This window comes from Peromyscus leucopus, chromosome 1, assembly GCF_004664715.2.
Source record: "Peromyscus leucopus breed LL Stock chromosome 1, UCI_PerLeu_2.1, whole genome shotgun sequence".
Lineage (NCBI taxonomy): Eukaryota > Metazoa > Chordata > Mammalia > Rodentia > Cricetidae > Peromyscus > Peromyscus leucopus.
Window position 1 is genome coordinate 106,376,363 of NC_051063.1, and position 72,089 is coordinate 106,448,451.

Here is a 72,089-nt window from a genome sequence, read left to right on the forward strand (position 1 = left end):
AAGGCCGGTACAGGGCCTGTCTTGCTGAGGTCACAGGGACTGCACATGGGGACCAGGCATCCTGAGCTTACGCTGTCAGACAGCTACATGCCTGGTGGCTGAGAATCTGCCCCTGACCAGGGCTGGGAACACACGTGTAGCTTCTTCCCATGACACTCAAAGCCTTCAGCTGCTCGAAAATTCCCGTCCTCTAGCCGGTGAGCCCACTTTTCACTGAACTTCTTTCGGTTTTCCTGATGCCCGTGGCCACCTGTGGGGCTTCAGGAAGCCGCTCAGCCTCTCAAATCTTGAGCCTCCTCTTCAAGAATTTGAGAGGAGCATGACCGACCCCACAGAGCTGCTGTGTGGCTCATGGCTCCAGTCAAGATCCTGCACGGTAAGTCAACCCTGTGTGCCGTGCACACAAGACCCGGGGCCAGTTCCTACCGGAAACAGGGATGCTGAGCTCGGGTTCAGAGGTGGCACGGGTGGCAGCTGTAAGGACAATCCTTGCAGCACTCCAGGACATGGTCCTCTGTCAAGGACCAGTAACTGTTACTTAGGCTTGAGGTCCATATGCTCCCCGCCATGATGCTGTGTCGCTCAGTCAGCCAGAGATGAGCATGCTGGATGGGTCCGAGTGTGGCTAGTAAAACCTTATAAATGTCACACACTTAAAGACACATTTGAGGTGGTGTTTCAGTCTGGCCTTGAGTTCTCTGTGTCGGTGAGGAGGACCTTGAACCCCCGGTCCTTCTGCCTCTCCTTCCTGAGTGCTGGAGCCATAGGTATTCATCACCCGGCCCAGGTCATGGGGTGCGGGGGACTGAAGTCAAGCTTTTCATGAAGGCTAAGCAAGTACACTACCAACTGAGCCACATCCTCCAACTAAAATCCTTTTAAAGCCTAAAAGTCTCCTAGCTTGAGGGCCATACCATCAATCAATCAATCAATCAATCAATCAATCAATAAAATGGATCCAGGGCTAGATTTGACCAAAGCATACCCCACTGCTCTGTTTGAAATCGATTCAAACCATAAGTGCACGACAACTCCAAAACCCTGATCCCTTGCTCCCTGTGACGATTTACATTGCCAACTCAACAACGTCTAGAATCACCTAGAAGCCAAACCCCCAGGCACACCAGTGAGAGTGTCTGGATGAGGTTACCTGAGGTTGGAGGACCCTCTCTAAAAGTGGGTAGTACGAATTCCTGGGCTTGGGCCCCAGGCTGCATAAAAAGAAGAAAGCTGGCCAGGTTGGGTAGGACACTTAGTCCCAGCACTCAGGAGGCAGACATAGGAGGATCTTTGTAAGTTTGAGGTAGCCTGGTCTACATAGTTTCAGAGAGAGAGGGAGAGAGAGAGAGAGAGAGAGAGAGAGAGAGAGAGAGAGAGAGAGAGAAGCCAAGCACTACATTAGTCCTTTTCTGCTTTCTCACTGTGAGTGCAAAGTGACGAGCTGTCCCAATCTTCTGCCATCAGCTCTCACCATGATGGACTGTGCCCTCAAACCGTGAGCCAATAGACACTCCTCCCCCTTAAGATGTCAGGGAAGTCTATCACAGCCACAGGAAAGGAAACTAAGGCACACATAATGTACATTATATTGGAGATTTTCACGTGTTGTTTGATCTCACTCTGAAGCTGATTCTGGGAGCAGAGTTACCCCTTCCCCATTTCAGACCCAATTGTGGTTGTCTCAGTGCCCTCAAAGGTCTGGGGATATGCTGGCCTCTCTAACTGTGATAGGGATGGGACAAAGCTCAAAACAGCCCAAGAGTAAAAGCATTGCGATTCCGAGAGCAGTCAGAACCTAACAGGGTCACTTCTGTTTCTCTCAGGGCATTAATGTGTCTGTGGTGGGAAGTTCAGCCCTGGACAGAAAGCTCAGGCGGGAACTTTGTGACTGTCTCCACTTCCCTGTGGGAGTCTGCTGGATGTCTGTAAGTCTCCAATTGGATGATGGGGCTTTTCTACTGCTATTTGTTTTTTCTTGGAAGTGTCACCTGAGGGGACACTCTGCTCACCACTGTTAGGAACTCCAGCTGGCTGTCCTGAAAGGGCCTTTTTCAGTCAGTCTCTGCTGGATGATTTGGGTCTCAATGTGGTGATGTTTTGTGCTCTTACTCTCTCAAGCCCTCATTCTTCCTGTCTTTCTTTCTTTCTTTCTTTCTTTCTTTCTTTCTTTCTTTCTTTCTTTCTTTCTTTCTTTCTTTCTTTCTCCCTTATTATTTATTTATTTATTTATTTATTTATTTATTTATTTATTTATTTTCCTTAATAAACTCACTCATTCCAAACCAAAACTATAGCCATCATTCTCTGGACTGTATAAAACACCTCTTCCAAATAAAGGTGTTCCTTGAAACAGGAGGATTTACAGTAAAATCATTTTGGCAATGTCTTAGCTAGGGTTTCTATTGCTGTGATGATATGCTATGACCAAAAGTAATCTGGGGAGGAACAGGTTTATTTTGCTTACACCTCCATGTAACTGTTCATCATAAAAGGAAGTCAGGACAGGAACTCAAACAAGGCAGGAACCTGGAAGCAGGAGCTGATGCAGAGACCATGGAGGAGCCCTGCTTATGGGCTTGCTCATTATGACTTGCTCTGTCTGCTTTCTTATAGTACCCAGTACCACCAGCCCAGGGTGACATCGCCCACAATGGGCTGGGTTCTCCCCACAGGCTTGCCTACAGCCCGATCTTATGGAGGAATTTCCTCAATTAAGGCTTCCCGCTCTCTGGTGACTCTAGCTGTGTCAAGTTGGCATAAAAATTAGCCAGCACAGGTGTGTCCTGGGTGCTTTGCTGGCACAGTTGGGGCTGTAGTGGCCTTTGCCATGGCATCTCCACCTTGTGAACCCACTAAAATATCGGTGCTCTCAAGTTTGTTATTGGAGCCATCCTTCCAGGCAGCATCTCTGAGGACTAGCATTCTGTGGGATGGGTTGGGGTCACTGCCTCTAGGAAACCACACATGCCTTCACTCCTGCACACACCCACCCTATTCGATGTCACTTTCTGAAGTGCGCCCCTCCAGTCACTGACCCTGGAAGACGCTCTGCGGCAGGAAATACTGCTCCACGGAATGGATGACAGAGTGTCCTCACGTCTCCACCTTGCTCAGACTGTTCCTTCCAACGGGACTGCTTTTTTGGATCCCATTTCTCAGTTCTATCTCATACAGTCAAGTGTTGGTCTCATGCTTTCTGCACCAAGACTAAGGCCTCTAGAGCTGCTTGACAGGTGCCCCCAGAGTCACCAGAAGCAGGACATTAGCGAGCAGAAGCTGGGGAATGACTGGAGGCACAAGGAAGGGACGAGGGAATGCGGGGTAGGAGGATGCCTGAGACTGGATTCATGAATAGAGCATGCAGAATGTTAGACCCGTCTCCAGTCCCACTCAGGCAGACACTTGAATCTTGCAGGTCTGAGGGCAGTCCCCAGGGACAGATCCTTCTGTCCTAAGGTCCTTCTCTCCTAAGCTCTCCCTTGGGCCTTCATTCCTATCTGAAGCTTCACCCAGAAGACCGCTCACTTCTCTCTGGATGTGGATCTGGAAGCACCTTACCTGGTCTTGACTTTTAGATCATCCCCTTGGGCACGGTGGAAGCACCACGTGAGTTGGACTGACCATAGCAACTGGCAGGACTCTGTGGAAAGTGAACTGTCTATGCTTGCACCCAGACTCAGGGGACACCCAGCACTGCCATCTTCCCCAGCCCCTCAAGGGTGGTGTGGATGTAAAATGACAAGAGGCCAGTTGACATGTGTGACCCAAAGTTTCCTCAGAAGCCATTTCCTACCAGTTAATTGCGTCCTTCTTCCTTACCTCTACAACAAGGGCACCAACCTCTCTGGTTACTTTGGGTGTGGAATTAAATAACACAGGAAGTGCTGGCATGTGGTAGGCACTCCGCAGCATGCTCCTGTCTCCTTTCCCACCAGTACTGATTTCTGAGCTGCTAGAGAGAAAATATTCCTTTATTTTCTGTTGTGTGGCATCAGGACACTAGATGGAGAAGAAATTGGGAGGGAAGCTGTGGCTCAGCCCACACAAAACCTAGACCTGCCCCTCCAGGGCAGCCTGAACCCCAAGAGTGGCTTTGCTAACCCTTCCCCTCCGAGGTTGGCTTTGACCTTTGATGGTCTGGAACTAGCCAGATTTCTTACCAGTCTGCCTTCCCCCACCTCTCCCGCAGACACTGAGCCCCTCACATCAAGTGCTAGGATGTCAGCCCTGTGTCATCAAGCCCGTCAAGGGCTTGACCCAGAGTGGGTTGGCCTGATAGAATTATGAGCAGGCTGTTATCTAGAGTTGTTGATGAAATGCCCTTGAAGAGCAGCTTCTCTTGCCTCTGAGAGGGTGTCAAGCTCTTGGCAAGAGTGAACAGGCATTGGGAAGCCAGGCACAGGGAGGGGAGGCCTGAGAGGCAGGGATGCACGGAGCTCAGATGAACATGCTACCTTATCATTTCGCCTTGGCATTCATTCATCAAACTCCACAAGCATTAAGTGCCTAGGTTTGCCAGGCATTTTGGCTTGGGTGCTGCTGAGTGTCTCAGCTGAGAGTGCCATACATCTGGTGCTACACGTTCTTGGGTAAATTATTTAAGGTCTCTGAGCCCTGGTGACATCAACCCACAGTCATAATATCCAATGTTCCATAGGGTTGTTTGGTGGAGTACACAGATTCATTTGTATAAATTTCTCAGCACAGTCCTTGCTAAATACATGCTTATTACCATAGTCTAGAGACAGCATTCTTCTTTCCCCCAGAAGGTTAGAGCAGGCACTGGGGTCCTGTCTCCTAATCCAGCATCTTTATCCGATGGTTGAGAAAACTGAGGCTGGAGCAAGGCACCAAGGCACTGCTTTTCCCTGAGTGTATAGAGAGCACATGCTGGGGAAAGTGGTATGTGCCCAGCAAAGCACAGTTCACATGAGACAGTACAGCCTGGGTGACTCCTAGACACACAGCTGAGGATGTACTTAAGAACAGAACACGATGGACCTGCAGCATGCTACTGAGAACCCTACCTCTCCCTCGCATCCCTGCTGCCGAGTTACAGCCTGGCCCAGGAGAGATCTGCTTCACTCCAGAACATTCTCTTACAGGACTGAGTCGGAGGTGATCAGAGTGATACAGTGTATTAGAAAGACTTTCAAGTGTTTCCATGGTGCTAGCACACCCTTGATTTCATGGGATCCTCACAGAACTTTTTAAAAATACATTTTGTGTGTGTGTGTGTGTGTGTGTGTGTGTGTGTGTGTGTGTGCAGGAGCACACGTGAGCATGAACACTTGCATGTGCCATAGCATGCATGTGAGGTCAGAGGATAACCCCTGGGAGTGGGTTCTCTCTTTCCATCATATGGGTCCCGGGGATCAAGCTCAGGCCGTCAGGCTTGGCTGCAAGTGCACACACAGTCGGAGCCATCTTGACAGCCCTCTTCCCCCACCCCCCCACCAACACACCACAGCTCTACTGTCAGTCCTCTCAACAAAGGCCACTGAGGAACAGAGGTGAAGGAAACAACCCCAAGATACAAAGGCCGGGTCCAATCTGGGCACCTGGGTTCTAGTCTGTCCTCCTTGTTTTAACCCTAGCCTGTACATTTGAGGCTCCCCTGCATTGTAGGTTACATTGCTGCCCTCCCGACCCCTGTTCCCTCCTGGTGGTTCTTGTGCCCTTGATGCTGGGAGTCCCCTCCTCTCCATAGTTGTGAGAGCCAAAAATGCCTCCAGACACTGGCCAATACAACAGGAGGGGCAAACCAGCCCCAGGTGAGAATCCCTGCTCTCCTGCTCTCCTGACAAAAAGCATGGAGTTGTTTTGCAGACACAGCAGCTTCTAATTAGATGAATACTGTTTCTGCAGATCTCTTTCCAAAAGGAAGGGACATTGAGATTCAAATCAGCCTTAACTGCTCACCCAAGCATTTAACCGACCATCATGAGGATGAGCTGATCAGCGCAATCAAGTTTCCTGCTGCAATAACAAAGCTGGTCTGTGGAAGAGCGGGAAGTGGAATGCTGGCCTTGAATTCCATATTTCTAACTCTAAAGTGACAGATCATTATTCTCTCTATTCTAAGATACACATTCTCCTTTGATTTAACGGTCTTGGACTTGAGATGCAACTGAAAACCAGTGCAGGTGTAGAAGTGCCTTTTAGTTCCCCTGAAGACTATTATTCAATCAAAAAGGTGTCTCAACTGTTTCTTAGAATCCAGAGTCGGGACACCAGCCCTGAGGATTGCAGGCAGGAAGGGAGGGAGACCGGCAGGAGACCAGTGATAGCTTTCCCTGCTCCAAGCTCTGGTGCCTCCCCACCATGCTGTCCACCTCAGCCAGCATCCTGACCTGCTGATGACATCTAGGAAGACTTCCGGGTATCGTGAACCTCATCTTTTCTAATTCCTTCCAGAAGTTTCTGCCAGTGTTTCATTTAAGTACTAGAGTGTTATGAGTGACTGGGCATTTTCTCCTTCATCATGGGGGATGTGCACCCCTGCTTTACAGACAAAGAGGCTAGCCACATGCTGAGATGATTCACACAAGGCTCCAGTCTCTAGTATGGTTGAGCTCTAAATGCCCTACAAAAGCTCATGCATTAAAGGCTTGATCAGCAAAACAATACAAAAACTTGATCCCCAGTGTATTGATCCATCTATGACTAGACCTTAGCCTACCAGGCTGCTGGGAGGTGGCCAGAACTTGGAGGTAGAAGGAAGTCACTGGGGCCGTGGCCCTGAAGGGGATATTCTACACACAGCCCCTGCACTCTCCCTGCTTCAGGCCCCCTCAAGGGGGGCAGCTTTGCTGCTCCACCCTCTCTGCTACCCTGCCTTCCTTGTCACAGCCCAGGAATGACAGAGCCAGCCAGCCACGGGCTGCAACCTTTGAAACTCGAGCCAAGATGAATCTGTCCTTTATTTTCTCACGGAGTTTTCACAGGAAGGAAAACTGACTAACAGCCCCTGAGTTAGCACTCAGCCCGGGCTTCATCTAAACTCCTGCTTTCTCCTGTGGCTGTCTTACCCTGACTCTCTCACTCAAGCTCCCAGGCCTGCCTCTGTTCTTCTCAGCAGAAAGGGTCAGCAACCTCTTCCCCGCCTCCCCAAGGATGAGGAGCCTCACAGAGGGCACAGGCCTGTTGTTCCCACACGCTCTCCCAATGCTCCAAATCTCCAGAGCTACGCTTAGACCCCTCCAGCCAGCACAGTGGCGTGCAAAGGGCCCTGGTGAGAAAGCCACAGGGACAGAGGAAAGAGACATGAGGCCAAGTCTCTCAGGGACACTGCCTCCAGCTGAGAAGCTATTATGAGGACTGAGCAGGTGTAAGGTCTGTGGTGCACTTTCAAGACCCTTGATGGGGCCGAGGCTGGCCACACAGTAGTGCAGACCATGGCCTTCTGGCTTTGCACAGATGCTAGGCCTTAGGCAAATGACCTCTTTGAAATTTGGTTGACTTGTAGGGACAATACATCAACCTGATCAAATTGTGGGCCTCAAATGAGATGATATACCCAACTCATCTCACACTGCCTGGCAAAGAGGAGGCATTTGATAAACATTCTGTCCCTCCTAAATGTGAGCACTGAACATACGAAGGACAGAAGCTGATTCTAACTGCTGTGGGATGTGGCTTAGTGGGAGAACACTTAACCAGCTGCACATAGAATTCAATCCCAGGTTTCTATTATTTAAGCACATGGATAAATCCCATGCTATGCAGAGGAAATTTAACCTTGAGTATCGCCACTGCTAGAGATCTTAAATTTGAATTAATTATCTCTCTTCCCAGCAACGCCAAAGCAAGAAAAGGAGCTGTTATCCTGGGGGAAATGCCATTGTGTGGTAGATAATTTAGAGGACACAGCTTTTCACTCACCCATTTCAGGTCTGTTACCCTTCTCCGCTAAAAGGCAGGAGCTCAGGCAGAGGCCTGCTGTAAAGAGGGCAAAGAAAACTATATGGGCTGTGGTTCGAGAAGCGAAGCAAAGGCCAAGGCAGGGCTTACTTGACTAGTAGAGGTAAGATGGTGGTACCTACGAAGTTATCCAATAGCAGGGGAGGGCGGTGAGTCCCATGTCAGGGTCGTTAGTGTGGTGGGGCCTAGGGGATTTGTCTCAAGATCTTGGAACCTTTTGGGAGAGACTTTACCAATCACAGACTTTATTAATGATCATGATGTCTGAGTTTGACCGTGTCTCTCACTTTCTAAATAGTCTAGAAACTGCAAGTCTAGAAAATGCTGCCACATTTACCTTGTGTATGACAGTCACTGACCTTGACCAGTTCACACACTTTAGGACTCTAAGCTCAGCCTCTCTTGAATTCCCCTTGACCAGAGACTGGTGGGCAGCACCTGAGCAGGATTCCAAGGCTTTAGATTGGCTTCTGAAATTCTTCCTCTCATCTAGTCCTCTAGTCCCTCTGAATTTCCCATCAGTCCTAAGACATCCTTTGCTCATTCACTAGAAAGACACAGAGCAGCTGGTGCCTGCCTGGCTTGGCCTGATAGCTAGGGATACAACCACAGTGAACAGGAGCTGGGTCTAGAACCTGTAGAGAAGAGAAGCCATTTCTAGAGAAGGAAGCCTGGTTTTGGAAGCATCTAGCAGTGGTTCTCAACCTTCCTATTGCTACAACCCTTTAAGACAGCTCTTCATGTTGTGGTGACTCTCCCCAACCACAAAATTATTTCATTGCTACTTCATAACTGTAATTTTGCTACTGTTATGAACCGTAATGTAAATATCTGATATGCAACCCCACTGTGGTATTGTATTCCCCCAAATATTGTACATGCTAATAAACTTATCTGGGGTCAGAAACAGAGCAGCCACAATATTAAACATAAAGGATAGGCAGTGGTAGCACACGCCTTTAATCCTAGCATTCCAGATTAATCCATGTGTTCAACGATACAGACAGGCATGGTGACTCATCATGCCTTTAATCCCAGGGAGTGGTGGTAGAAAGCAGAAAGGTATATGAAGCATGAGGACCAGAATCGCCTTATATACCTTGGCTGGTTAAAGCTTTCAGGCCTCTAGCAGCACAGTTCAGCTGAGAGCCGTTCTGGATGAGGACTCAGAGGCCTCCAGTCTGAGGAAACAAGACCAGCTGAGGATCCAGCGAGGTGAGGTAGCTGTGGCTTGTTCTAGTTCTCTGATCTTCCAGTTCACCCCAATAACTGGCCTCGGGTTTGATTTTTATTAATAAGAACTTTTAAGATTCATGCTACAACCCACAGGCTGAGAGTCATGGAAACCACTGACCTAGAGAAAACTCCTCTGTGGAGGTTAACTCAGACAGCAAAAAGGTGAATGACACAAGAAGCAAGCTAAGAGCAGGCGAGGCTGAGAGCTCACAGACAGCGTTTGGATTTTATAATCCTGGGTATTGAACTCGGGCCTCTTGTACAACAGGAAAGAGCTCTTCCAGCAGCTATCAAGGGGCATCCTGAACATGCTTCTCTGTATAGACTGGGTGAAAGAGAGAAGCCCAAGGAAATCATTCAAGATGAGGCCATTGGTGGGCACGGAACAGTTGACTTTGGGCCCTCACTCATGATCAGTCGCCTCAGTGTGGAGGAGGGACACTTGTGCTCCAACCACACTGGAAAAGAAACTCAGATGGAAAGGTAAAGTGAAAGATGATGGCAGTTGGACCAGGGTGGCAGCAGTTAGGGTGGTCACTGGGGGAAAGCGATATAGAGTAGGCATCTGGGCTTGAAGAATGAGCACACTAGCATGTTGCCTCGAGGGTGCAGTCTTTGCAGACGAAACACCTAGCGTAACAGCTGGCACGGTGTATACTAAGGGCACCAAAATAACAAATATTCTTGAAGAAAAATGTTGTCATAAATAATATTGAAATTTCTCCTTTAGCGTGCTACTGGAGTCTAAGACAAGAAAAACATGGATTATAGAACACAGAGCGTTATAGAAAACATGTAAATGCACCCATACACAAGCATGCATGCACATGCACACTTTAAAAGAAATGCAATCAATATCAAGTATTTTTAGAGCAAACTTGTATGGTAACAAAACCCAGCAGTGTACCAAGCACTAACCCCAGACCCTGGCCTAATAAATCTCTCCCCTGTAAAGCTGACACCCATCCAGGATTACTGTTTACATTAGTAATAGTTGAAAGGGCAGACATTGCTCACCTGCCAAGCCATGATTCAGTCTTTCTTCCGTGTGGTATGACAAAACACAGCACCCACAGGACACTTCTGCTCACCCCTGGCCTCCGCCACCTTCCAGGAGTGTGATTTGGAGAAAGCTGTCCCATTCAGTTAGTTCTCTGTAAAATGAATGGCCGTCTATGTAGACTCCAAGATGCCTCCCAGCTCTCATTCTCTATATGATGGCTAATCTTGGTCGTCAACTTGACTACATCTGGAATCAACTAAAACCCAAACTGCTGGGTTTTCTTAATCAGATAATTTGGAGCAGGAAGACCCACACTAAATCTGGGCCCACCTGGTGCAGCCCAGATAAAGGACATGGAAGAAGGAAACAGTTGCTGTTGACTGCTTGCCCTCACTCTCACTGGCAAGATTATCTTGTTGCTGCAGCCAGAATTAAATTCACCTTCCTCAGGATTCCAATGTAGACTGAAAACCAGCATCTCTCCAGGAATCCTGAGACTCCAGCACCAGATTGGTACTGCTGAGACATCCAGCTTTCAGGACTGAAAAACTACTGGATTCTTGGTCTTTCCTTTGAGAGACAGCTGTTATTGGACCATAGCCTGTAAATCACTAATAAATCCAACCCCCCACCACACACACACCGGGTCTCTCTCTCTCTCTCTCACACACACCGGGTCTCTCTCTCTCTCTCTCTCACACACACACCAGGTCTCTCTCTCTCTCTCACCCCCCCCACCAGGTCTCTCTCTCTTTTTCACACCCACACACCAGGTCTCTCTCTCTCTCTCTCTCTCTCTCTCTCTCTCTCTCTCTCTCACACACACACACACACACACACACACACACACACACACACACACACACACACACCAGGTCGGTTCCTTTAGAGAACCCCAACTAACATACTCTCTACTACGCAGAATTCAATGTAACATGGATAATATTGATGTCAGGAAGCAGTATTATATACTCATGGACCTTGCATACAAGCTATCAGTTACCAATATTTTATCTCTTTGGGGGATGACTGTCAAAATAACAGCTCTGTTTTTGCCAGGAAGGAAACAAGAGAAACTTGAAAATATTTGGGGCCATTCAGTTACTTGGTAAACACCACTTTCAAAGGTCCACCTCTTAGCAAATGTTATTTCTCAGTGGCTTCAAACATGTTCCCTAGATCTCTTCTCACAACCTGGTTTCCTTAGAGAAGATGATCTGAAAAGTTCATTGCTCTTTAAAGTCCGTTCATGCTATCTTGAGAGTGTCCTTGCATTCTGAAATGTGCTCCAGTTAGGATGGCCGACTACAGTTATCTACAAGTGGTCCCCAGCTTGCATGTCTGGCTCCCCCACAAGACTGAGCTCACTGAAGACCTGGATTCCATCTTTTTTTATTTTATTTTATAATTTAATTTAATTTTGCATATCAGCCACGGATTCCCTTGTTCTCCCCGCTCCCGCACCCCCATCCCATCCCCATCTCCTCCAGGGCAAAGACTCCCCTGAGGATTGAATTCAACTTGATAGATTCAGTCCAGGCAGGTCCAGTCCCCTCCGCCCAGGCTGAGTCAAGTGTCCCTGTATATGCCCCAGGTTCCAAACAGCCAGCTCATGCACTGAGGACAGGTCCTGGTCCCACTGCCTGGATGCCTCCCAAACAGATCAAGCTAATCAACTGTCTCACTTATCCAGAGGGCCTGATCCAGTTGGGGGCTCCTCAGCTATTGGTTTGTAGTTTATGTGTTTCCATTCATTTGGCTATTTGTCCCTGTGCTTTTTCCAACCTTGGTCTCAACAATTCTCACTCATACAAACCCTCCTCTTTCTCGCCAATTGGACTCCTGGAGCTCCACCTGGGGCCTGGCCGTGGATCTCTGCATCCGGTTCCCTCAGTCACTGGATGAGGTTTCTAGCATGTTAGGGTGTTTGGCCATCCTATCACCAGAGTAGGTCAGTTCGGGCTGTCTCTTGACCATTGCCAGTAGTCTATTGTGGGGGTATCTTTGTGGATTTCTGTGGACCTCTCTAGCACTTTGCTTCTTCCTATTCTCATGTGGTCTTCATTTATCATGGTCTTTTATTCCTTGTTCTCCCTCTCTGTTCTTGATCCAGCTGGGATCTCCCGCTCCACTAAGTTCTCTTTCTTGCCCTTCATTACCCCCACTCACGTCCAGGTTGTTCATGTAGATCTCATCCATTTCTCTGTCATTGGGCGATCCCTGTGTCTTTCTTGGGGTCCTGTTTTCTAGGTAGCCTCCCTGGAGTTGTGAGTAGCAGTCTAGTCATCTTTGTTTTACATCTAGTATCCTCCTATGAGTGAGTACACACCATGTTTGTCTTTCTGAGCCTGGATTCCATCTTATTCACCTTTGTATCCACAGCACAGGCTTTGCTCCACTCTCTGTGCCCATGATAATTAGCCTTGTGCCTGAGGCGAAATGGTTTGAGCACTGCAGCCATGCAATGTTAACATTAGAAATGAGGGTAAGTATTGAAGAGTCAACACATTAGATTTGCAAACCTTCACATCATACAGGAACCCTGGTTCCATAGCTCACCTGGAAAGGGGGTACAAGTACCTCCTTTATGGGATAGAGGTTTCAACCAGATGGGCCAGGCAAACCGCCTCAGCACAGGCCTGGCATACACCAAAGCAGCTAGCAGAAGCTGCTACTGTGAACAGTAACTCTCCTGCTGTAGGAAAACCCAACCGGCACCTCACAAGCATCCCACAGGGACTCCGTTAACTACATTAAATGAATGCTTAGTCTAGTGCTAGGTGTTGGCTGCAGACCAGACTCTTGGATTACAAGACCCATTAATCAAAATTACAATTTAGAAGTCAGAAGTTTTGATTTTTCTAAGAGCAGTTTTAATAATTAAAAAAACCCTCATTCTTATGTCCTTAAGAATAAAGAAGCAGATGAGAAAGGAAGCACCGCACGCTCTATCCCAGATGGTAATCAGCAGCATTTAAACTCACCCCTCCTCTGTCCTGTGAAAGCTACTCATGGAAGTCAACTTGGATGCTTGGGTCCAGCTCTTCTTTGCTGTCAGCCTCCTGTGCATAGTGATTAATGGACATAGAGAAAATAGCAAGCCCTGACTGAGTCAACGGTTTTCTTGATCCCTCAATTACAATATCCTCTTTTGCAGTATATCCCTGTCAAACATTTGGAACGAATTAGGGCTTTAAACTTCCAGATGTTCAAACTACTACTGTAAATTTAAACTCATTAAAAAGAGGGCAGATTTACTACCTCTACTTAGTTTTGAAGTCTGTTGTTCACTCTGTCCCAGTAATTTATGGACACAAATACAGTGGCATGTAGTGTGTTCTATTTATATAGCATTCATGGTGAGAAATAAGGGGCATAAAAACAGGTCTGGAAGTGAGCTGCCAACCTATAGATCAGACTTATTGTTCCTAAGTCAGTAATTATTTCCTGAAGCTGACCTAGGAGGAGATATTTTTATGCTAATCTATACTAAAAATGACTTTGCTTTTCCTGGCCATAGAGAGCTGGCAAGAGCAGCCTCTGACGATGGCAAGGAGAAAGCTACACCTACTCGTGAAATAAATGGACCTGGACCCACAGCCCTCTGTGGTAGTGTCTTGGCAGCCAAACAAAGACGACAGCATTTCTACATCTAGTTTGTAAAGCCTCAGAAGTTGCAGGCTCCAACTTTCCCCCTCCAAGAAACCCATGTCGACTATAATGAGTGCATTTTCGATGTTGTGCTGAAAGCTGGCAATGGATGAAGCAAGAACATAAAAGAAGTCCGTGTCCAAGGCAAATATTTCCTTTACAAACCTTAAGAATGAAGTGGCTTTCATAATCAATTTTAAGATCAAATGCCTGGGCTGAAGTACCTGGTTCTGGCACTGGTTAGCTTTTTAATTTGGGACAATTAATTTACCTCTGTGCGCTTGCTTTCTCAACTAAAAAATGGGGCTAATACCTGCCCAAATATCCCTGGGAAAGGAATAAGATAATGAAGGTGTTTTGTCAGCTCTGAAATATCATATAAATATTAACAAATAATGCAAGTACAATATTCCTGTGCCTGATGAATCACTTCACTTTACACATCGTAAAGAAGTGGCCAACCCCCAGAAGAAATGAAAATAAACCAGACCTGGCTAAATTATTACAGAGGGGTTGATCTCAAGAAGAGGGTTCTTCCAGCTCATACCACTACTGACCTTTCTAGAGTCCATCTAAGAATGCAATAGAAATGACACCAGCCTACAGTAGGATTCAACTGTGTAACTTTCTCCCCAGAAGCAAAAATAAATGTCAAGAGCAAAAATTCCTGTAATTAGATGTTAATTCTTGAATATATTTCTCACATTTTGCAATCTGTCTAGATAAGACTTTTTCTTCAAACTGCACAAGGCTTTTGTGGATATTTTTCCTTTGCTTTAATTAAGTTATATATTTTGTGTGTATGATTATTTAAAGGTACAATTGGGGGAGGGGCTAGAGAAACGGTTAGGTGGTTAAGAGAGTTTACTGCTCTTGTAGAAGACCAGGCAGTTCCCAGCACCCATGTCTGGCAGCTCACAACGATCTGTTAACTCCAGCTTCAGTGCCTCCAACCCTGAGGGCACCGGTACTCATAAACACACATACCCCCATACATACATACAATTTTAAATAAAAAAATTAATCTTTAAGAAAGTACAGTTGTAGTCCACAGGCCAACTATAGGCTGTAAGTTCTTTAGGTAAATGTACTTGGTTATTGCTAATATTTAGTGGCAGAGCCTGGCATATTTGTGATATAACTAGCCACCACAGTTACCATTTTCTAATATCCTAATGTTTGTTTTTTGAGACAAGTTTTCCTCGGGTAGCCATGATTGTCCTGGAACTCGATCTGTAGACCAAGCTAGCCTTGAACTCACAGAGATCTGCCTGCCTCTGCCTTCCAAGAATTAAAGGCATGTGCCACCACTGCCCAGCTAATTATCTCATCTTAAATAGAAATTCTTGCCGGGCGGTGGTGGCGCACACCTTTAATCTCAGCACTCGGGAGGCAGAGGCAGGCGGATCTCTGTGAGTTCGAGGCCAGCCTGGGCTACCAAGTGAGTTCCAGGAAAGGCGCAAAGCTACACAAGAGAAACCCTGTCTCGAAAAACAAAACAAAAATAGAAATTCTCATCTGTGCAACTACAATGAACTCAAACCAGTATCAAGGATCTATCTGTAAAAATCCTTTTACTGTCTATTGAAACAAGGTTTTCACTACTGTAACCTTGGCTGGTCAGAAACTCACAGAAATCCCCTGCTTTAGATCCTCATATATCACACCTGGCATGAAAACCTTTGAACAAACTAGGGCTTTTGCCAGCGTGCAGCTCTGGCAGAATGCTTGCCTGGCACGCAGGAGGCCTTCACACTTTCCACAAAGCCCCAAACTAGAGAATGCCCATACTCAAAAGATGGCACCTTCAAATGCATCTGGATACATGGTTGTGGTGGACTGAAAACAGGACCTATTTTCTCTACTGCTGTCTAAGGGAATGTATTTGCTCATCCCTTCCACCTAGGCTAGTCAAGTGACATGCTTTGACAAATTGTGGTATAAGGGATACTCCCTAAATGCCCGAGTCCAGACTTTGAAAGTACCCTTGGCACCTCGGTACTCTAGGACCACAATGACATAAAAGAGCACATGGAGAGACCTGGCCATCCCACCCTGATCTCAACAGTTTTTCCAGCGAAAGGCAGAAAGCCCACATGACCCTTTCAAAGAATCATTTAGCCATCCTCAAAACTGTGAAAAGTGAAATTGTCTTTTTAAGCCATTAAGTATGGGCAGCAACCGGGCATTAACAACAAATTACCTAATCCCCACAGCACCGCTTTACGGTGGAGGAAACAGACCGTGCCAGCCACAACACTTGTAAGTGTCCCAAGAACTCGACACACAAACCATAGGCCAGGGCTGCTCTCCTTCACTGTCTCCCTGGATTGGTCAGCTCTCTCTGTTAAGGACAGAAACATGCAGAGTGCTAACAAAATAAAGTCGTTTCCTCTTTTATAACATGCATATGCAACGTGTTCTGACTTGACACATCTACCGGGCTTGACCCAGTGCTGCAGCAAATTCATCCGGTTCCGCTGTCTGAGGCTCAAATAACATGAACTCACTTCCACACCAAACGGCCCAACAGCAATGATGAAATTCACCCACTGACACTCTAATCAGCAACAGTAACACAGCCCCAACAACCTACAGCAGGGGCCACAGGATATATTTAATAAATGAGAAAAACAATACAATTAATAATTTCTTACTTTTAATTATTTTCCTACACTTCAAACCACATACCAAGAAAGAAAAACTAGAAAGTACTTCATCTTGAATTGTAAATCATGAGGGTAATTATTAAATAATCATTTTAAGAAAATACACAAGAATGTGTTCTGACCCACCAAAAATACCTCAATTGAAATTTAAACAAAATTCACATTTTATTTAGATTGAAATAAACTGTACAAAATTGATCTTATTCACCAAAAATAACAGTAAAATTTTCTGTATTATTTAGATAAACCACAAAACATTTATTTTTGTAAGTTTTGCTTATAAATCAAGATGAGGCAGTAGACAGACATACTCATGTAAAAAGACAGAAGGAAACAGACAAGCCAGGAGCTGCCTGTATGGATGGCCTTTGTCTCTGTCTTCACCGTGAAGCAGAAGTGAATTTACCTGTGAAAAAGCTTATGAAAGTGTGGGTCCAACAAAGGAATGTAAACAGCAACAACCAAATGGGGAGCAACAGGGCCTGGCTCTGCCATTCACTTGGTCCTTTGGGGTCCTTCCATCCTGACAGAACTCCACTGAAACCTGCTGGCTGAGCTCATACACTTCTGTAATTCCTGTGACTGTTCATCACAGTGGACTTTGTTGCTTTTGCAGTGCTGAGGCATGAGCTTACACATGCTAGACAAGTGCTCCACTAAGCTATACCCGAGCCCTTGTTTTTTTTGAGACAGGCTGGCCTAAAGCTTGTGCGTCTCATGCTTCTGCCTTTCAAGTGCTGCTACCACAAATTTTAAACACCCATAACTCCTACAAGTCAAAAGTCAATGATATACTTCATCGTAACACATTATAAAATGTATCTCTCATAAAATTCATTTTTCAAAGACCTGATAACTACTCAACAGCTGACAACTGGATCCACAATGATAAAGTTATATCTAAAATGACTTTAACTTATGCAATTCCAGAGTGCCACTAGCAGGGAGGCATTCTGGCAATCCCAATGCCAACTTCTGCAAGAACAGATACTGAAAGCATGAGAGTTCAAACAGGGGCCATTTAACTATGTGGATTACCAACAGCTAATGATGCATTCAACTGGAGGTGTAGCCGCAAGGTACACAGTGATTAATTGGCCTACTATACCTTACGGCTTTTCTTCCAAACAGCAAACATAAGACATTTTAAAAATCTTTTAGGTATTTTCAATGGTTTCTGAATTATTTGTAGGAAGCTCTGGTTTATTTGTATACAGTTTGATGTATGTGTCCACCATTAAATCCAGATCATGTTTTATATCAAAATTTATGTTAAGCAAAGCCAAATTACTTGACCTCTGGTCTGTCAAAGTGTTCCTCAAATATGCCTTGAGTCGCTTTCGCCCATTTTCATAGCGCGCTTTCTCAACTTTCATCACAGGGAGAATACATAGGACCTTCAGCAAGGCATAGACATTGGGAAAGAACTTGATGTCAGGAAGATGGAGGGCTTCATAAATAGTGGATGGGAGGTCGATGTCTTTCCCTCTGTGTTTCCACTTGATTCTCCAACAGTGAAGCTCGGCTGCAAGTGTGTCAGGGTTGGGTAGGTCGCTCCTGTACATTTCAGCATGGAGCTCTTCTGAGGTGTTGAATTTGAGCTGCCCCATCACTGAGGGTACCAGAGATAGGCATTTCAGAGCTTTGAGGTGCTGTTCAGAGAATATGTCTTTAAGTTCCTGAATAATGTGCTCCACTGTTGGAACACTGAGGGTGTCTTTATAGTAATTCTCCGAGGTTAGCTGAGGTTCCAGGTTACCTTGCTGGGACCTCCGGAATTTCCCTGGGAGTTTCATTTGAATGTCAAGTTTGGTTGCTAAATTTGTGGCTTCCTCAAACCAAAACTCATGATAAACTTCAATATTTTCCATCACTTCATTAAGCGAATGCAGTACTGCAGTCAAGCTACCGGCTGCAAAGTAGACATCAGAAGTTTGTCCCTGGAGGTTCTTCCCAAAGGCCCTTGTAAAAGATAACACATTTTTAAGAACAACAACGGTAACAATGAAATCAAAATCTGTCACTGCACTACAGAGTACGAATGCTCGTCCGGCTATACAGTTATTCCACCTAATATTTGTGTCGCTATTTATACCATCTAAACATAAAACAAGTGCTTGTAGGAGATCCACTAAGATTTCAAAGGCGTCATGTCTGCCTGTCCACTGGGAATGGCAAATTTCCTTCAGCTCTTTACCCCGCTCTTCACTGTTCTGAAAAAGAACAGAAATTACATTGTCAAGTTCTAAAAGCAGCTGTGGTGATCGGTGGAAAAAAGAACAGACCTCCTCAATCGTTCCTAAAGCTACGGACACCCCTATCACAGGGACAGACTTCGCCAACCACGAATTTAAGGCACAGGAAGAGCAGAGTGTGTAGATAGCCTGGGGGTATTTTTCTAAAAGTCTTGAAGCGACAACTTTCATTTTGGAAGAAAATCCACTGGACACAATGTAAGCCTGACCACGACAATACTCCATATTCAATCCCCATTTCTCAGTTATTGTAGTGTGAAACTTCACAGCCAAAATTTCTGCATCAGCTTCATAGGGCAGGAAGCCCACAAACTCTTCTCTCAGGTTATGAGCTTCATCGACAAACCTCACCAGCACAGGCAAGTGCTCTTCTCCTGCTATGTCTACCACATCATCTGTGATGATGGAAAAGAAGTGCGAGTCTCTCACTTCCCTGAGCGTCTCCTCCCGAATGCAGCTCTCACAGATCTCTAGCATCTGTCTCTGCTGCGCTTTGGAGCAGAATAATGTGTTCACTGCTGTGGTCTCAAAGCGCTTCCGCAGGACCTCCTCTCCAGAGTTGATTCGGCACTCCAGGAGCGCCTGAAAGTTATCTGGAGCAAAGAGGCCTTTTGGGATCTCATCCGCCTCGTGCCCATCCAAGGGTATGTTCTGCTTTCCCATGAGAATCAGAATCTCAAATAATGACTTGAGGTACTCTTTGTTCTCCTTCTCTTCAAGGGTCAAAGGTAACACGTTTCCATCCTGCTGGTTCACTGCTTCTGCACTGGGGTTCTGAGCATTGCTGTTAGTTTCCTGTTCTTGTTCAGAAGTTTCCTCAACTGGAAAACAAAGGGTTAGTTTTACAAACAGATTCATGAGGAATCCCAAAAGACAAACTAGGTTACACTTTTGATTGGCTACATATTTAAAATCTACAAACTCACTCATTCACCATTAATAGACCATCAACAGAATATGGTACAGACTAAGTTAGTAAAAGGAGAGACAAATGCTGTGGGCAGATCTTTATAAACTTAAATGCTGTTATGAAGCAGGAACAATTTTTAATTACAAGGTATTTCACAAACTATTAACATGAATGACAGATAGTCCATACTGTGAAAAAAAAAGAAGATGAAAGAACAAGTATTTCCACAGGTATTTTTACATTTTACACATATCACATGACTTTCCTCAGGCAGATGGTGTTAATCCCACTTGACAAATAATGATAGTAAATAACTTGCCCAAGGCCACAGATAAAATTCCAGGGATAGAAATGAAATCCAAGATCCAAAGATGCCGCCTCTCTCTAAACATTAAGCTACACTTCTATATGGAAGACAGCTCTACAAAAAACAACATAATATAGATTCATACACCAGGGGCGGGGTTAATATTAGCGTATTAGCAAGCTCAGCCTAGTCTTTTCAAATCTGTATGGGGAAAGTGTCCTGTCTATAGTCATACAGGTCAATAATGGTCCCAGGAAAAAAATTAAGGTCTGAAGAATCATTTAAAATCCAGTTCTTAAAAGTCTAGGTCTAGCCTGGGCTACAGAGTAAGTTCCAGGAAAGGCTCCAAAGCTACATGGAGAAACCCTGTCTCAACCCACGCCCGCACCTCCCCCCCACCCAAAAAAACAAACAAAACAAAAAAAGACTAGGTCTATGAGAAAGTCACCAAAAATTGTACAGCATCACTGGGAGGGACAGAAAACACCTGAACAGGAAGTTGCATTAGATAATCACATGAGTACAGGGGACACGGGCAAGGAAGGTACATCACGTGGCTGGCATACACACTCCAATTAAAGCACCAGGGTGGCAGAGGATACAAAGTCTAGTGTGACTGGACTGTCTAAGCTGTGTTTCTAGGCATCCCAGGCTCTCAGAGCTCAGCACTGCTCAGTGAGGCCAGGGGAAATCCCTCCACAATCTTCCCCAGTGAACACGGTTCCTCCTCTATTACACACACCACCGAGAAAGAAAGGTTTACCCTGGAGGTCTACCTTCCTTGCTGCCCCTACCTTCTCTCTGCCTCCTTTATTCCTTCACTTCGGATCAACAAGTATTAGTTCTACTATATTATTTCAAAAAGATGCTTATTAAAGCACAAAGAATATAAAGTGAAAACCCAGTCTCTCTCCTTCTGGACACCATTCTTTATGTGAATCTCCTACATACAAGTTCGTCCAGTTGTAGCTCTTCTGCCTACACAGTTGCCTTTCCTAGTCCAGAGTGCTCCATGGAAGCCTGGTCATGCTATCATCTAATTACAAACTCCTCAGCGGTCCCTTTGATGGCACAGCTTACACATCAGCACCTATAAAGACTCTATCATCACTACAGCCAAAGTACCAACTGCCTTTATAGACAAGAAATAATTATGCTCTACAAGGTGCATAGGTGGACTTGGACTGGCTGGCTTTACTGGAGCATCCCTTCCCTCCTGGGACACTCTGTGGCCTGTCACCCCTACCACACTGAGAGCACCTGGAGGGAGAAGGCGCTCTCTCTGTGCTCTGTACACAGCAATGCGAATAGCACAACAATCCTTTGCAGATACAGGATGAACTAAGACTGTAGTCTCCAACAACTCCAGGCCGCAGGACAAAGCCAAGCACACTTTTACATTCACACTCAATTTATTTGTTCTTACCAGGTCAAGGCCTTTTAAAAAGGCCTTCAGACGCTGAGTCATTAACACTATCACTTACTTTTTTTCTGTTTCAGTGACCTGATTTCATCTTCACTCTAAAAAAGAAGAAAATATTTAAGACAACCATCTCCAGTAAATCATCTTAGACTTTAAAAAGCCCGATTTGAGCTAAAAAAAAATCTCATTTAAGAGTGTAAGGAGTCTTGTCACTGTTGTTTAAAGAAAGTGTCTTGTGTATTCCAGGTGGTCTTGAACTAAGTAGCTGAGGGTGACCTTGAACTTCTGATCCTCTTGCCATCACTACTGATTTATGTATGCTAGGAATCAAAGCCAGGACTTCATGCATGTTATGCATGCATTCTATTCAACTAAGCTACATCCTTAGCTCCAAAGAGCATCAATTCTTCACGTGGAATACATTCTTCAAACAGATGATAGGAAACCAAAACTATGTAATGTGCTCATGATTCCAAGTTTATAATAAAGTACTAGAAAAGAAAGCACATGTTATTTAAGCTACTTTCTCCCCGAAGTATCCTAACTGGACAAATGTGTACTGAGTGATAAATGGGATGAAGGTACACCACAGCACTTGGCATCAAACTCAAGAGAATACAATGGTTCTTCTCAACCTAACCCTAAAGATGTCACAAAACAAGGAGGCTGCTGAATCCTAGAACTTAGTGAAAGCTAATGAGAAGTGCATGGGGAGCAAGTGACAGTGCCAGCTCAGAAGAGAAAGAAATAGAGTAGACTCTATGTACCCAAACCAACAATCACAGGTAGACTGAGAAAGAACTTCCAGATTTGTCTTTTATTGTCCCCTCAAGACTCTCTAGTGTTTTTACACAATCTACGACTATCTGCAGCAGGAAAACAACAGCGCCAATGAAAGCCAGAGACAGCAGGGCACCTGATGGGCATGGACACTGCTAACAAGACCATTAGCGGGCTGGTTAAGTTGAACAGTCATTTCTCCCCTGCCTCAGTACAGGTAAAGGACAGCAAGTGTGAAAGTGTGCCTGCCATGAAAGGCAGAGTAGGAATACAACAGCTGGTGCAAAGGACTACTGCATCCATCTATGACCAATCCCAGAGAAGCAGAAAGGGAAAATGAGGAAGCAAAACTAAGTGCAAAAGATTAAGTCCTGAGAGGTGAAAATGTCACCAGACTAGACAATAAAAGCAATGAAAATACACTAGGGCACTTGGTTTTTGTTTTTAATTGTTTTGGTGGCACTTGGAACTGAACCCAGTGCCCTGCAAATGCCAGGCAAGCATTGTACCACTGACTATATCCCTCGTCCTGTTTAATAAAATGTAAATGTCCACAATAAAATACTCCAGAAAGTTTTCAGGAAGAACAGGGCATCACCTGAGGAAGTGCCAGACTTCATGGACAACGGAGACACACATAGGATCCTGTGGACTATTAGGTAGGTGCTCTCTGTGCACCACCTAACATTTGAAATAAACAACAAAAAGAGGTTTTCAAAATAAAAACAATAATCTTAAAGAACTAAGGGAGATTACAAAATACTGCCAGCTAAGCATGGCAAGCATCATACCTCTAAACTGGCTTGGGACACACATGTGAGCCAAAACATTCAGGAAGCTAGAAAAAGTTAAAAAAAAAAAAAAAAAAGTATACCCCCCAAACCAAGAGGAAACTAGTAAAACAATTCACAAGTATAGTGGTTGCTAATTAACTACTGACTCTGAAAACACTACTGAAGTAGCTTAGGGACAGAGAAAGTGAAACATTAAAAAATTCTAGATGGAGATCACAAACTTTAGGAAACATAATTAAACCACAAGAAGAGAAAATCAAGAAACTGGGCAGACAAAAAAAAACTCCTACCCATTCCAAGTCTAGAGGACTTCACTGCAAGGACCTAACTTGCAGGAACAGTGTCTACAACATGCAAATTTTTCTTCAAACAAAACAGCCTCTGAAGAGCTAACAGGAACTTGTCTTCAAAATTAAGAGGCGCTGAGCCAATAAGATGGCTTAACAGGCATTTGCATGAGCCTCATAAGCCTATCCCAGGCTCCCGAGGTAGGAGTAACCAATCCTAAAATTTGTTTTCTGGTGTCCACATGCATGCTGCCATTGCATGTGTGTCTAATAATAATTACATAATTGAAAAAATTGAATAAAAGAAGTCTTGATAGAGGTAATGTGTAAATTATGGTGTTCGCCTAAGGTCAACAAAAGATAGGTAGGTTTCAGCTATCAGAGCTAAAAGGTAGCAAAGGATTATAAAAGCACATATAAATAAATTATATGGTATTCTAAACTTTTTCTAGACTCTGTCAACAATAATAGTGAAATTCGCATCTCTAAACAATCTCTAGATCTCAAATTCTAATACTTTCCTTTTCTTTATCCCTTTGCACTGAATTCCGGAAACATGCCAATTTCATTCTCCTTGCTACCAGTCCCAGGAAAGCCAAGAGCTAGTGGCCTGTAATCAACAACATACTTTGTCCCAAGTCAACAACTATCAACTGGCTATATCAACTGGCCTTTCCAATTTAAATAGAACTAAGACAGACTAACCGTCTTAATAAGCAAAGCATAGCGCTCACTTCCTAGCATGCTGGGAGACACAGGATAACTCAGATGAACTGTTAACAAATGCTTCCATACTTGATTTAATAGGATTGTGGAGAGATAGCAAAGCTGAAGAACCAGAGACATACCAATTCTTTTATTCGTTTTCTGTGTCTGCTATGTGGATTGTTCAAATGACTGGTGAGGTCAAATATTGTTGGTATTGCATTATCTCGAAGAACTGTACGATAAGGACTCTGAAAAAGAAAAAGTATCAATTCAGACACGGTCCTTCAAAAAAAGGTAAATAAAATTCTACATTAGTAACTTCTCTAAAATGTATTTGCAAAATCCAATGCCCTTCTGGAGATCTTATCTGTTCTGTTCTTCCATTAGCTACCAAATCTATAGAAATCACAGGTCTCCCAAATTATCTATGCCTTTTTATGTTCAATTACAATGCTCCCTCCTTACCTGCCATTCACTCCACTGTTGTTGTTAGAACTGGGAAATATCGCCGGACAGTGGTGGCGCACGCCTTTAATCCCAGCACTCAGGAGGCAGAGCCAGGCGGATCTCTGTGAGTTCAAGGCCAGCCTGGGCTACCAAGTGAGTTCCAGGAAAAGACGCAAAGCTACACAGAGAAACCCTGTCTCGAAAAACCAAAAACCAAAGACAAAAAAAAAAAAAAAAAAACAAACTGGGAAATATCAAGACACAGTAAAAACATTAACCTGACCAATGACTTTCTAGACTCCAGTTTCTTGTTCTAAATGGAGTCAGGTGTCAAGTAGATCAACGTCTTCCAAAATGAAATTACACATACTAAGGATAACACAATACATAATTTCAATTATGCATTTCTAAAGTCCTTTCTTGTCCTAATGATCTTATCACTGAAGAAGCACCTTTCTCTGCCCTGCTTTGTGTCTCGCCAGAAGCTGGACCTAAACCTACAAAGTGACAGTCTTCTACAGTGAGCCAAGAGGAAGCCGGGACAACAAGAAATTAATTAGGAAAGTAACTGATAAATAACTATTATTCTCACTAGCTAGTCCAAAGAGACAGTGACTTTGGTTTCTCCCTCCAGTTACAGAGAAACACACAAAGCATACTTTTGAGAAAACTTTCTTGGTAGTAATGATTATTTCAAAGCTGACTTCTCTAAATTTTTTCACCTTGGTAAGGGAGGTTGGGAAGACAGGACAGGAAAATATATCTAAGTGGAACATACTCCTCGGATTCCATCCAAAGAGGTGCTGAATTACTAGTCAGAGTCAGTGTTTTCTAATTCAATCCCACATGTCACAGAAAATAAAAGAAAGTCTGATTTATTATTATTAATAAATCTATTTAATTTTTTGGTATGTTGAGACATAGCCTCACCATATTGTTCAAGTGGGCTTCAACTGATGATCCTATCTACCTCTGCCTCTTGACTGCTGGAATTATAGGTGTAAGCCACAGTACCAAGCAGAAATGTAATTTCTTTTCTTTTCAAGACAGGGTTTCTCTGTGTAGCTTTGGAGTCTGTACTGGAACTCGCTTTGTAGACCAGGCTGGCCTCAAACTCAAAAGATGTGCCTGCTTCTGCCTCTCAAGTGCTAGAATTAAAGGTGTGAGCCTTTAATGTAATTTCTTAGTACTTGGCTTCTATGCTGGACTAAGAACTCTGAGTCTACCAGGAAGTTTGGGTTGGGATTGGTATGGACAAAGCTACAGAGGAAAGCAAAACCTAGGATACCCTGAGTTTTTCATCTTTCTCACTAAGCTAAAGTCTCAAAATTAAGCACAGTCCACATCAAATAGGTGATTTTGGGAGGGATGAGACATTCTAGAGAATTAAAATTCAAATCTCGCAGACAAAGTGAAGATCAGAAAAAATAGAATATGAATTAAAAAGATATTCTATATTCATTTATAAATACACATGTCAACAGATTATATCTAATTCATATGAACAATTCTAACTCTATATCACAATTTAATCTTCGCTAATTTAAAGGAACTATACTGATCTTACTCTATATCAAAGATAAAAGTTTTGGCTTTGGCAGAACTACTCATGTATGTTAACGAGATCTTAAATGCCAAACTTAGTAAAGCCAACAAGCTTACATATTTCAATATTATCGTGTAAGCCAGCTTTCAAGCTGCTTGCTCTACACATACAGAAAGAACATTTCTCACATTTGGGTTAATTTACTCAAGGTGAAAGAATCATTTGGGAGTTAAAAAAGTAAAACTAGCTAATCTTTCCATTCTAAACACTGAATAAAGTCAGCTACATTGGTGAGCTATATTTTAAATTTCTCAAATTAATCAGGCTGGAATTATACAGTTAAAAGATGATATTTATTATACTAAAATAAAAAGTAAAAATGCATGGCTTGTGTATTTTAAAATAATTTGTGATATTTTAACTGAATGTCAGGAACACAAAAGTATTTTGCCTTTAAAACATATAAAATCTTTTGGCTGATCAGTATTAGTGCTTGTAACAAAGCAAGGTTAAAAAAAACAAAACAAAAAAAAAAAAAAACAAAAAAAAAAAAAAAAACAAAACAAAAACTCCCTCAAATATTTGTGATTAAATTGTTGAACCGGAATTGGCTCACCTCCAATGACTTCACAAGTATCTGATTCAATTAATATTGAGAAATAAAAAAACCCAATCATTCTTTAGTTTTCTGATGCCTCTGTAAAATGTATCTTGAAAAAATATCAAAATAAATTGCTGTATAATAATATATAGTAAACCTTCAAGTCAAGTTTATGTCTATCCCAAACCTAATACAAAACATTAGTTACACATAAGAAGAACACTGTGGATTTACCAAACTCTTCCTTATCAGTCTCTATAGTGGTTCATACATGTCAATCAAATCTGCCTGTTTCTGGTTTTTATGAATCATAGCAGTAACAGAATCCTAGAACATTAGAAATGTTAAGATTTTGGTCTGATCTCTTTAGAAATGGACCCAGAAGGGAAAGGTCTGGGTGTAAGAACATTTTTATGTTACTTGTGTGATACAGATTCTTGTTCTAGCTAGCCCTTAAAAATTTAACAGTGGAAACAAAGTAAGTGCTGGTTATTAGGAGGACATTCAAATCAGGAACATAAAGAGCATCATTCCTAGGTGAGACTGTCATTCACAAGAATGCTCTAGAGAGGGGCTGGGGCTAACTCAGTGGTAGAGCACTTACACAGTATACAGAAGGCTCTATCCATAGAACAACATTTAAAAACAACAACAAATAAAAAACTCTAGGAAAGTTGCTTGAAATGAACAGCCACAGTATTATACACTTATATTTTCTGTAAGTTTAAAAGTTGTTACCTCTAGTGAGGGGGGAATGGGAGAAAAAGTCAAGTTTTTGAGAACAAACAGATACTACTACTGAACTCCAAACCTATCTTCAACTTAAACAGCAGGGAATAGGTAGACATTCCAATAAGAATGTACACTGCACACCAATAGGAGAAAGAGAAAACACGCCAGCTATTACTTACGGTTCTACAGATCATAGAGGTCTCAAAGTGTTTGGCACATAGTCGATAATGTTTATTTAGTTGATCAGGTGTTTTATCTTCTAAGTCTGCTCTCCTACAATTCTCAACCCACTTCTGGCATCTATAAATAAAACCAAAATATAATTATGAAATATAAACCCAATGTTTAGATTTCAGCACTTGAGCTGGGCACTGTGACACACACCTATAATCTCGGTACTTGGGAGGTTGAGGCAGGAGGACTCTTTGAATTTGAGACCAGCTTAAACTACATAGGAAAACTTGTCTCAAACCATAAGTAATCTGAACCAGGTATGGCATATATGCCTTAATCCCAGCAAAGAGGAACACAGATCCTAATGCGTTTCAAGTAGACAAGGCCACATAGTTGAGACCTCAACAATCAAACAAAAACTAATTTAGTTTTAAGCCAAGTATGTATCATTAAGAATGGGTTCCTGATATACTCATTTAGAACACAATTTGGAGAAGTTTACTAACAATAAAATCAAAGTTGTAATCATTTAGAACAAACCCTTCAACTACAAAGTTAGAAGTAACTTGCTCAGTCAAGACATCTACGAATCAGTGAGAACTCCAGCAGCAGCAGTATACAGGGCCAGGACAGAACTCAACGCACAAGGCCAACAGCCAACATCTCCTTCACCCGAGCAAATCAAACACCACCAGCGCTGCAGAGGTAGCAAGTACATGTTCGACAAACAACTACAGTGCCTCATCTAAGCATAAAGACATACTCGTTTGCCTTATTACAAACATGATGTAGTACACATAATGGTATACGTATAAGTGTAAAAGCAAGCTCCAAGAACAAAGAGATGACATCTGCATAGTCTATTACATATAAAGTACTGAGGATGCTAATAAAGGTAAACACATGTGTTCAGTGCTTAAGATTTCAGAAAAACAAATGTTTACTAAGCATTTATTAAGGGTTAGATACTGCTCCAACTCTTTTCAAAGGTGAGTACAGATGAAGAAATTAAGGGTTAAAATGTTTAAGTAATTTCCTGACAGATTACAATTAGATTTTTTCCCCCCATTCCAAGTTAATAAAAACAAAAGTTCTGATATGGAAAAGTGTCAAAGTATGAAAGCAAATTCATGTCCTATCTGTATGTTATACTGCATTATATCATAGACTTAATATTATTATGTTACAAGTATAATACATATTAATATACACATGTATATATCCTCTTAGGTCTTTTATTTTTGTTTGTTTTTTTAGACAGGGTCTTATTATGTATCCCTGGTTGGCCTGGAACTGGATATATACACAGACTGGTCTTGAACTCAGCGATCCAACTGCCTCTGCCTCCAGGAGTGCTGGGATTAAAGGCGTGCGCCACCACACCTGGCTACTCTTAGGTCTTACTACTTTAACCCTGATATAAGCCCTGACACTTAATTCCACTCTCAGTATGTGAAACCACAGTGACTGTTATGATTTTCCTACCGAAACTAAAGCCATATACGTAAATTTTTTATCATTTCATTTAGCTAGGAAATACACCACTCAGTAACCATTCCTCAGGTATTCATATTTTAATATTTTACAGTTGTAAATCATGTTCATAAACATTCTGTTTCAAAATACAAATATTAGGTGCAAAAATGTCTTACTATAAAAGTTTGGCAAACTATGTTATATTTTTAAATTATTAATTTCTGGAGATCCTCCATACAGTGCACTGCTATCCACACTATCTCTGATTTAAGGTAAAATAGTTTTTTAATATCAACAGCAATTCAAGAACAAAGTAAGTATGAGACAGAAAAGTACAATTAATTAACCCTATTCATTTCCATATGAAACATCTAGGAATAAATATTGTGGAAGATGCATAAAGTCTCATATTTCTCTCTCTCTCTCTCTCTCTCTCTCTCTCTCTCTCTCTCTCTCTCTCTGAGACAGGGTTTCTCTGTGTAGCTTTGGAGCCTTTTCTGGAACTCACTCTGTAGCCCAGGCTGGCCTCGAACTCACAGAGATCCACCTGCCTCTGCCTCCTAAGTGCTCGGATTAAAGGCGTCCACCACCACCGCCCAGCTCACATTTGTCTCTTAAAGAGAGACATACAAGTTCATGAAATATCTGATTCTAAGCAAATCATTCCCCCATATTGATTTACTGATTCAATTCAGTCCCAAAACAAAACCAAAATACTTTTAAAAAGCCAAACAAAAAACCCAAAGTAGCTTAGAACAGCAGAGTAGATGGATTTTTTTTCTTTAAGTGCTGAGTAGGATATCCTATGATTAACTATAATATAATTTTACAATACCATTGTTTATATATCACCATGAGTTCCCATCTCCCCCCCCCCCCCCCCCCCCCCCCCCCACCTCCTCCAGACAGTCCTCCCCCGAGGATGCGATCAACCTGGTAGACTCGTCCAGGCAGTCCGTCCCTTCCCCAGACTGACCAGTGTCCCTGCATAAGCTCCAGGTTCAAACAGCCAACTCATGCAATGACACAGACTTGTCCACTGCCTATTGCCTCCCAAACTGATCAAGCCATCAACTGCTCACCTATCAGAGACCTGATCCAGCTGGGGCCCTCAGCTTTGGTTCATGTGTTTCCATTCATTTGGGTATTTTTTTCAATAATTAAAAAAAATTTATTATAAGCCACAGTCGTCCTAGGGACCTCCATGCTATATATATAGCCTCTTTGGGTTGTGGTCTGATTGTGAAGAAATTAAATCTTGACCAGTATTATCACAACATAAATAAAAATAAGTTACAAGTGACTGTAAGTCTAAATATTAAAGATAAAACAAGCTGGGCATAGTGGTTCATACCCGTAATCCCAGCACTCAGGAAACTGAAGCAGGATTACAGCTAGTTCAAGGCCTGCCTGGGTTATATAGTGAATTCTAAGCTAGAATGAGATCTTGTCCCCAATAAACAAACAAAATAAATATATTTGGAGTAGACAAAGATCTCTTTTAAAAGGCCACAGACCACATACCGAAGGTTAGTTAAAAATATATGAACATATTTATAAATAGACTTAAAACAGAAATCTATGCCAAGAGTGGTGGCACATGACTTTGATCCCAGCCCTCAGGAAGCAGAAACAGGCAGATTTCTGAGTTCGAAGCCAGCCTGGGTCTACAGTGCAAGTTCCAGGACACTCAGGGCTACACAGAGAAACCCTGTCTTGAAAAAGCAAAAAAAAAGCCGGCGTTGGGCACGCTTAATCAGCACTCGGAGCAGACAGAGATCTCTGTGAGTGAGCAGCCTGGCTACAAGTGACTCAGAAACGCAAAGCTACACAGAAAACTTCGAAAAAAAAAAAAAAAAAAAAAAAAAAAAAAAGCAAAAAAAAAAAAGTTACTGACAACAATGTAGAAAAAGAGAAAGCAGCCATTTAAAATTCCTTTCTGTATGTAGTATAAAGATACCTATTTTCCCCTCAGTACAGGGGATAGAACCTAGGATCTCAGGTATGCTAATCAAGGTCATTAGCACTGAACTCTTCTATCCCCAGGCTGAAGACACCTTTGGAATGCCCACCAAGCCTGTCACAAGCCTGTTGTCTGATGTCCCATTACAAGACAAACTTTTAATATCCCCCCAACAAACTGTATTTCCCAGTCTTTCTTATGTCAGTAACTGGTTTATGTTCAAAATTTCAGGAGTCTAGGAGACATGGCTCAATGGGCAAGCGAAAGCACTTACTGTGCAAGCATGGGGATCTGAGGAAAGGCTGCGTCCCTACAGGGAGTGGTACGGGAGGGCTGCTGGGGCTTGCTGGCCACTAGCCTGGCTCGGGGTTCAGTTGGAGAGCCTATCTCAAGGGAATAAGGAGGGAAACAGCAGGACGCCTGTGTACCTATGCTATCCTCATACACACACATAATCTCAGGAGTTACCCTTGACTCTGTTTTCTCTTATAACCCATACCCCAACTAGTAGATCCTGTTGGCTTTATCGACAAACCTTATCTAAAATGCATCGTACCTCTTCCTCCTCTTCTACCGATCTGGATTATTGCAACAGTCTTTCACTGGTCTTCCTGCTTTCACTCTTGTTCCCTACCATTCACAAGCAGCCAGCAATCCCTTTAAGAACCCTCTCAGCTCTAAGATCTCCCATTTCACTCAGATAAACGCCAGAGTGTTTTCCACTGACACCAACTTCCTAAACGAGTTGTGACTCCCATACACACCTCATCCCATACACACCTCATCCCATACACACCTCATCCCATACACACCTCATCCCATACACACCTCATCCCATACACACCTCATCCCATACACACCTCATCCCATACACACCTCATCCCATACACACCACATCAGCAAGCATGCCTTGACTCCACTCTTCCTGTTTCCAGATTTCCTAAGATATTTCATGGCTGTCCCCTGCCCTAATTCAACTCCTTGCTCAAACTCACTGTGGTGGGACTTTTTTTCCCCTCTGTTTAAAATAGCAATTGTGCCTCTCTTGTTACCATTTGTTTTTGTTTTAATGGGTGACACAAGATCTCACAATCGTAGCCCCAAATGGCCTGGAACTTACTTTAACTCAGGCTGGCTTCAAATTCTCCCTGCCTCCTCAGAGCTGGGATTAGAGAACATGTCACCATGCTCAGCTCCCTGGCTATACTCTTTAAAAATCTATTTACTTATCTGCGTGAGTGTTTGACACTTTGAGCCTGTCTGGTACACACAAAGGCCAGAAGAGGTTGCCTATGGGATGATCCCTGGAAATGGAGTTGCAGGTGGTTAAGTTACCTGATGTGGGTTCAGAAGCCAGGTCCTCTGCAAGCTCAGCAAGTTCTCTTCAGCGCTGAGCCATCTTTCCAGCTGCCCCCTGGCTACTTTTAAACCCTTCCAACCTCTGCTGTATTTTTCTTCAGGGTATTTTTCCATTATTGGGTACACTACTGTAAATATTTTACTTGCCAATTTCCCACCACTTGAACGTAACCTGAGAGCAGGGACTTTCAATGGTTCATCTGTTACCCACACCCTGCGCTCAGACCAATTTCTACCAACTGGAGGCTTTCAATATGTGTTCAACTAATAAATAACATGCTACATCGCAAAGGCCTGTTGATAGATCTGCTCCCTCCATGGATGAGGCGCTTTCTGCAAAGGTCCATGACAGCACTCGCAGAGTTCCCAGCACCTGACATGAGTACTCCAAACACGGTTAAGCACCGACTTGAAATGAATGAACCAACACTAGAGGCCCGTGAAACCCACCTGCAGCCTATCACACTAAGTCCCCGTGTCTCTCAAAGTACGACCCAAAGTATGAGCTACCCCAAGGGAAGAGTGAAGTTTCAGTACCCATTCCCACGCCCTCACACACATCCTCTGAGTGTCCCCACCATAACCAAGGGAGACAATGAGTAACGGTCTGCATTTGCACGCCGCGATGACAAGTCCGCAGGAGGCAGCAGTTGTGACCCGATCTAAGATCCAAGAAAGCGGCCCGACTCCAAACAGAAACACTGCCCTAGAAGAGACGGGTGACGCGGGGGGGAAGGCAGGGCCGCCAGGAACACAACCCTGGAGTCCTAATCTTTCTTTGACAGCTAAGGAAGGAGCCGGACGACCGAAGGCGCTCAGCGCCCACTTCCTCCGCTTTCGCGCCCCCGGGGTGGCACCCTGGCAGCCAGGTCCCCGAGAGCGCACGTGCGCCGAGGTCCCCGCCGCCTCCGCGCCCCGCTCACCTGGCCGGGTCCCGAGGGAACCTGAAGAAGGCCAGGTCCGACTGCGTGCTCTTCCGTGTGCAGTTGGGGGCTGCGCAGAAGTTCGGCATGGTCGCCCGGCCAGCGGCCGGTCCAGCCCTCCCCTCCCCGCCTCGTCAGGGCAGCACGGCCGCCCCGCGGGGCCGGGGAGGGGAGCTGGGCCGGCCGGCCGGCTCCGCAAGGCCGCGCGCAGAGGAGGGGCTGACTCGCGAAGCCGCGAGGGGCAGGAGGGGCGCGCGGGCCGAGGCCGGGCTGGGGCCGCGGCTCCACAGTGCTGTGAGCGGCCGGGAGGATTTACCGCCGCCGCCACCGCTGCTGCACCTCCAGCCCGCCCGGGACGCTGCCGCCTCCTTCCCACAATGCACCCTGGCGCTCGAGGGTGCCCTCTCTTCTCTCAGCCCTCCTCCCCCGCCCTCCTCGCCGGCGACCTTTCCCGCGGGCGGGCATGCGCAGGCGAGCGCGGCTGGCCGGGTGTGGTGGGGAGGTGGCCCAGCCCGCCGCCGCTGCCCCCGTGCGCAGGCGCACAACCCAACCCGAGGGAGGGAGGAATTGCGCATGCGGCCTAGCCTCCCGGAACTCGAGGACGGGACCCGGGGTTTCTTCAGTAGGTTTGTGGTGTGCGGGTGTCTACAGGTCTGGAGCGAGTTCGAACGTGACGCCACGACCGTGTCATCCCTGCTTGTTTAAGTTGCCACTGTTTATGTGTCCATTGCATGAGTCGCCGTAGGCTCTTAGGGCCACAGAATCGGGACGACCTTGGTGACTGCTTTGCAAACTCCACGCACGGGTTGGACGCAAACTTGGATTGTAGAGGATTTAATTTTTTCCCAGCTTTGCCTCCCAGTTCCTCTATGACCCGGTTAGTTCGAGATTGCCAGCCCCATACCTCGACTAGACGCTAAGGGCGAAAACTCAGAAAAGCACTGACTTCCCTGGTGACTTCCAGGGAGGGCAGGAATAGCAAAATGATAGGCCAGCAGCACCCTAGAGATTGATTCCTCAGGCTTCTCACAGTCGTGGCCTGATAATGTCCCTGTATGGCTTAGTGCCAAAATGAGGGATCGCTATTTAGAACAAAAGATTAGTATCAAGTTTTGCGTGAAATTGAACAAGTCTGCAAGTAAGACCACCATCTTTTGAAAGCCTACGGTGATGAAGTGGTGTCCAGGGCTCGAGTTTTTGTTTGACTGGCACAAAAAGTTTAAAGTAGGGCAAGGAGATGTCCGAGATGATGCACGAAGTGGTCGTCCAGTCCCCCACAGGACGGATGAAAATATCCAGAAGTTCAAGGACTTGGTTTATTCAAACAGGCAGCTAACGGCCAGAACGATGGCTGAAGAATTAAATTTAGATAAAGAAACCGCTAGACTCATTCTGAAAGAAAACCTGACCATGAGAAAAAGTCTGCCAAGATTATAACGAGTATTTTGAAGAATGAGCCTAAACTTAAAGAAATTTGTATTCCCATATGACCATTCAGAGGAAATTATGAAACCTAGCTTATATGTGAGGGAAAAGATAACAAATTCTGAAACGTGCAGTCATTTGCAGCAGAAAGCTGGTGGGGAAATGTCTCTCTGCCTCTGTCTAATCCCAGAATCCACCCCCTTGGCAGCCAGCTTCTCCAGGGGCCAATCTCAGCAAGCATTCCCACTAGGGTTGCTGGGAATTGGTTCACATCCTGATGAAATGAACCTGAGGTAGCTAGAACCTGTCCTCATCGGCTTTTCATCTGGTTTCTGTCTTATGCTCTTCCTCGCACTTGGCAGGGTCCACCGGCAATACGGAACTATGGGGTTCTCTTCCTTGCTGTTCCCCACCATCTTAGAGGGCTTGTGACTGTTGACTTCATTTCTTTAGCTTAACCTCGGGCTTAGGGCTGTCCTGCACATCATGCTGTCCAGGGGATCATGCCAGTGAGAAGCAGGGGTAGGAGTCCATTTCTGTGCCCAGGGAGACATACTCTTCTGAGGGGACCCCCAGAGTCCTGCAGTTTCAGCCTGCTTCACAGTCAGGGCCCGAGAGGTATAATACAGAAGGCAGTGGCATGCTGATTTATCGAGTGGTGTGATCTAGTCCAAATGACTCAGGGTTGGCCTCCAACACTTACCTCACAGAGCTCCCCTCCCCTGACTGGAGAGCTAGGATTGTTTCATTCTTGGTGCTTTGGACCACCATTCTTTGGGGTGTTCCTTCTGCTAGAAGAGAAGGGTTTGGACCGAGAACATTTAAGCCATGAGACCAAGGTGAAGACCATAATGTCACATGAAGAAGTCAAGTAATTCCTCAGGTCCTACATTAAGGGGGTCTGGGATACGGTGCCGATTTACACCCTCCCACATTTATTTAGTAACTGAGGCCTAAACAGCTGAAGTCAGGTGTGTTTTGAGCATCAGCGGTGTGAAGCCCTGAAGTGAGATTGCCGAGGGTTGATGGGGTTTATGGGGGAGGTGTTTTTGTAACTACATCCGTGAAGAGGGAGACAAAGGGCCATGAGATGAGAGAAGGATACCCCGGAGGTGGTACAGCATGAGGCTTGGAAAAATGATGACACTTTTAGGGCTAAAATATTAAAGTCAGGGTGGTGGTGGTAATGGTGCTGCAGGTGAGTAATTTGAAACGTTAGGCTTCCTCTCTTCTGCGCTTAATTTTATGCTAGTAGTTTATAAATTGCTGCCTACCCCAGTGTCTGCAGGTAGGTTTATAATAACTCACTTGTTAGCATAGCTGATTGGACCCCCCCAAAGCAGGCTCTGTAAATTTAAACAGCCTCTTTGTACCTCCCTGCCAGAGTTCACGGAATGAAACTCGTGTCAAGTGGGTGGTAGCAAGTGCTCCATATAGACTGAGAGCATCTCGGAATGCCAACCAGGGAGCAGAGGACAGGGAGACAACAGCATCTCACAGCACCGGCCAGTGTCTGCCTTACCCAAGGGTTCTGATGTTAGTGACTGTGCTTACTAAGGAGTAAATAATACCGGCTGATAGTCGTGCCCAGCACTGTTCAACGTAGTTGTCTTTACTCTCTCTCCTGAAGTTTCAAGGCTGGGCGTCCCAGCACTTGGGAGAGGCAGAAGCAGTTAGATCTTCAGTTCTGAAGTTCCTTGAAAGCTAGATCTTGTCTCACAAAGACATTATCTAACAAAACTCTTAAACGGGGACTGGAGAGATGGCTCAGCAGATAAGAGCTCTGGCTGTTTTTCCAGAGGACCTGGGTTCAATTCCAGCACCCACTTGGCAGCTCACTCACCACTGTAGCTTCAATGATAAAGAATCCAACATCCTCACACAGACACATGCAGGCAAAACACCAATTCAATCTGAATGAAATAAAAATGAATTATATATATATAAATTAAAAACTCTTAAAACAAGTAGCAGCTTACAGACTTCCACGTGCTTAGTAGTTCCACGACGTCCCACATCTAGATCATTAAGTCTCCTATGAGATGAATTTCTGGTTCCTCTGTGCTTGCCACCAAGGACAATGAGTGCATCTTAGAATGAAGTTCCTACTATTACAATATTTTTGATAAACTTATTCATCTTTGCTCTGGTCTTCCCTGTAATCATTGCAGAGTAGTGTGTCTGTGGGCACAGACCAGGATTCCACAACCACCACTTTTGGGTCTTATCTCCATCTTATTTTATTTTACTTTATTTGTTTTTTTGAGACAGGCTCTCTGTGTAGCCCTGGAACTCACAGAGATCCACCTACCTTAGCCTCCTAAGTGCTAGGATTAAAGGTGTGCGCCACCACTCCTTGCTCTCACACAAGATCTAAACATAGATCCTGAGAGAAGTTATTTCTGGGTTTATTTCATCCTGTAAATAGGGTTAGAATGAACCTTGCAGTGATCCTGGACTGAGACCCGTATTGAAATACAAGGTGCCAGAAGTAAAATGGTTCCAGTTAGGGTTTAGACACAGAATACTCAGGAGCAGGTAATTAGGAATGTGAACTCAGATTGTTCTAAGTGGTTTCCAAAAAAGGGGACTTAATTTATTACCTGAAGTCAAGTCCCATATAGTAGTCAGATTGAACTGCCATTTCAGCCCATTTTTCCTTTGCCCATTTCCCAGAAATACTCGGCAGTGGCAGGATGTCTCAGATTGGGGGAAGTAAAATTACTGCCATAACTTTAGTCCAGAGCACTTTCTTATGGCTGTGCAGCATCACTGAACCCGACGGTAGAGCGCGGGCTCCTAAGTGACAGGAGAGTTCCTTCCTAGCCGTGCTCTTTAAGTGCCTACCATTGCTGACCCAAGTTTTGTCCTGGCCTGCACCGTACTGCCCAGGCAGCTTGGGGTCCTGGTCCTGTAGACTCAGATCCAGCCATGACCCCACACCTCAGTGTTTCCTCCTTGTCCCTTTATTCTCACTTTATTCTCTTCTAGTTTGCTATCGATTCTCTGATTCCCTGTTGTTTCTTTCCTGATTCTGGGCCACACCTCTAGGTGTGGCTGCTTTGGGCCTTTGGTGTGAAGATCCTTGAATTTTTGGTATGCTTTTCCACTCACATTACTCTCCTTTCTGATCTCTGGACCCTTCTTCCTCCTCCTGACTTCAGCTGTGGTCCAAGTGGAGCAGGCAGTTTCTGCTTCAGCCTTGGCTCCAAATTGTCTTCCTCCACTCCAGGAGTGGGATGGGGGGGGGGGGACGGACGATATAGGGGTTAGTGGCCAAGCCCTCCCACCCTTAGCAATCACAATACAACTGGTGTTACCAGTTTCTCAAGGATTGGTTACCTTGGGTCCCTAGAGTCCTGAAGCCTTTTCAGAGTGGTAATTAGTCCCATTCTCCCAGCAATGGTATTTTTCCCTGGCAGGAGGTCAAGCCTGGCTTTGTGACTGTCATGAGCGCTGCAAGGTCTGCATACTTTGACTTGTGCTCAGGCTCACTAGTGTGAGTCTCCAGGTGATTTTACTCCCCTGCTCTTACCTTCACTCCTGTTCTGAGTCTGTCCATTCTGTGCTACTGCATTCTGTGTCACTGCCTACAGTTCAAGAGGAACAGGTACCTTCTAGGAAGGCACCATCCCACCACTGATTTTTGTCTACTTTTCTAAATCTCTCATCACTCCATCTTGCTTCCTGTCCCACCCAAAGTAATGAAATAAGTCATCATATATATAAATTTTAAATTTTGGTTTGTTTCTGTGTGTAAGAGCCCTGACTGTCCTGGAACTTTCTTTGTAGACCAGGCTGGCCCCGAACTACTAGAGATCCATCTGCCTCTGCTTCCCAACCCCTGGGATTAAAGGCATGTACCACCACTGGCCAGTTTATTAATTTTTTTTTTAGTAACATTTTAAAACAATTTTTTACAACATTTTTGATCAAATGTTTACCAAATCTTTGACTTGAAAAAAACCATGAGGATGGTGTAGCCAGAGGCTTTTCTGCATCCCACCTGGTCCACAGTCACTTATAAAATAATCACCTCAGAGGCTTATATTAATTATAAACGCTTGGCTTATTGTTCAGGTTTATTACTAACTAGCTCTTACAACTTAAATTAACCCATCTCTATTAATCAGTATTTTGCCACATGGCTGTGGTGTTACTGGTCTGCTGGCATCTTGCTCCTTGGGTGGCTGGATGGTGTCTGTGCCTAACTCCGCCCTTCTTCTCCTGCATCTCTGCTTGGATTTCCTGCCTGGCTATATTCTGCCCTGCCATAGGCCAAAGCAGCTTTATTCATCAATCAATAAAAGCAACTCATATTCACAGCGTACAGAAGGACATCCCACACCATTTCCCCTTTTCTGTCTAGTCAAAAAAGAAGATTTTAACTTTAAGATTGTAAAATTACATATAACAAAACAGGTATCAAACAAGAATTACAGTTATGGTATTTAGTCATTTGTATTTGGCAAAAATTAAAGAAAATACTCTATTTTGTGAATCTAAAGTTTTATATCTAATTTATCTTTTATCATAACTAATCTGGTCTTCAACTCCATCAAAGACCCCAGAAGGATATAATATTACATGAGTAAACTGGAAGTACTTTGTAAGCAACTTCCAAAATTCTAGAAATGACAGAGACATCAGGCTGCTGGACAGTCATCCAAACTTCTTCTGTAATATTGGGGCATCTATCTTCAGCCTATAGAACTGGAGTGTCTGGCAGATTTTTCAGTGCAGCAGGAAATATGAAGGACTGTCTCACCTATTTTGGCAAAATTCATCAGTCACTTTCTTCTGTGTCCTGCAGAATGTCTGCCAGACTCTTTCATGAAGCAGGAACCTGAAGGACTGTCCCACCTTGTTTTGGCAAGTTCAGCAGTCATGTTCCTTTGGGTCCTGCATGTCCAGTTTATACAGGATATTGTTAAGCAGTCCAGGTAAGAACAGTTTCTTGCCCACATGGCTAGCTTTTGCCATAAAGAAAACAAATTCTGGGCTGGAGAGATGGCTCAGAGGTTAAGAGCACTGACTGCTCTTCCAGAGGTCCTGAGTTCAATTCCCAGCAACCACATGGTGGCTCACAACCATCTATAATAAGATCTGGTGCCCTCTTCTGACCTGCAGTCATACATGCTGTATACTAAATAAATAAATCTTTAAGAAAAAAAAAGAAAAGAAAACAAACTCCATAGGGAGTTTCTTCAATGCCCATCATCTTCTCTGAAGTAGATTGGTACTGCCATGAGCAGACATGTCTCATTGTCATAAAAGTCCAAGTTATTAAAACACTTTAAATGCCATATTCTGTAGGTCTTTGAAGTGTTTGAAGATTACCTGTCTACCTGCAATATATCTCTGTATACCTAGAAAATCTAACTAACATGGCTATAAGTTTGAATATTATAGATGACTATTAATCTGTATTTTTAATTATACATTACATTTTTTTTTTTTTTTTTTGGTTTTTCAAGACAGGGTTTCTCTGTGTAGCTTTGCGCCTTTCCTGGGACTCACTTGGTAGCCCAGGTTGGCCTCGAACTCACAGAGATCCGCCTGGCTCTGCCTCCCGAGTGCTGGGATTAAAGGCATGCGCCACCACCGCCCGGCTATACATTACATTTTTAATGAGTTGCATAAACATAATATCTTAAACAAGATTAGATATACATATAGTATAACAAAATTGACCTTAAATTTATATCAACAAACCAAAATCCCTATCAATGTAAAATATTTTGAAGAATAATAGTTTTTTGGATTAAAGTGGATTCAATAATCTACCTCTTTTTTATTACCATACTAATCTACCCTTTTCCCCATTATTTATATATCATATCCCCCTTTCTTCTTTAGAAAGAGATTGACTATGACCATTAACCATTTATAATCAACCCCCTTTAAATGAAAACAAACATTCATAAATAATATTTTGGGAATTTGGGTGTAGTTTTCTATACTACTTCCTGCTGATTGAGGGCACTGGTAATCTTATGGGGATCCTGAGAAAATTTATAATTATGGTCAAGTCCTGATTGGAGTATTTTGTGTGGTTGGTCCATCTCAGCCAGTAGCCTTGAAGCTGTTGTGGATATTGGATCATCTGGGCCACTCTTCTCATCAGAGACCTTTCAGGGGTCTTGCTCAATCAAACCATATTAACCTGGAAACTATCCACAGGTTCTCATCTTCTGTGGAAACAAAAGCAGAAACTTCTCTCCAAAGCAACATATCCTTAGACCCAAATTTTGATACCTTTAAAATATATATGATGATTTAAATTAGTAGCATCCAAAATCAAATGTCTCTCTGCAGTTAGCTCATTAACAGTCCAAAAATTCAAAGAAAACACAATAGTATACATAATCCAGACTCTGTATTTTCCGTCTTTACATGGCTTGTTTCTTTAATATTATTTTAATGTCTCTTTAAAGACTTTATTTTTTAAAACTATTATTTCTTTCTATAACTGCCTATATTCTTTTTCCTCTCTCTTCCAAGCCTACGTACATTTTTTAAACACACGGTGACCCGTTTAGAATTTTCTTTTTGTCTGAATCTATCTTTATTGTGTATCTGTAATCTTTTTCTGATCAATGCTTTAAACTGCTAAGTGGGCATGGCTAGGACCAAAGTGGCGGATTGGGCGCTGGCTCCACCCCGTTAAGCTTTCCGACATATGGGAGGTACCCAGGAGAATCACATTTACCCCCCAAGGGGTCCATGCTGTCACCTGGTGGTGTACAGCCGGCCCACAAACCTTTTTTGTCCGTATGAATAAAAGCTATATCCACCATGCAGTGCACTGGGTGGCTTGGAGACACCTCTGTGTACCATGGCGGGAATCCACCATACTGTACCCAAGCCCAAATGCTGTGGCATCTGTGTACCACAGCTCTCATGAGCATGAGAGACACAACTAGGAAGCTGCTTTTGGCTCCATTTATGTCTTATAGAACCCTCTCCCCCCCCCCCCCACTTTTTAAAGCTTTCTTGGGTCTTAAGTAGAAATTCCTGCCCCACGTGGGTTGGGGGCCAAATGTAGTGGGAGGCTTTTCTGCGTCTCACCTGGTTCGCAGCCGCTTATAAAATAGTCACTCAGAGGCTTATATTAATTACAAATGCTTGACCTATTGTTCAGGCTTATTACTAAGTAGCTCTTACAACTTAAATTAACCCACTTCTGTTAATCTGTATTTTGCCATATGGCTGTGGCATTACCATTCTGCTGGCACCTTGCTCCTTGGGCAGCTGGATGGTGTCTGTGTCTGACTGGGTCCTTCTCCCTGTATCTCTGCTTGGATTTCCTGCCTGGCTATATTCTGCCCTGCCATAGGCCAAAGCAGCTTTATTCATCAACCAATAAAAGCAACGTGTATTCGCAGCATACAGAAGGACATCCCACATCAGGGTGGTTCTGTAGCCCCCTGAATTCTGTTCCTGCTGTGAGTCAGTGAAATGGTAGCATCAAGATGAACGTAGTAGTGCACACCTGCAATCCCAGCACTGGGGGGCCTGAAGCAGGAAAAGTGTGGGTTCAAATCCAGTCCGGGCAGCATAGCACAGACCCTGTCTCAAAAAGAAAAAAAAAAGAAAATTCATTTAAGAAGAAAGGTTGTGGACCCACGTCCTGTTTTCTGGAGTGTTCCTTTCGGATCCATTTCTTGTTCTTAGTCCTTACTTGCTGCGGAGAAGCCTGAAAGAATCTGGACGGGAAATGATTCGAAGACGCTCAGTAAAGGAGTAGAGAGCTATTGGGGAGTTGCCGCCGCCCTGCACACACTGCTCAGTGTGCCTGCGCTGCCCACATCCCGCTGGCTGCCAGCATGTGGCTCCAGGCTTTGGGGGCCATGGCTCACCAGGTCGCAGGTTGCTCAGTTAGCAAGCCTCTCTCAGCCGTGCACTGTGTGGCTGCTCACTCTGTCGCCTCCAGACCTCAGCGTGGTCAGCCCTCCTCGATTTTCTAGGCTTTTGCATCTTATTCCAGGCGGCCGTGCACTGGTGTTCTGTGCTCTCCGCCTTATTGGATCCTAGTAGTTATGGTGCAAGTTGTATCACACTTCATCCCATGATACTGTCTGCAAACATCTGACGGGGACTTGGGCCCAGTACAGCAGACCGTGCGGGAAACATACTACACTTCGTGAGCCATCCAGTCTCCTAGTGCAAAGCAGACGTAGCTCGTATGGAAACAGAGGAGTGTGGCTGTGTTCCAGGGAAACTCTATAAATGAATCTTGGAATTGGAATTTCATAGTTTTCATAAAATATTTTAATTTTTCTCCCCCAGTCATTTTAAATGAAAAAAAATAAAAATAAAATAAAAATGAAAATTTTAAATAGGGACCAGAGAAAAACAAGTGGTAAGCCACATTGGCCTGTGGGCCATAGTTTGCCCGACCCAGTCTAGTGTACATAAAGTATGAATATAAAAATGCCAGGTGATTAATTATTTTTAATAATTTTGCTCATGCCAAGTCAGTCTGGCATCGTCTTACAACTTACTCTCTAGAAAATGTGGCATATGGGAAAGAATATGAGAGGAGGAAAGTGAGCCCAGGCTGGACCACATTCTGACTCACAAAATGAATTGTATTCTGGTTTTCACTAAAAATGGTATTAAACAAACTCCCATCTACGTCACCCCCGTGTTCTATCTCAAACCCTATTGGCAGTGCTGAAAATGATGTCAAATGGCAGTGAGCAGCAAGAAAGTGCATTTAGCCATTCCAAAAATGCCTTGGCCGTGAGCAGCACTGAGTCCATTTATGTCATCACTTACTAAGGGATGTGCTCTGGAGGTGACAGATTTCACCAGACCGGTTTTTGTTTGTTTGTTTTTTGTTTTTTGCATGCTTATTAAAAAAAAAAAAAACTATGTATAGATACTTGTGACTAGTGCTGGGGTGTGTCCTTTCAGGTGAGTCTGATTTTATTTATCCTAAATGGATCATTACTATGTTGCCTTCATTGAAACTGCTTTTCCGGTGCTATGGTAGAGTTTCAAGATTGAGCAGACCTTTACAAGAGTGCTTGACCAGTGTTTCCCAGGAACCAGAAGTGACCAAACCCTGCGGCAGCCATCTGAAAGAAGAGTCTGTGTTAATTCACTCAACAGATGTGTACTGAGTGGTACGTGTGCCAGGAACTGTCCTGCGAGCTGGAATACAGCAAGGGACAAAAGCAATCCAAGCCTTGGATTTGGCCGTCCGAAAACTGTGTCACTCTCCACTGCTGAAAACCGCTGTCACGTGGGCTCACACTAACTCACTGTTAACTGCATACCTGGAAATAGGGGTGACCTTTGCCATCCCCCTGTGCCAGAAGTCACTGTGCCTCTCCAACGTCATTAATAACCTAAGGACTGTATGTTCCACTTAAATTTTATTATCCTTCACACAGATCCATATTGGTAGAAAAAAACACGCTGGCAATGTTGGAAGTGTAAATTGGCAACAGCTTTCTGAAAGGCAATTTGGCAGTTTCTGTGGGGAGGTTTGGAAATGTTTGTATCCCCCATCCTCTAAGTCCACTTCTGGGAATCTGTCCTAAGGAAACAGTCTAAAATATGGGCAAAATTTATGCTTAATAATCTGAAAGTCTAACAGTAGAAATTGGTTAAATAAATTGTAGTCTGACTATAATAGGCTAGTATGCAGCCGTGCTAATGAAGAGTATTTAACAGCATAGTGGAAATGCTTGTGATGTTTTAAAAGAAACAAGGAATCATTTGCATACATCAAAAAAAATTAAATGACTGGAAAGGATTTGTTAACCTTTGAGTTAGTTGTTGAAGTTTGATTTTTTTTTTGGTTTAAATACTTTTAATAGATATTTCTTTAAAGTGAGTACAACAATTAAAAAATAGCCTCAAAAGTTGGCAGCGGAGAGACTGGGGCTCCAACACTGATCTGATCCAGGAATATTAACTGGCTTGGTCGCATGGAGGCTTCGTGGTGTTGTGTTGGCAGCCAGAGTGGGACAGAAAGAAAAAGGATCCCCACCCCCACCCCGAAGGAGTGTGACCAGAACCCTACAAAATGCCAAGGTGGTTATGAAGACACAAGGGGCACACTTCTAGATGTGGCCCTAGGTAGGAAAAAGGGACTTTCTGCAGAGTCCTTGAGCCTCCCATAGAATTTCTTTAGTGCTGATAATAGCTTTCAATGTGCTAATAAGTCTATCTCCACCCACAGTAGGGCACACAAGCATCATGGCTGTGGGCTGTAATATCTATTCTACAATGAGAAAACAACATGCAAATCATGAGACATTTAACATTGTAACTTAAAGAACTCTTGAGGTTCAGAAATGTTACTTTATTGCTGTCTGGAATACATAATGTGTATTCCAGATATACATACAATAATACAAATGTGTCCTGTACATAATTGTGTTCTGGTATTTTTAAAGATGTAATTATAGTTATTTGAAGGTGAGTGTGTCAATATGAATATGGGTGCCAGCGTCAGGGGAGGGTGCAGAAGAGGGCATCAGATCCACTGAAGCTGGAGTTACAGGTGGTTGTGAACTGCCTGCAAAGGGTGATGGAAACTGAACTCAGGCTCTCTACAAGAACAGCAGGCACTCTTAACCAGGGAGCCATCTCTTCAGCCTCTATACTGTAGGATTTTAAGTGACAAACTATGTAGCCTATGTCTACAACAGATGAAATTAAATCATGCGCTTTAGTAAAATATAAAAAACGTTACTACCTTAGTAAAATTTGCAGCCTTCAAAGGAGCAAAGTAAAAAGCTATGACTTAAGAGTAGAGGTTATAGAGGCCTTGAACTGCACGAGTTCCTCAGGACCTAAGTGTTTATCACTCTGTGTATAGACAGAATACGATTGGGGCTCAGGCTTTGAGTCTGTCTCTTCAGCTGGCGGTGGTACTGGGCAGTTCATCTACACCCAGTGCCTCCGCTACTCATCTGTAAGAGGGAAAGAATACCATGTATCTTATGGCATTGTTCATTTCTCCAATTCAACAAATACTCAGTGCTTATATGTGCCTGACACTGTTCTAGGCAGAGCATATGTTAACACACAGACCAAAAAAAAAAAATCTGTGTGGGCATACATCTAAGCGAGGGAAATGAGTCAAGATATAGCATCTCTGTGGTGATTAGACATGGCTCTTATGCTGAATAACAGGAGGTACAGGGCAGAAGACCTGGAGTGATGTGCTCCATTGTCTTCTGGCAACTCCTCAATACTCTACACAATGTGGGGAAGCGGCAAAAAGTGGGACCCATTTACTACCGCATTCTGTCTCTGCCTAGTTAATACCTAAGCCAGATTTGCTTAAGACAAATTCTTACACATCCTGTGATTCTTACATCGTACTTCCAGAGTGACAGATTAATAAAGGGTGACCTTTTCTGGAGCTGGTTATTAGGCATTCTTGCATGGGACTAGATGGCAGGTGTTAGGTCCACAAATAGTGTTGTTTACCCTTTAAGCACAACATATACGATCATTTTAATGGTTATTGCTCTTCAAGAAAACTTGTACTCTAGGTCCACACCAGACACTGGAGAAGCAAGCAGTGTCCACAGTGTTAGAAGACTTGGCTACTGTGTTATTTACGGGAGACAAGGGTGTTGGCAGAAAGCTGGGAAAGAGGCTTTAAAAACGTGGTTTGTTGATATTTTTGCTTGTGGAAAATTTAGAAAGTTGAGAGATGCTTATAAAAGCAGCCAGAAGTTTACCGCTGGCACTGGAAGCCTTAACCAGCCCCATCCCTTCCTCAGATTCCTCACCCCCAAAATATCTAGCAAAGAGCCATTTACTGAATTTCCTCGGGCCTGGCCTGTGCTGGACAGAAGCTGTAGTCCTTGTCCTTAACCACTACCTGGCTCTGTGGGGTGGAGGGAAAGGACCAAATGTGGAATGTACCCCCTGGGCTCTTGCCTTAGAAGACTAATCTTTCCCAGAACACAGTTAGAAGAATAATGCACATGGAGTTAACTTTCATTGTGGCAAAAGTTAGCCACTGGACAACAAAGTATCCTTGAATCAACTTCTTACAAACAGGACAAAATGGACAGACAGGACACGAAACAAAGGACTACCGATTCTTGCCAAGACAAGTGTGGTTGTGGCTTTGTCAAAAGGCATCTTCTGAGGTCACAATATGGCACCATCCCTGAAGTGGCCTTTCCAATCCGGAAAAGATACAGTGCCCTTTTCTTCGAAGGCAGCTGAACAGGCAGTGGGCCGATGGCTTCTGATGTGCAGTGGAACAGCAGCTGAAACATTTATTCTTGAAGAGTAAGCTCACACCTCTCAATGGTAGATTGGCATTCAATAGAAGGATGTGGAGAAGAATGGGATGCCGAGATGAAGCCACACACACACAGCCAAGAAGAATGGACAGCTGAATTAAAAAAACATCAACAATTTCCAGAATTTAAAATCCTGAATCATGACATGACACTAGTGGAATTAAGGTGTTCCTGGTACGTGGACTGCTCTCACTCAATGTGAAGTCGAACTGATGACCTTGTGTACATCCTACTTCACAAATGAGTCTGTCAGATATGCTAAGCCTATAGAATGAAGATGATGCCCCAACCCTATGGAGAAACCTCGGGTGACTGCCCAGGCAGCTGGCTGTTTCTGTCAACTCACATTTTTTTTTGGAAGCTGCTTGCGTGCACTTCCTGTTTTTATTTTTTATTAGGTAATATTATTTCCTTCTTGGGTCTCTGAGGGAGTTGAAGATTAGTTAGTTAGAGTTGAAGATTAGATAGTTATAGTTTTCCTTGTTAAGAATTTTAGAAAAGAAACTCATTAAAGAGTAAGTGTATAAATTTGAAAGACGTTATAAAATAGTTCTGTTAGTAATATGTTAGGATAGAAAGTGAATCAGGTACATTTTGGACTTACCAAAATAGGCTAAATAATGGAATTATTTTCTCTGAATTTGTCAAATGCAAATGGACTAGACACTGTTTAGGTATTTATTGCTTATATATACGGTATATAGTTATTGTACTTTTGTATATAGTTTTTCTTATATTAGTTATAACTTTTTTCCTTTTTTCTTTTTATTAAAATAGAAAAAGGGAAATATGGTGATATTTTATTTGTACTGAAATGTGATTTTATTTGTATGTTAATAAATAAAGTTGCCTGGGGGTCAGAGCTAATAGCAAGCCATAACAGAAGCCTGGTGGTGGTGGCCCACACCTTTAATCCCGATCACATGACAGGCAGATCTCTGTGTGTTCAAGGATACAGCCAGCATGGAGACACACGCTTTTTTTTTTTTTTTTTTTTTTTTTTTTTTTTGGTTTTCCGAGACAGGGTTTCTCTTGTGTAGCTTTGCGCCTCTCCTGGAACTCACTTGGTAGACCAGGCTGGCCTCGAACTCACAGAGATCCACCTGCCTCTGCCTCCCGAGTGCTGGGATTAAAGGCGTGCGCCACCACCGCCCGGCTTGAGACACACGCTTTTAATCTCAATACCAACCATAGAAGACCTGGAGGTCTGTATAGACAGGTAGTGACGAGGAGGTCATGTGGTGGTTGGGTTTACAACCAATGAGAAGGCAGAACAGAAAGTCAATTAAAAAGACAGATACACAGGAAGTAGGTCTCTTGCTGAGGGGAAGGACAGCAGCGGCAGGAAGAGTAAGAAAGCAGTTTTAAGTCTCAGCTCTCAGCTATTGTTCTGACCTCTTGGGCTTTTAACTCTGCATTTGGCTCTGTGTTTCTTATTTAATAAGACTGTTCATCTACACCCAGCTTTTATAAAGAAAACAAAAAGTTGGAATTGTCACATTTAAAGTAATTGTACAATTGAGCAAATGGATGTGAAGGAGCAAAGTACACAGTGGGATGATTACTGTTAAACTCATGCCGTCACTAGTTCCTCTACAAGGGCCCTCAAGCGCTGTCCACAGGAGCTGCTTTGAAATCTTATCTCCTGGAAGAAACTGGACATAACCCTCACTTTAAGGACTAGTAAGTGGGGCTTACTAGGTAAAGGGGCCTGTTGCCAAGCCTGATGACCTGAGTTCAATTCCTGGGACCTGCATGATGGAAGTAAAGTTGGTACTCCCACAACTTGTCTTCTGACCTCTACATGTGACCCATGGCACAAACATGTCCCTGCACACACACACACACACACACACACACACACACACCCACACACCACATGCACATGTGTGTACACAGAGTAAATAAAAATGTAATAAATAAAAGAACCTAATAAGTAACCAATCAGAATTAAAGCCCAAATTAGGTGAGGAATAGGTACAGTGAGGTCGGACAGCTTCTTGAGTCACACATCTGCTTGGTTGCAGAGCTGGGACAATAACAAAGGACCCTGGACTCATCCAAGCCAGTCAGGCGTTTTTTCCCCCCATGGTTTCCTTGGTAATAATTTCTTTGACCAACATGTTTGTTCATAAGGTATCTTGCTTTTGACAAATGTCTAATAAGAGTGATTTATAGGCAGTTTTTAAGGAGTATGGTCAAAACACAGAACATGGTACAGAGGTTTCCCACATTCCCCTGAGGGGCCCAGGCCCCCAGTCCTCTCACAGATGTGTACCTATGAGGACATGCTGGCATTCTGTCATTCGCCTTTTCCAGACATTCTTCCCAAGTTATATGTTGTGGTTTTTGTGTTTTTTAAGAATTTCTCATGGCCCTGTTTAATGCCCATGAGAAATTTAAAACCTGGGCACATAAATCTTGATAAAGTACCTTGCTATCTCCTTGGTGCTGGCTCAAATTTCTGTGTTTGTGTTTATGACACATTGTATGAAGTCATGGATTCTGTCACATAATTTGGACTTGTATCCCCTAAACTCCAACACTGCATTTCTGCAGGTTCTAAAAATTCTTAACACTTCACTTATAAGCCCCACTATATCATGCTGCAGCGTTTCCACAGTAACAGGTTTCAAACAGAAAAACAGGAAGCCCGAGGAGGAAGGATGGTTTCAAGTAGAGAGAAAGGGAAGGACAGGGAAAGGAGAGCGGAAATCATTAGATGTGGTGTGAGGCGCACAGTGAGGCGAGTGAATACTCTCTAGTTAGAAGTCTCCTGAGTAGAGTGACCTGCCTGCTTACCACAACATGCAGAGGTCAGTGTTGGGTGACTTCCTCCATCACTACCTTATTTTTTGAGACAGGGTCTCTCACTGAACCTGAAGGTGGCTGATTAGCTCCTGGAGATTGGCACTTGCCTTGACTGTCCTTGAACTCACTATGTGGATCAGGCTGGTCTCGAACTCAGAGATCTGCCTGCCTCTTCCCCTCTGAATGCTGGGCTTAAAGGTGTGTGCCACCATAACCTGGCTTACACACTGTCTTTGAAATTACATTTGTTGTGTGTACATCCCACAGTGTTCATGTGAAGGGCAGAGGACAACTTGTAGAAGTTGGTTCTCTTCCTTCACCATGTGATTCCTGGAGACCCAACTCATGTCATCAGATTTGACAACAAGCACCTCTACCCACAGAGCCAACCATCTAGCTCACCCTATTATGCTATTTCTTTATTTTTATTAAATATAAATATATAGTATATATATATATGTTTTTAAAATTATAAGTTTTTGCATAATGAACACTAAGATTACTTTTTAAAGAAAGAAAAAAAAATACACAATTTTATGGCCGGAAAGTGATCTGCCCCCAAGGAGCTGATGACTTAATGGGAGGCGTGAGATACATACACACATAAGTTTCTTACAAGGCAGTAAGGACGATAGTGGAAATTTTACCGAGTGTGGGTGGAAGGATCAACTCTGCCTGGGAGAGCTGTCCTTTGGTAAAAAGAGGTGACAGTTGCACAAGGTCATAAAAATGAATAGAGTTCTCTAGGGCTTTGTAAATTGTTAAGCACTGTATAAATGTAAGTTAGTCCTTGGCCATTATTATTGCTGTCAAGGCTTACCTCATAGAAAGCTTTCTTTCTTGTCTCTTTCCCATGCTCTCCAAAGCCCAGGCTCCCTAGGCCAGGAAGCAGCCGCAGTTAAGCAGTCACACATCAGTGCTGCAGCCAGTGAACTGAGATGCATCCAGAAGATGCAGATTCAGGACCAGAGACATGAAATCATCTGGGAGCCGAGCCAGGAAGGTTTGAGTGGGAAGCAGTTGCCTCCCCCCACCCCCATTGCCACTCTGTGGAAAGGCCAGCTTCTCTGGGGCCTCCGCCCTGACTGATGTGAATGTCTCTACCTGGGGAATGGTGAGAACTAAGAGCAAGTACCACACATCAGTCTGATTTACCATGACAGGAAATGATGGGTTAGATGTCTTATTGACTCCAGACAGGGCAGAGTAGAGAGCAGGGTGTGAGCCAGGGGACAGGATGGGTGGCAACAGATGATCTATTCTAGAATAATGTTTTCTGATTTAATTCTCCTGGTCCCCTCCCTGGGGTTCCCATCACTTTGTCACACTTCCCTGACTTCAGGGTGGGGATTAGAGTCCTTCTAATACCTCTTACTTCAATTCCTCTATGGAAAAATAGTCAAAGCTTGCTCAGGGCCAGCACAGGACTTGTATTGGTCCCTTAATCACAATGTGCCCTCCTGTGGCTGCTCTTATTTGTTTACTCATCTAACAAACATACTGGACACTAACAATATGTTCCAGATGCAAAATAATGGAGGAAAAGACAGCTAAGACTTCAGACTCCCATAGACTGAGCATTTTATTTTATTTACTTTCTTTTTCCCAAGACAGGATTTCTTTATGTAGCCCTGGCTATCCTGGAACTCACTCTGTAGACCAGGCTGGCCTCTAACTCAAGAGATGTGTCTGCTTCTGTCTCCCCAGTACTGAGATTAAAGATGTGTGTAGGTGGACTTTTCTATCCTGCCAGCTGCTCCCCAAATAACCACACAGAAACTTCTTATTAATTATAAATGCTCAGCCGATAGCTCAGAATTATTATTAACTAGCTCTTACAACTTAAATCAACCCATTTATATTAATCCATGTGCTGCCCCAAGGCTCATGGCTTTTACCTCTCCTGCAGGTCCTGCTTCCTTTCCATCTGGCTGGCGACTCCTCTGCCTCTACCCTTCTTCTTCCCAGCATTCTCTCTGCCCAGAAAATTCTGCTAGCTATCAGCCATCAGATTTTTATTAACAATGAGAGCAACACACTTTCACAGAGTACAGAAGGATCATTCCACAGCAGGTGTGCACCAACATGCCCAGCTTTATTATTTATTTATTTATTTATTTATTTATTTATTTATTTATTTATTTATTTAAAAATAGAGTCTCATGTTGCCTGGGATGGCCTCAAATTTGCTGATAGCTGAGATTGATCTTTATTTTTTTCCCATTAAAAAATTTATGTGTATATTTGCCTACATGTACATATGTGCACCATGTGCTTGCCTGGTTCTGTGGAAGCCAGAAGAAGGCATCTGATCCCCTGGAACTAGAGTTACAGATGGTCGTGAGCTGTCATGTGGGTTCATGGAGCCAACCCAGCTCCTCTGCAAGAGCAGCACTTGCTCTTAACTGCTGAGCCCTCTCTCCAGCCCCCGAACTACTGATCTCTTGATACTCCTGCCTCTGCCTCCCAAGTTCTGGGATTACTGACATGCACCACTAAGCCTAGCTGGATCAATTATTTTTGTCATGGGAAACATAGAATTAAATTAAAAATAAGAAAATATCGGCTTGAGACAGGAGATGGTGGCCCACACCTTTAATCCCAGCACTTGAGAGGCAGAGGCAGGCGGATCTCTGTGAGTTCAAGAACAGCCTGGTCTACAGAGTGAGTTCCAGGACAGCCAGGGCTACACAGAGAAACCCTGTCTCAAAAAACAAAAAAAAAACAAACAAAACAGAAAAAGGAAAAGGAAAGGAAAGAAAGAGAAAAAGAAAAGAAAGAGCAGAGCAGCTACAGAGACCCACAGTCAAACATTAGGTGGAGCCAAGGGAGCCCCGCAGAAGAGGGGAGGGATTGTAGGAGCCAGAGAGTAGCGGACACCATGAGAACTCAGAATCGACTAAGCCGGGCGTATAGGGGCTCACAGAATCTGAAGTGACATGCTGGAAACGTGTATGTATCTGAGCTAGGTCCTCGGCATTTATGTTGTGGTGATTAGCTTGGTGGTCTTATGGAACTCCCAACAGTGGGAGTCGGGGTGTCTCTGATTCTTTTGCCTGCGCTTGGGACTCTTTTCCTCCTACTGGGTTGCCACATCCAGCCCTGTTATGAAGGTTTGTGCTCACTCTTACTGTATCTTGTTAGGCCACATTTGGTAGATATCCATGGGAGGCCTGCTCTTTTTTCTTTTTCTTTTGAGCGAAAACTGAGAAGGAGTTTATCTAGGGGGGAGGGGAGGTGGAGGGAAAGACTGGGAGGAGTGGAGGGAGGGGAACCTTCATCTGGGATGTAATATATGAGAGAAAAATGCAAGTTAAAAAAAAAAAAAGAAAATACCAGCTCCTAAGTACCAATAAGGAGACAATAGTCTACCTTCTTTATTTCTGTGCTAGGGTTCAAACCCAGGACCTTAGGGCATGCTAGACAAATACTCCTGGTATTTGAGCCCCTAGTCCCACCTCTTAAAGGTGTACCACGTCTAAACACTACCACACTAAGGGCTAAGCTTCTAGCACAAGAACCTTTGGGGACCCAAAACATCCAGCCATAGCAGAAGGAAACTGTGCTGTCATGCTTGGGTACCTTTCTTTCTTTGAAATAAAACATTCTCATATATCAGGCTTAGCTGAAGCATCGCCTCTTCAGGAAAGTCTACCCTGGTTTCCCAGGTGAAATGGCCACTGTCTCTTTTCCTCCTTGTTGACCCTCCGTAGACTTGTGTCAATGGGCCTCTGATTTGCCATTGTTTTTACTGATTGATTCTGAGACAGAGTCTTGGTGTTTCACTTAGGCTGGTCTCAAACCTGCTTCATGTTGGCCTTGAACTTGAATCTTCCTGTCTCCGTGCTGGGATTACAGGCACTACTACCACGCTCAGCTTGCTTTACTCTACTTACCATGCTGGATCACCATTACTCTCCCATTGGCAGCGGTCTCATCCAAGGGTGGCCTGAGCTTCCCATGTAAATCTCTAGCATCCAGAGCAGAGGCTAGCATAGGGGCTGTGATCAGTACTCATTCGTTTCAGGAACGTAAGATTGCTCTCACAGAATTCCTAGCAGAACTTTACTGTGGGTGCTTTTTAGATTTATTGATTTTATGTGCACGAGTGTTTTGCCTCATGCATATATGTGTACCACACGTGTGCCTGGTACCCACAGAGGTCAGAAGAGAGCACCAGATCTACTGGAACTGGAGTTATGGGTGTTTGTGAGCCGTCATGTGGATGCTGGGAACTGAACTCAGGTTCTTTGCAAGAGCAGCAAGTGTTCTTGACTGTTGAGCCATCTCTCCAGCTCCCTGAGGGAGCTTATTTAGATAGACCTGGCAGATCTGTTGCTCAGTGCTCAGCCTTCTGCTGTGTACTTTCCAGCCTGCTAACTCACATGGGCCTCACAATGACCATGTGCAGGGCCGTGTAATATACTACAATTAAAACTCAGACCAACGAAGGCCAAATATAGAAATATAGATGAGAGCTAAGATATTTTTCTTTTTTGTCTTTATTTATTTTTATTTTATGTGAATGAATAATGAGTGTGTGCCTGAATGTATATGTGCACTACACATGTGTTGTGCCTGCAGAGAATCAGACCCCCTAGAAGTGGAGTTACAGATGGTTATGAGCTGCCATATGGGTGCTGGGAATCAAACCCAGGTCTTCTAGAAGAGTAGCAGTGCTCTTAAATGCTATGCCATCCCGCTAGCCTCCTGAGATTTTTTTTAACAAGTAAGCAATTTTAACAAGTTTTTTAAAAATTTTAATTATGTGTATGCATATCTGTCTCTGTGTGCACACATATGTGCAGGTGCCCAAGGAGGCCAGAAGAGGGCAGTAGATCCCCTGGAACTGGAGCTATGGTGGTTGCGAGATTCCCAGTGTGGGCTCTGGGGATGGAACTCAGGTCCTCTGCAAGAGCAGCAAGTAGCAAATGCTTTTTCTTGGAACTTGCTTTGCAGACCAGGCTGGCCTTGAACTCACAGAGATCTGCCTGCCTTTTTCTCACAAGTGCTGGGATTAAAGGCATGTGCCACCATGCCCAGCAAGTACTCTTAACTGCCGAGCCATCTCCCCAGCCTCTGGAAGCCGAGATGTGAACCCAAATCCTCCTGAAACCATACCCTGATACTTCAACTTCTCTATGATGTGATGTCACTGGTCATATGTCAGTTCATCTTGTGGACCCACCCTCTTTCCTCCTAGATCACCGTTTCCTGGGGGAAGCTCTCTGTTTGATTCCATTCCCTAGTTCCTATGGTAACAGAACAGTGCTTGTCATGTAGTACACAAAGTATGTGTCTGTTTTTGAGACAGGCTGATCTGAAACTAACTTTGTAGACCAGGCTGACCTTAAATTCTTTGAGGTCTGCCTGCTTCTGCTTCTGGAGTGCTGGGATTAAAGTCATTCACCACAATACCAGGAGGCAGGCAGTTTTCTGTGAGTTAGAGGCCAGCCTGGTCTACATAGTGAGTTCCAGGACAGCTAGTGATACATTGTGAGATCTCATCTTTAAAAAAATAACAACACCAGGCAGTGGTGGCACATGCCTTTAAGCACTTGGGAGGCAGAGGCAATTGGATCTCAGTGAGTTCAAGGCCAGCTTTGTCTACAAAGTGAGGTCCAGGATAGCCAGGACTGTTGCACAGAGACACCCTGTCTTGAAAAGGCAAAAAAGAAAAGAAAAAAAATAACAACACACACATACATTTTTTTTTTTAAAGACAGTGTCTGGGTACTGAGATTAAAGGCATGTAGCACCATACCCAGCTCACCCCACATGTCTTACTTATATCTCCAAGGACTAGAAAAGAATGAATAGTTCTTCTGTAGATAAGGCTGGCCTCCAACTCACAGAGATCTGCCTTCCTCTGCCTCCCGAGCTCCGGGATTAAAGGGGTGCGTCACCAAACCTTTAATCCCAGCCTTTGATCACCACTGCCAGTAAGAATGAACACTTCTGACATCAGTTCATAAGACGGTGTTAGGCTGGAGGCAGGAAGTTTTTGAGGGTAGGTACCTTCCCAGTGACCTCCAGGCATCTTCCTCAGGAAGGTTGGAGGGAACTGAGGCGACTCCCAATGCTACAGCACTTTCAGAACTCATACCTTTTGCTTAGCGCTACATCTCAGTAGACAGGCAGGCAGGTCAGGCAGAGGGGAACACGCATGGTTTCCAGTGAGCTGGGAAAATAAGGTTAGGTTTGGATTCAGATAATTATTTGTGTTTTCTGGGTCTGCATGGTCGATAAATGTTCAAGGAACAGTGATTCTGTCCCTCATCTTTCATGGCTTTATGGGACTGCAGGGAACGAAAGCATAACATCCTGCTTTCCCATAAGTTCCCTGGCCGCTACCCTGGCACCGATTAAAGGCATGTCTATGTGATTAATCAAAAACCGATGCGGAAGCACTCTGGCGCTGCTCTTCTGATGCGCTGCCTGCTTTATATACAGTAGTTCCTCAGCTACAGCGGCGGCGGCGGTGGCGGCGGCGGAGCCAGCACATAGGGCTTTTGATGAACTGGCTGTGCTTGCCCCAAATGTATGTTAACTATGCCGTCTGACGTGACTAATGAGGCTCCGGGTTTGATCTGGGCCGAGCGGTCCTGCTGTCTAGAGGAGGCTCAGGTTCTGCAGCCGACCTGGGAAGAGGCTGCACTGTTCGGCTGTACACTCCATCATGTCAGCTGGAGTCTGGGAGGCCTCTAGTGTTGGAGCTGGGAGTTGTCTACCAGGAGGGTGAGAGAAATTCGTGCTAGGTTCTGTGCTAGGCCTGAAGTAACTGGCCTGTGACCCAGTTAAACTAGCTCAGCCTCTTTTTATAGAAATGAAAACCAAGATCCAGTAAAAGTGCGGGACTGGCAGGAGCCTGAGCTTTGGGGAGAGAAGTAAAGGCGTGGACACAGGTAAATATATAGGACGTTAATGACTGGGGCCGAGGGTAAACACACCTTATGAAGGGTTCGACTCTGGCCTGCCGACTTTCCTCAGCAAAATATTGTCAAAGGGTGAGGTAGACAGAGCCCCTGTCACCCCTGTAGTTCCAGAGAAAGGGGTGTGAAGCCCACAGAGCTGGGGTTGAGACAGTCTAATCTTCAGCAAATCTTCATTTTCCCAAGCTCTGGTTTCCTCGACTGCAACAGCCAAATACGGCCCAATTGGCTACTTCCTAGAGCCTTGTGAGACGTGTCGGAGTCAGTGAGTGTGAAGGAGCAAGAGTCTGCGTGTGTGAGTTCCTACTTCCGTTATTGCCCTCTCTCAGGAGCTCGGGCTCAGCTCTGGAGTATGCGTCCACAGATGTCTTTAACTCTTCTTCCTCCTTCTTCTTCTAGAATGCACAGGAATGCAAGGGATGTCAAAGCAACTGGTCATCTATAATCTCAACAGCTTTCCCAGAAGGCTCATGACATATAATGAGGAAGAACACACTCATTGTTTTTTTTTTTTTTTCGAGACAGGGTTTCTCTGTGTAGCTTTGCGCCTTTCCTGGAACTCACTTGGTAGCCCAGGCTGGCCTCGAACTCACAGAGATCCGCCTGCCTCTGCCTCCCGAGTGCTGGGATTAAAGGCGTGCGCCACCACCGCCCGGCTTCATTGTTGTTTAGTGTCGTTCCACACAGTGACTGAGCACATACCATACGCCAGACATTGGCCAAGCTGTGTGGGGGATCAGAGTCAGATAAAACATGTTCCATGGCCACCTTGAGAAGCTCACCATTTAGTGGAGGAACCAGACATGGACATAAATCATTATAATGTATGGCAGAAAAAAACATAATTACCTTAGGAAAAATACAAATCAAGGGTTTTCAGAGAAAGAAGAGGGGGTGATTCATTCCCCAAAAGGAGGCTGGAGAAAGGAGTGTGGACTCTCTGGCACAGAGGCTAAGGGTGGAGCCCCGATGGTAATGTTCACCCAGCACTCATGGAACCCTGGTTTCTACCCAAAGTTCTGCATAGGCTGGTTATGTTGGTGAACACCTGTAGCCCAAGTACTCTTGGATGGAAGCAGGAAAATTGGGAGTTCAAGGCAGGGTAGCATAAGACCCTTTGCATAAATAAATGAATGAATGAATGAATGATGAATGAATGAAGAGACAAACAAACAAACAAGTCAAAGGATGTGGCATTATAGTACAGGCAGAGGTTAGCTGCGTCAGGAACCATGAGAAAGAACATCCCAGGCAGATGGGCAGATTCTGGAAAGTGTTCACAACTAAAAGGAGAGAATAAAAATCAAGATACTCACAACACCAGCTTAACTTCAGTAGTTGGTGCCATTTTAGTGTCTCCTGGCTGAGGTTACCTTGACCTCTATCCTTCAGTCTGAAGCTTACACGGGCCCTTCCTCTAGCAGGGCCAGACTGGTACTCCAGCCAGGAAGAGCCAACAACAAATGACCAGGGAACAGCAATCACCATCAGAACCAAAGCCTCCTAGGTCGAGGAGGCGCCAGGTCACTGCCATACCTCCCGGCCCGGGTAAGAACTTCACACTGGCTGGGGCAGCCACTCCAACATTAGAACATGGCAGCAGACAACCAGGACCTCAGTCTGGCCACATGGTAACTTTGTCTCCTCTCTTTTGCCCAGAAAGAGCTAGCTTCTTCAGAAGTGCTGCTGCCAGGGCGGCCCTGGAAGACCCAGGGCTAGAGCTGCACTTCAGACATGCCACGAAGCACTAGGGACTCCTGTCTTCCCCGTCTTTCCACCCTTCCTCGGGAACTGTTCTAATTGCACAAATAGCACAGTGATAAGAAAAGAAACTCAAACACTAACAGAAAGAAGAAAGAAGAGCACGTCGCGTCCTCGTTCCCTCCCCTCCACTGGCGGGAACAGCCTTTGCTTTTCCGCTGTGGCACTGATACAACCATACATCCTATTCTTACTGCTAGGCGCCGCGTAAACGTGGCTTTTCCTGCTTTCCTACCCACTGCTGTCCACACAGGCTCATTCTCCTGAGACTGAACTAAAATGTCAGGACCAGGCATGGTGGTGGTACATTTTTATAATCCTACCATTTGAGAGACTGAAGCAGGGGGGTGGCTAGGTTGAGGCCAGCCTGGGCTACATAGTGGGACCCTGTCTCAAAACATAAAATGAAACAAGAGGATACGAAACTAGAAGAGGGATATGGAGGAGTGGTCCAGAGGCATCTGGGGTAGTTATAAAAACATATTATATGTATGAAATTCTCCACAAATGAACAAAATTAAACCTTTAAATTAAAGAGACTTACCATAGATGCATGTTGTGGTTTGGATGTGATGTGGTCATACACCCCCCTAAAAAGCTAATTAATTGAATGATTGGTCTAGCTGGTAGTCCTATTTTGACAGGTGCTGGAAACTTCAGGAAGGTGACCTAGATAAAAGAAAAAGGTCAGTATGCAAGGGTCCTTGGGGGATCTTGACCATGGCCTCTTATCTCCGCTTCCTGTCCATCAGGAAGTGAACAGTTTCCTCCTTCATATGTTCCCATGGTCATGATGTTTGACCTCACCTCAGCTCCTAAGTTGACCACAGACTGAAAACTGCTGATACCTGTCTTGACACTGTTCTCTGAGGTATTTTGGTTACAGTCACGGGAAGCTCACTGACACAGTGATGACAGCATCATGTCACAGAGGCAAAACACTGCTCTGCCTCCACACTAGCTCCAGGGGGCGTCTCAGCTCCTCTCTGAAGCCAGCTGTTTCTAGGCAGATCATGCCATCTATCTCTTTGAGCCTCTGACCCCTTTTTGCAACATGAGAATGGCATTAGTACCACCATCGTGGCATTACTGTGACAATTGTGACATTAGAAGGGAAGTGCTGGGGCAGGAGCGGCGGCTCAGTGGTTCAGAGCAATTACTCCTCTCGGAGAGGACCCCACTTCAGTTCCCTGAACCCAGTTCCCACATCTGGCAGCTCACTATGGTCTCCAAGTCCATCTCCAGAGAATCCAATGCCCTCTCTTGGCCTCCATCAGTACTGCACTCATGTTCGCACATACACATAATAAAAAAATAAAAGTCCCCCCCTCTGCCCAGGTGCTCCTTGAGCAACTGGCAAACTCACTGTCTTCTCTCCAGTCTCAGCCAGTGGCCTGCCTGAAGCCCATTGTGGTCATGCTGGCTGCTGGCCTCCCTTACTGCATCACAGCCCTGCATCACAGCCACAGGCTTCTGAGTTTCCTGCATACCACCTCTACCTCAAGCTCTGCCTCTGCTCTCCAATCAGCTTGCTGTTGTTCTCATGGGTCACATAAAACAGATGCATTTGATGCTAGTTGGGTGACACCTAGATAAGCCAGACAGATGTCTGTGGATTGAACAAGGACTGAATGTACTTGTTGGCTATGATCTGGTTCCCAAGTCCAAAATAATGACCATTGATGATACTCTGCGGGCATTCTGACAATATAATGATTTTGATAGTGCTCTTTGCATCCTGAAGTTTGTTATGGACAAATAGGAACTCACAAGGAAATCTACCACTGTGTAGAACTGGGCCTCCACACGGTGAAACTCCCCTTGGTGGGCTTCCTAAACATTCACTGCTGTTGCTACCAGATGGAAGCAATCACTTGGAAATGTTTTATTTCAACAAAGTTGCCTTTGAGAATCGACCATGTAATAGCAACTTGGACTTTAATAAAAGGAAAATGAGTTTGAACTGAAAAAAAAAACAAAACAAAAACTTGAAATGGAAATGTTCAGTAAATGGGAACTCTCCTTGGTGGGACTGAATGAGAGTCCTCCCCTTAGTGGGACTGAGTGAGAGTCCTCCCCTTAGTGGGACTGAGTGAGAGTCCTCCCCTTAGTGGGACTGAGTGAGAGTCCTCCCCTTGGTGGGACTGAGTGAGAGTCCTCACCTTAGTGGGACTGAGTGAGAGTCCTCCCCTTAGTGGGACTGAGAGTCCTCCCCTTGGTGGGACTGAGTGAGAGTCCTCACCTTAGTGGGACTGAGTGAGAGTCCTCACCTTAGTGGGTCTGAGTGAGAGTCCTCCCAGGTTTTTCCTCTTGCTTGGCTTGGACTTTCTTCTCACCACTAGGTTCAGCAGATCTGGTGCTCAGAGACTTATTTCCATGGTGATTCTAAATCCCATCAAGAACCATCACGGAGATTGATTGATATAACCAGGTGATTGCTGGTACAAAGGTGTGATGGAGGATGAAGAGAAAGAGAACCACATAGGCAGGAGCACATTGCTGGGGTTCGGGGATGATTGCCCCATAGTGAGCATTTGGATACCAAGAGTCCCTCCAGGCACCACACCCTGTAAGGGTGACTAACCCTCCTTGGGAGAAGTGGAAGGAGTTCATGGAGGGAGAGTGGTCGAACCAAGTCTTGGAGAAAGTACGAATGTTCTCAGTTCCACAGAGCTGAGCTCCAAGGTGGTAGTGGTGGGGGTCACAGAAGGGGATTCATACTACAGAAAGCATGTGACATGATGCTGTGGGGGTGGGGGAGTCAGTTGTTTAGAGACAGAGTGTCATTATGTAGCCCTGGCTGGCAGGAAACTTGCTATATAGACCAGGCTGGCCTCAGACTCACAGAGATCCATCTGCTTGTGCATCCTGAGTGCTGGGATTAAAAATGTGCGTCCGGTTCTTTAGTTGCTGACTCCTGGAAATTCTAAGATAGCATCAGGGATACTGAGAGAGCTTTGGGAGCCACTACTGACTGACTAGAGAGCTATTTCAACTGTTTAACTAATACGGTCTGATGTGACTAGCAGTCCTGTGAGCATTGTTCCTGTCTATATAAATGTACTTCTTAGTTGAGCTGTGTAGGGCTCTGTGATTTCAGCTTCCATTCTCGTTCAGATTTTAGTTTTTCCTGGAGGTAATAATATCTTGTTTTCTTTTGTGTAGTTTCTATGTGCCCATCACTTAATCTTTCCCTGGACCCTTTGACAGAACAATGTGCTGACTGAATCTGTCAGGTAATTTATTATGTTCAGTTATATTGCAAGTACTATGCTGTGCTGGCTCTGGGGATTCGCCTGGGAGCAAGACATACATGGTCCCTACTTTCACTGAGTTTAGGGCATAGCGAGGGGTCAAGTATAAAGTACAGCATCCCTTGGTAGCCATGAGGGATTGGTACTAGAACCCCAGCCCAGACCTCAGCAGACACTTAAACCCACAGATGCTAAGATCATTTACTTAATATGGAATAACATTTACATATAATTCACACACACATCCTCCACGTACTTCAAATCCTATCTAGAGTGCTTACAATGCCTACCACAATGGAGGGACTGTGTAAACAGTTAGACTGTGTTGCGTAGGAACCAATGACAAGAAAACAATGTCTGTACATTTTCAGTGCGGATGTAGCTTTGCTCTCTGTCTGTCTTCAGTCCTTGATTGGCTGAACCTGTAGGGGTGGAACTCATAAACGTGAGAAAAAACAGAGACCATGTCTGTCTTGTTCATAGCTGAATTCCCAGTGCCAGCCTTGCGTATGACTGGAAATGATAAATTGCCCAACCGCTTTGGTCATCGTGTTGTTCTGTCAAAGGGCCAACCGTAGCTGTAATTAAGTGTTATAATGAGAGAATGTGTGGGTCCTCTGGGGACACGTAGCAGAAACACCTCACCCGGGGAGACAGGAAAGAGTGCATAACTGAAGAGTAGATGGAAACAATTTATTCGGGCAATGCAGTTATGGAGTGCCACTCGACCACTGAGAACACAGCACTTGACACAAGACAGCAAGCGACCTGCCTTCCTGGAGCTCGCATTCTAGTAAAGGGAGAGGGAAAAATAAACGCAGAGGATGGTTTTCAGCAGGAACAAAAGCAGTAAGCTTAACAGTGGTGTGATGGGGAATGGCTGAGCGGCGAGTGCGGACGGGCTCGTTTAGGCATGTTGGCAAGCTCATGTCATGGAAAGTCTTTCTGAGGAGAAAATGCTGCACATGGTATCTAAAACATGAAATCAGCTAGTCACACGAAGAGAGAGGGACCAGGAATGCAAGATACTCGGGTGGTAGGACACAGTGAAAAGGCAGAACATAATCGGCCCGGAGCAGTTTCTAGCGTGGAGGAAATGGACGTAAGCTCTAGGTTGCCTGTCCTAACAATGTCACTGATAAAACCCCTCCTCTGTGGGCTACTTGTCTATTAATTGTAAGATCCATCCCCGACAGCTCATGAGGCCCCACGCCTCCCAGAAGAGCTATTGGCAGTTTAATGATTTCTGGGGGAGGGAGTCATTTTCTTCAGTGGTATAAGCACTGGTAAGTTGTTTATGTTCATGCAATGAACCCTAAGTAAACTCAGGGGCCAGAGAGAAAGGTTGGGAAGAAAGGGTTCACTGCAAGTGGGAGAGGAATAAGAAAGAGTAATGGAGAGAATATGATCAAAATACATTACATACATGCATGAAGCTATCAAAGAATAAATAAAAATACTTAAAAGAAAAATTTCATTCCCATTTTCTTTGTTCTCCTCTGCATTACAGACAATGTAGAGAACTTGCAAATTAGAATTTTTCCCCCATATTCCCTTGCTAGATGGCAGTGTTGACAGGAGACTGGGAAACACACGGGCAGAAGAGGTTCTTGTTTTGTCTTGCTTTTTGGTGGTACCTCTGGAAACAGCAGCACCAATAGAGCCCTGGTTCCTCCTAAAGCAGTAGTGGGGCCCAGTGGACCAGTGTAACTGGAGGCTGGCTGGCTGGACAGGTAGGTGGATGAGTGGGTGGATGCACGGTGGCATCATCCACCCCACGTCACTCTTTTCTAGCCCAGCTAAGTCTTTTTTGGGCTCCTCCCACACACCCAGCATCTGTGAAAACAGGCTCCTGAATTAATTAATCTACAGCAGCACTATCCAGTAGGATGCTCTGTGGTGATAGAAACGGCCTAACTGCTGACCAGTACAGTGCATCCCAGCCAGATGTGGACAGTGAGCTCTTGGATTAAGTGGTTAGTGCAAGGAACTGACATTTCAGTTTCCTTTAGTAATTTAAATGTGAACAGCCACAATGGCTGAGACAACACAATCCTACAATGATTTGTCGAGACAGACACTGGGTAGGTTAAGCAGGTGTGATGATCTGACCCACAAAGATAGGACTCTGAGAGAGCATCTGACTGGGGTTGCCTTCAGTGATGACTTCACTGCCAATGTAAGATGAGATGCTGTGTTGGGGAGGAGCCTCCACCTCATGAATATATCAGGGAGCCCCAGCACACCAGAAGCTTGACCCAACTCAGCAGACAGAGAATATTTTCTCTGCAGCACAATGGTCGGTAGGACCACTGCCTGGTAGAGCAGTCTCAATGCCTGCAAGTCCTAGAGGCCAATGCAATGGCTTCGATGGCAGTTTTCCATGTAGTGTGGGAGTGCTGGGCAGAGGAACCTCAGGCCATGAGCTTAGGTGCTTTTATGGCAAGCCATCAATCATCCTGTTTCCTTCCTCTAGGGGAGTGAACTGTTGGCACAGAAGTCATGCTATAGTCCCTTTCACCTTCCTAATTCCTTTGTGACTAATTATAGAAATGACTCAGCCATAGAGTATAGTTAAGTCTTACCCGTTTGGCACAGCTGCCAAGGACATACAGCAAACTGGGAGCTCTGTTGGATGGCATCTCTCAACAGCTAATGGTCTTTGGCATGCAAGGGGAAAGACTTGCTTAAACTACTGCTTATGAATACCTGGGACAAGATGCCTGGTGAAGACAAATTTTTGGGAGACTGAGTGATGGCTGGAAGTGACTTTAATTAATTAATTAATTTTTTGTTTTTTTGAGACAGGATTTATTTGTGTAGCCTTAGCTGTCTTGGAACTCACTCTGTAGACCAGGCTGGCCTCGAACTCAAAGAAATCCCCCTGCCTCTGCCTCCCAAGTGCTGGGATTAAAGGCCACCACCTCCCTACCTGGAAGGGACTTCAAAGATAGGGTTTTAAGGTGGATTGACTTTGACTGTTGAAAGTCTCACCAAAATAAAACTACAAGCGTAGAGTTCTAAAATCCTACCTTTAGGCGTGTTCAGAGAGCTGGAGCTTTGTTAGCAGTTCTGAGAACTCCTTTCTTTGCTCGTTTGTGGTGCTGTGGTTGAGGCCAGCGCCTTGCACAGAGTAGATGAGCTCTCTACCACGGAGCCACAAACCTAGCCCCAACTAATGTGTTTTTAAAAGCATATAACATCTTTAGGATTAATACAATTGAAGCTCAGACCCTAACTTTGATCCTGCTGGCACAGCATTATTAAGGCTAGCAGAGCCACAGATGCCTCAGGTGCCTCATGTGAAAGGACAGGGAATGAGAAAGAATGGGACCTAAAATTATGAAATGAAGGCATTTAGTACAACTAAGCCAAACACAAGAATCTCGAAAGCCTAAATCCTGAAAAAAATGAGCATAAATACCTAGGGGGGAAGCATGAAGTATGATGCAGGCATTCATAAAGGTATGCATGTGTGTAGAGGATGTGTGCAATCAGAGGACAATCTCATGTGTTGTTGGTCCTCAGGTACCTACTGAAACCTTTTGTCTGAAGCATTCTCTCTGACCTGGAACTTCGCCGTGTAAGCCAGAGTCACGGTCTCCGCCTGTCTCCAGCTCCCATCTCACCATTGCTAGGATACAGGCACACACCACTATGCTGGGCTTTACCCATGGGTTCTAGGGATGTAACTCAAGTCTCACACTTGCAAACAAGCCCCCTTTCCAGAGATCATCAGAAGATGAATCTCTGCATATTGGGGTGGGGCACAGGTGGGGGGCAGCGGGCATACATAAGTGGGAGGCAGGGGACACGTGTACATTCTAGTAACTGCAATCCCGAAAGACTATTGGAATGTACAAACTCAGAATTCTTTCCAAGTGAAATGAATCTAGGTGTCCTACCTCCTCCAAATCATTCTGGCACTGTGTCCTGTCCTGTCTGCTAACTATTCTGGAGCAGGCAGGTCCATGTGGAAACACAAAATTCCCAGTCATAAATCTCTGGCTTTGAATGTCTTCTCAGCTTCTTGCCAAGTCTGATTCCAGTGCTCCTCCTGGGACCCCACATTTCCACCCCCTCATTCATTCCACGCTTTTATTATTTGTTTATTGAAACGCTCCACTGGCTGGGATAGTCTCTCCAGGAAGTAAGCCATCACGCTATTTTGCTATGGTTGGGATTCCAGGGGTGACTCTGGGGGCCCCACACAAGGCACACAGCAACTTCACTAGCGACTGCTGAGCCTCCCTTCACTGGTAAGAGCTCAGTGCTGTGACAGTGCTTGGTGACTCCCGAGTCCTCTGAGAGCGAAGCAGTGACCATGTATTGGAGGGTGACCTTGTTCTTACTTCCAGGTCTCTCTATCTAGTGGTGAAGGCAGAAGCGTTAAACGGAGTTACAATCCCCGGAGTTCATTGCAAAGTTAGAACCAGCTGAATGGTATTCTAGGGTCCTTGTGCTGTGGGGAGGGCGTAAATCCTGAAGGGCTAGAGGGTCATCCAGGAGAGGATGGCAGTGGGCTTGCCACTGATCCTGCAGAAGGAGAATGGCGAAGGGGAGAACTCCTCAGGTCATTCCGAGTCACGAAAGCTGGAGTGTGACAGGAAAGTGAGCAAAGACAAGGCTTACAGCTGTGGCAAAAGCTGTTCGCAGACAGGCAAAGTGCTTTGCCTGGTGTCACGCTGCTCATGATGGCGGAGATGGGACAGACAGCCACAGGATCTTGACCCGGACATAGTGGGGGCTGCTGCAGAGGAGCAGAGGAAACAAAAGATGCTTCCTGCCCGCCCCCCAAGAAATGAGAACTCCTGCTAAGATGGTTGGAGTTACCAGTCTTGGGCTCTCACAGGCTTCCCTAGGGAAAGCAGGATTGCCCCTTAGGGCCTCTAGTGGCAAGGGCATCATGACAGTGGACCACCTTATAGAGGTCACCTTCTCACTGAGCCTCCTCTACAAAGGAAAAACTATTGGGTCTATACAACTGCAGGATTACAGGCTGGCAAACAGCAGAATTGCAATTAGAGACGGTTAAGTAGGAAATGTTTCTTGTGATCGATCATTCTTTTGAGATCCACAGGCAGGGGCCAACCCTAGGAACGTTTGTAGGAGCCTGCAGCTCAAGTACTCAGGCAACAATTAGATACAACTATGTTAAGTAGCTACTTATTAAGCACCAACAATTTTAAATGTCATCTAATTTAATCTTGTAACCTCCCCCAAAAGCAGTCATTCTTTTTTTTTTTTTTTTAAGGTGGTGATGGCACACACCTTTAAGCCCAGTTCTCGGGAGGCAGAGGTAGGTGGATCTCTGTGAGTTTGAGGCTAGCCTGGACTACAGAGTGAGTTCCAGGACAGCTAAGGCTACACAGAGAAACCATGTCTCAAAAAACAAAAAAAAATTTTTTTTAAATATATTTATGTGAATGCGTATGTCTATGTACATGCATGGAGGAGGCCCTCCTCTGGCCTCCAATCCACAGGATTTATAGGCAGTTGTGAGCACTCAGCATGGGCTCTGGGAACCAAACTACAGTCTTCTGCAAGAGGAGTACACACTCTTAACTGCTGAGCCATCTCTTTGGTCCTTGTTTTTGTTTTTTACTTTTGTATTTTGAGACAGGATCTCGTGTAGTCCAGACTGGCCTTGAACTCAGTCGGAAGCTGGGGTGACCTTTTCGGGTGCTGGGAATACAGGTGTGCAGCACTATATCGCCAGAGCAGATGATCTTGTCCCCATCTCTCAGGTGAAGCAATCAGGCCTTGGAAGATTTATCATCAATAAGTTGGAATAGTAAGAGTTCCTAATACATAGCTAACAGATAGTAATATATTTATCACAAAGCTACACGTGTAACAGACACTGTTGGGGTCTATTCTAACATCAGTTCTACCCCTTCGTTGCTAACGGAATCCCGGTTGCTCAGACACCCCTCTCTTGGGCGATGGACTTAGTCTCCAGTCTGACTAGCTAAGCTATCGTGGCAGTCCTGATTTCCCTTGTTAGTGGTTGGTTAAAGCATGAGATGTTAGTCAGCTCTAGTTAAAGATATGGGGGCAAGAAAAAGATAAAGAGTCAGGGAGGGGCATCTAGGGAAGATTTCCTCACCTTTTTAAAAATGATTTTTTTTTTTTTGAGACGGTTTCTCTACGTAGTCCTGACTGTCCTAAGCAAGCTTCATGCTGAGGTTAGCAGAGCATAACATGCAAATAACCTGGGTCCTTGGTGAACTCACTAGTCCTGAAACTCCCCTACTTCTTGTCATGTGAGATTATAAAATTTCCTTCATGGTTATAGCCATTTTGGGTCCTTGTTTATGCCTAGAAGCCGAAGACATCCTATCTGATGCACACACATTTTCTTACTTGTCACAAACCAGTGAGAACAGTGGTATTCCCTCTTTTTTTCCCCCAGGGCAAGGTTTCTCTGTATAGTTCTGGCTGTCCTTGGAACTCGCTCTGATCTTGCTCTGTAGCCCAGGCTGGCCTCGAACTCACAGAGATCTACCTGCCTCTGCCTCCCAAGTGCTGGGATTAAAGGCATGCGCCACCACTTCCCAGTGGCATTGCCTCTTTTACATACTATAAAATGAAGTCTCAGAGAAGTTGGATGATTTATCCAAAGTAACAAAGACAGGAAATCGCAGACTACTATTCTGAACCATTCTCAGCCACACCTTATCAGCTGCACAGTGAAAAATGAGCCCAACCCACTTTGGCTTCAAAGACCGCGATCTTTTGTTTACATTTTGTTGTCTCCCAGTTTCTGAGGTAAAACTTTCAGATTCCTGCATCTTTGATGTGCGGCACTTACACTATGACATTCCTCCCCTTTGAGAATGAAAAGGTACAGCCACAGAATACAGTGTAGCTATGGCAACAAGTGACACCATTGGCTGGCTTGGCTTTGGTCCCTCATTACCAGCAAGCTGGGCCTTTGCCATTTGGGCTTCAGAACACCTGGCAAAAAGGAAAAATCTACTCCATAAAGAGTAACTGTGGTGTCTGGGCACAGGAAATCCCTCTCTTGGTACAGGCGTTGGGTTCCACCTGCGTGGGCCTAGCCACTTTTCTATCTGTCCAGTGGGAAATGCCTCAGCACCATGTCCTCAGTGGGGATGTTCTAAAGAGATTCTTGTCCTCAAACACAAGAATGGATGAAACGATGCTTAAAAGCCATCCCTATGCTGAGGAGACTTAAGATGGCATGAGAGATACCAGGAAGCCTTTTCTAGGTCTACCACAGGAGGATGGAGGGCACAATCCATTCATAGAAATATTTCGGAATACCTTGCATTACCAGGCCCTGGTGTTCTAGAAAAAAATGTCTGACCTCTGTGGTCTAGTCTCTAAAGCACATAACCAAATAATTAAAATAAACAGATGAAGTCGGGTGGTGGGGATGCACACCTGTAATCTCAGCACTTGGGAGGCAAAGGCAGCCAGATGTCTGAGTTCGAGTCCAGCCTGGTCTACAGAGAGAGTTCTAGGACAGCCAGGGCTACACAGAGAAACCCTGTTTCAAAAAACCAACCAACCAATTAACCAACCAACCAACCAAATAAATAAATATATAAATGATACCCAGGTGTGTGTGTGTGTGTGTGTGTGTGTGTGTGTATGTGTGTGTGTGTGCTCATATATGTGTAAGGTTATATCTATCAGTCTCCACATTATTTGTTGTGGCAGAATCTCTCACAGAACCTAACCTGGAGCTCATGGATTCAGCTAGACTGGCTCGCCAGCTCGCCCCAGAAATGCACCTGTCTCTGCCTCTCTAGCCCTGGGATCCTGGGATTACAGGTTCGCATGGGCTATACCTGGCAAGGGAGAAGCGGGGGTGGGGGGTGGGGGGGGGTGGGGGGGTGGGGAGAGGGAGGGGGGAAGAGGTGGGGTGACCAAGATCCTCGTCTGAAAACCATAGCAGGAACCATTCTAGCTGGAGCATTTGTTGTTGATAGTGAGAAGGAGGGAAGCCAGTAAAAAGTATTTTGGGGTCTTCTTGGGGAAGGTACCACATGCCAATGCAGATAACTTGCTTTGAATGTGGTGGAAAAGGGGAAGCCACTGAAGGATTTTGAAACGTGATGCATAGCATTGTGCTGTAATGTACGTGGTTTCTGCAGGCATAAGCAGAACGGTTGTAGAGGGAGATGGAGAGCAGGGATGTCAATCTGAAGGCTTAGGGGATCTCTTTTCCCTGATCCCCCAGTGAAAGCACTGTTTCTAAGACTAGTGGGTCCCAGGCGTTTGGCTTACTGCAGAAAGGCAGCCTGTGTGAGCTGGGCGGAAACTCACACTTCATTGAGGGTTGACGCCCAGCTGGGGGCTCACACATGTCATAGTGTACACAGAAGAGGCGCTGACAGAACCAGAGGACTGGGATCAGTTACACAGGGAGAGGAGGCCAGGCTGCCAGAGCTGAGCTGCAGAGACTCATCGCTGAAGACAGGAGGTCCCCACGGAGACTAAGGCAGCCTCCTCCGACCAGCTGTTCACAGAGTGTAAAAGCACGTCCCAGACTCTAGGAGAGCTGCAGGGTGTAGCTACTTAGAAGTGAAGGGCCGTGCTAGGATGTGAGGAGAGACGGCTAGCAGGTGAGTGGCCGGATCTAGCGACCTTCTTGCTGAATAGCTAGGCCAGCTAGTTCTCAAGCCCCTGCATGAAAAGTGCGTCTCAGTCTTTTGGCCCTGGATAGGGGTGTGGACGGATCTGTGCTGACATCTCCCCTGAGGTATTACTGGCCGCAGAGAACTTCGGTCATTGGCAGCCTTTGGGGCCTGGGCAAGCCCTTTCTCTGTGTGCTTTCAATTTCTTTGTACTAGATTCATCCCTTACTTGAGGCTCCGAGAGTCAGTGCTGGCCTCTCTTCCACAGGCCCTGGCCAGACATGTCTCCTACACCTTTAAAACCAGCCCACCCTGCACATTTCTTCCTGATGGTCTGTGAGCACTGCGAGAATTCATGAAAGCGAGGTGGGCCTGTGAAGTCGTCAGACCCTGCAGATGACCAGTTGGAGGGAACAGGCAGAGGACGAAGGCGCTGTCTCCCCGAGGACCAGAGGCCTGCTCTTCCCCGTTTCCTGAAATGCCTGCTGTGGTGGTTTGACTGTGTGTCCCATTTTTTTATCGAGACACTGATACTAGGAAATATTTTTCTTCTTAACAAAAACCAAGAACACAAGCATGTGACAAAAGGGTGTGGCGAGCTTGCCGAGTTATGAAACACTTGTGCCTAGCACTTAGGACAAACAACCCTCCGGACAACCAGAAGGACAGCCTAGGCTGGCCAGACCTGGATTTGAAAGAGCAGCAAAACAAAGCATTTCAAACCCGTATTTGGGGGCAAACAGAGTGCATAGGAGAAACCATGAAGGTGATTTACAGCCTCTGTTTTGCTGGGTGAATCTAAGCTCTTAGCTTGGAGCTGGAGGCTTTTACGTTCTGACCTCAGGTCTTTTCCCTCGCTTACTTCCCCATCTTGTCAAGCGCTTCCCACTTCACCAACCTGCCTGTGGCCCCCTAGACTCTGTCTGCTCCCATCTCTACCCTCAGCATTGCTGGTCTCTATCTGCAGCAGATCCTCTCTCTGCCTGGGACCCTTCTGCAGTCTCATGGACCCAGGCCGTACACTTCCTTATGCTGCGTGCCCTGCCCTCCGCAAGGCCAGAGATGCTCTTCATGCCTCCTCTGCTCACACATTACTCTGGATCTGCCTTAGTCAGAACACCCTGGGCTCATCCTCAGCTTCTATCATGAAGCACTCACAGTGCATTCTTTGAGCTCATTTGCACCATCCCGGCTCCGGCGCTCGCTTCTGCTGGTAATTCACTAGCTGCTCTCAGTCCTGCTGCTTCAAATGCTCAAGCTCCAGCTCTGTCTTGTTTCCATTTCCATTTTCCCCTCCAATGAAATGGTTTCCGCTTGGTTGGCGTATTCCCTACCTAAGTTTTTAGGTCAGATACTACGAAAGCGGTTCCTTTCGGGGCATCTCAGGTTGGTGAATGGGAAGGAAGCCACAAGTTTCAGATTCTGTGAAAGACATGATCAATGCTACACTAGAGGGGCATGGGCCTGTGAAAGATGCTCCTCCTGGCTCACCAATGCCCAGAAGAGGCAACTTCCATGTGGTCACACAGCTGGGAGCAGAACCTGGGTTAGAACCTAGCCTTTGCTCGGCTTAGGGGTGCCCCACCCCTGTCATTCCAGCTCTCAGGAGGCTGGGACAGGAGAAATCTGAGTCCAAGGCTAGCCTGGCCTATGTTATTGAGGCCTAGTCTCAACAAATAAAAACAGCAGGGCTATTTGAGGTATTCTCCTGATCACCAGTGGCTTCCAGCCAGCTGTTGGACATTTAGCTGTCAATCTAAAGATTTCTACAGCCATTTCCACAAGTTGGCTCTTGGAACCCCTTCTATGGAATCTGCTGGTATGACTGGCTGGGAACTCC

At 44.8% G+C, this 72,089-nt stretch overlaps 2 protein-coding genes across 2 annotated transcripts; one reads left to right on the plus strand and one right to left on the minus strand.

The window, feature by feature from the left end:
• Positions 1-16,622: 16,622 nt before the first annotated feature.
• Positions 16,623-33,543, minus strand: Thap12 (THAP domain containing 12). Its single transcript, XM_028877486.2, has 5 exons — positions 33,168-33,543; positions 27,452-27,572; positions 24,087-24,194; positions 21,439-21,475; positions 16,623-19,558 (listed from the first exon to the last, which is right to left on the minus strand). Exons 1-5 carry the CDS (start codon positions 33,254-33,256, stop codon positions 17,640-17,642), a joined length of 2,274 nt encoding a protein of 757 aa, XP_028733319.1. The 5' UTR covers positions 33,257-33,543; the 3' UTR covers positions 16,623-17,639.
• Positions 33,544-33,752: 209 nt separating this feature from the next.
• On the plus strand, positions 33,753-35,240 carry Gvqw3 (GVQW motif containing 3). The gene is given in 6 exon segments (XM_028877485.2): positions 33,753-34,308; positions 34,311-34,363; positions 34,365-34,584; positions 34,587-34,630; positions 34,632-34,757; positions 34,760-35,240. Coding segments are annotated over 6 exon segments (624 nt in total). The 5' UTR covers positions 33,753-34,238; the 3' UTR covers positions 34,871-35,240.
• Positions 35,241-72,089: the final 36,849 nt, after the last annotated feature.

Excerpts from the sequence above, each read along its gene's own strand:
- Thap12 (XM_028877486.2), bottom strand. The coding sequence starts at position 33,256 with ATGCCGAACTTCTGCGCAGCCCCCAACTGCACACGGAAGAGCACGCAG. Across the intron at positions 21,476-24,086 it reads GAAAACGAATAAAAGAATTG|AGTGAAGATGAAATCAGGTC; the intron begins GTATGTCTCTGG and ends CTTCTTTTTTAG. Across the intron at positions 19,559-21,438 it reads GTCACTGAAACAGAAAAAAA|TTGAGGAAACTTCTGAACAA; the intron begins GTAAGTGATAGT and ends TTTGTTTTCCAG.